Here is a 72,089-nt window from a genome sequence, read left to right as displayed (position 1 = left end):
GTTTATCACCAACTCCTGGAGTTTACCCAAACTCATGTCCATTGAGTCAATGATGCCATCCAACCATCTCATCCTCTGTCGTCCACTTCTCCTCTTGCACTCAACCTTTCCCACCATCAGAATCTTTTCAAATGAGTCAGCTCTTCGCATCAGCTGGCCAAAGTATTGGAGTTTCAGCTTCAACATCAGTCCTTCCAATGAACACTTTATATGCCAGAAAGTTTGGAAAACTCAGTGGCCACAGGCCTGGAAAAGGTCAGTTTTCATTCCAATCCCAAAGAAAGGCAATTCCAAAGAATGCTGTAACTACTGCACAATTGAACTCATCTCACAGCCTAGTAAAGCAATGCCCAAAATTCTCCAAGCCAGGCTATAACAACACTTGAATGGTGAGCTTCCAGATGTTCAACCTAGATTTAGAAAAGGCAGAAGAACCAGAGATCAATTTGCCAACATCTGTTGGATCATAGAAAAAGCAAGAGAGTTCCAGAAAAATTTCTACTTCTGCTTTATTGACTATGCCAAAGCCTTTGACTATGTGAATCCCTACAAACTGTGGAAAATTCTGAAAGTGATGGGAATATCAGACTACCTGATCTGCCTCTTGAGAAACCTGTATGCAGGTCAGGAAGCAACAGTTAGAACTGGACATGGAACAACAGACTGGTTCCAAATATGGAAAGGAGTACATCAAGGCTGTATATTGTCACCCTCCTTATTTAACTTATATGCTGAGTACCTCATGAGAAATGCTGGGCTGAAGAAAGCACAAGCTGGAATCAAGATTGCTGGGAGAAACATCAATAACCTCAGATATGCAGATGACACCACTCTTATGGCAGAAAGTGAGGAAGAACTAAAAAGCCTCTTGATGAAAGTGAAAGAGAAGAGTGAAAAAGTTGGCTTAAAGCTCAACATTCAGAAAACTAAGATTATAGCATCTGGTCCCATCACTTCATGGGAAATAGATGGGAAAACAGTGGAAACAGTGGCTGACTTTATTGTTTGGGGCTCCAAAATCACTGCAGATGGTGATTGCAGCCCTGAAAGGAAAAGACGCTTACTGATTGGAAAAACAGTTATGACCAACCTAGACAGCATATTTTAAAGCAGAGACATTCTTCTGTCAACAAAATCTGTCTAGTCAAGGCTATGGTTTTTCCTGTAGTCATGAATGGATGTGAGAGTTGGACTAAAAAGAAAGTTGAGTGCTGAAGAATTGATACTTACGAACTTTGATGTTGAAGAAGAGTCTTCAGAATCCGTTGGACTGCAAGAAGATCCAAACCAGTCCATCCTAAGGGAAATCAGTCCTGAATGTTCATTGGAAGGACTGATATTGAAACTGAAACTCCAATATTCTGGCCACCTGATGCAAAGAACTGACTCATTTGAAAAGAAAGACCCTAATGCTGGGAAAGATTGAAGGCAGGAGAAACAGGGGATGACAGAAGTTGAGATGGTTGGGTGACATTGCCAACTTAATAGACATGAGTTTGAGCAAGCTCTGGGAGTTGGTGATGGACAGGGAGGCCTATCATGCTGCAGTCCAAGGGGTCTGACAGGGTGGGGAATGACTTAGTGATTGAACTGAACTGATCAGTAGACAAACCAAGAGCTTCCCACCAGTCACACACCAGATGAGACACAGCATTCCAGGATCTCATTCTTAGGGATCAGTCAGTTAAATTCTCTACTGAGAGAATGTGTATCATTTGGTTTCACTATTAACAATATATTTGCCTCTTTTTTTTTTTTTCTGTAATTCCAATGCTAATATCAAGAGAGTTCAAAACAGAAGTACAGGAATATATAAACTAAAGGAATATTGTATGAATTTACAGACTAGTTACTGCCGATTTTTAAATCTCGTTCTTATTATCTGAGTACCAGAGACTAAATTAGCGGGAAGGCGGCTAGAATAACAAAAACTGAAATTAATAATGTAGCATTCTGCTTAACCATGAAGTAATAAATCAGTTCAGTTCAGTCGCTCAGTCATGTCCGACTCTTTGCAACCCCATGAATCGCAGCATGCCAGGCCTCCCTATCCATCACCAACTCCCAGAGTTCACCTAAACTCATGTCCATCGAGCCAGTGATGCCATCCAGCCATCTCATCCTCTGTTGTCCCCTTCTCCTCCTGCCCTCAATCTTTCCCAGTATCAGGGTCTTTTCAAATGAGTCAGCTCTTTGCATGAGGTAGCCAAAGTATTGGAGTTTCTGCTTTAGCATCATTCCTTCCAAAGAACACCCAGGACTGATCTCCTTTAGAATGGACTGGTTGGATCTCCTTGCAGTCCAAGGGACTCTCAACAGTTTTCTCCAACACCACAGTTTAAAAGCAGCAACTCTTTGACGCTCAGCTTTCTTTGCAGTCCAACTCTCACATGCATACATGACCACTGGAAAAACCATAGCCTTGACTAGACAGACCTTTGTTGGCAAAGTAATGTCTCTGCTTTTCAATATGCTATCTAGGTTGGACATAACTTTCTTTCCAAGCAGTAAGCGTCTTTTAATTTAGTGGCTACAATCACCATCTGCAGTGATTTTGAAGCCCCCCAAAATAAAGTCTGACACTGTTTCCACTGTTTCCCCATCTATTTCCCATGAAGTGATGGAACCAGATGCCATATCATTATTTTTATATGTTCAACCAAAGTTTGGAATTTATTGGCACTTAAAGAAATCTTACTAAAAATCACCTTTACATTTCAGTTCAGTTCAGTCTCTCAGTCACGTCTGACTCTTTGTGACCCCATGGACTGCAGCATTCCCATCTTCCCTATCCATCACCAGCTCCCAGGACTTGCTCAAACTCATGTGCATAGAGTCAGTGATGCCATCCAACCACCTCATCCTTTGCTATCCTTCTCCTCCTGCCTTCAATATTTCCCAACATCAGGGCTTTTCCCAAAGAGTCATTTCTTTGCACCAGGTGGCCAAACTATTGGAGCTTAAGCCTCAGCATCAGTCCTTCCAATGAATATTCAGGCTTGATTTCCTTTAGGATTGACTGGTTTGATCTCCTTGCAGTCTTAGGGACTCTCAAGAGTCTTCTCCAACACCACAGTTCAAAAGCATCAATTCTTTAGTGCTCAGCCTTCTTTATGGGCCAGGTCTCACATCCATACATGACTACTGGAACAACCATAGCTTTGACTAGGCGTTCTTTTGTCAGCAAAATAATGTCTCTTCTTTTTAATATGCTGTCTAGGTTGGTCATAGCTTTTCTTCCAAGGAGCAAGAATCTTTTAATCTTGGCTGCAGTCACCATCTGCAGTGATTTTGGAGCTCAAAAAAATAAAATCTCCCACTGTTTCCATTATTTCCCCATCTATTTGCCATGAAGTGATGGGACGAGATGCTGTGATCTTCCTTTTTTGATGTTGAGTTTCAAGCCAGCTTTTTCACTCTCCTGTTTCACTTTCATCAAGGGGCTCTTCAGTTCCTCTTCAGTTTCTGCCACAAGGATGGTGTCATCTGTGTATCTGAGGTTATAGAAATTTCACCCAGCAATCTTGATTCTACCTTGTGCTTCAACCAACCAGGCATTTCACATAATGTACTTTCCATATAAGTTAAATAAACAGGGTGACAATATACAGCCTTGACGTATTCCTTTCCCAATCTGGAACCAGTCTATTATTCCACGTCTGATTCTAACTGTTGCTTCTTGACCTGCATTTAGATTTCTCAGGAGACAGATAAGGTGGTCTGGTATTCCCTTCTCTTTAATAATGACCCAGAGTTTGTTATGATCCACACAGTAAACGGCTTTGGCATAGTCAATAAAGCAGAAGGAGATATTTTCCTGGAATTCTCTTGCTTTTTCTATGATCCAGCAGATGTTGACAATTTGATCTCTGATTTCTCTGCCTTTTCTAAGTTCACTTTGAACATCTGGGAGTTCACAGTTCATGTACTGTTGAAGCTTTGCCTGGAAAATTTGAGCATTACTTTGCTAACATGTGAGATGAGTGCAATTGTGCAGTAGTTAGAGCATTCTTTGAAATGGCCTTTCTTTGTAACTGGAATGAAAACTTACCTTTTATAGTCCTATGGCCACGGCTGAGTTTTCCAAATTTGCTGGCATATTGAGTGAAGCACTTTCACAGCATTGTCTTTGAAATAGCTCAACTGGAATTCCATCACCTCCACTAGCTTTGTTCATAATGATGCTTCCTAAGGCCCACTTGACTTCACATTCCAGGATGTCTGGCTCTAGCTGAGTGATCACACCATCGTGGTTATCTAGGTCTTGAAGATCTTTTTTGTATAGCTCTTCTGTGTATCCTTAACACCTTTTCTTAATATCTTATGTTTTTCTTAGGTCCATATCATTTCTGTCCTTTATTGTGCCCATCTTTGCATGAAATGTTCCCTTGGTATCTCTAATTTTCTTGAAGAGCTCTCTAGTTTTCCCCATTCTATTGTTTTTCTATATTTCCTTGCACTGTTCATTGAGGAAGGCTTTCTTATCTCTCCTTGCTCTTCTTTGTAACTCTGCATTCAGATGGGTATATCTTTCCCTTTCTCCTTTACCTTTAGCTTCTCTTTTCCCAGCTATTTGTAAGGCCTCCCCAGACAACGATTTCGCCTTTTTGCATTTCTTTTTCTTGGAGATGATTTTGATCACTTCCTCCTGTATAGTATCAGGAATGTTGGTCCATATTTCTTCAGGCACTGTGTCTATCAGATCTTAACCCTTGAATGTATTTGTTACTTCCACTGTGTAATTATAAGGAATTGTATTTAGGTCATACCTGAATGGTATTGGTTTTCTCTACTTTCTTCAATTTAAGTCTGAATTTTTCAATAAATATTTCATGATCTGTGCCTCAGTCAGCTCCTGGTCCTGTTTTTGCTGACCGTCTAGAGCTTCTACATCTTCTGCTCCAAAGAATATCATCAATCTAACATCAGTATTGACCTTCTGGTGATGTCAACATCAAAGAAACCATACAAAAACCATAGTGGAAAAACACCCTAGACAGCTTTGCAATATAATGGATCAGGAGGAATAAGGTTTTATATGGGAGCATGCTTTAAAAAGAAAAAAAAAATCACACTGCAGTGTTCGAGTCACAAAGTAAAAGCCTAAAGTCACAGTTAGTCATGCCGACTCAAAAGCAGTTGCACAACATGAGAGTTGTGAGCTAAGTTTTCTTTGGAGTAAAATGAGGACTACATCCTGGGAGACAGAATGTAAGAAAGCTCTGAGAAACTGCTCTGAAGAGGAATGGGGGAAAGTCTGTGTATATGTGAGTCTGGTGAATGGCAAGGGCACGCAATCAAACATGTATTCTTTTGCAGAAGGTTCCAGCTGGTCGTAAGGAGCAGGCATCACCATGAAGGGTTTTAGTGCTTTAGTAGACCGGAGGAAATATAAAAATTAGGCTCATAAGATCACCTCATGAAAATATCTAACTATCTGAAGGCATATTTTGCCAGTTTTGCTTAGAGCACAAAGGGCTTCATATCTGATCTCTACCCTGAACGCTTTTCAGGGCATATTGAAAATCTGCAGCTATAGCCGCTCATGATTTAATCCCTGTACTGGTAGATGGCAAGTGCCAATTTGTAGTGGACAGTCATTTCTTCATTCATTCAATGTGTATTATGCCTTTCCTTATGGAAGTTACATTCTAGTGGGAGAGAGAGTCAATATACAGATTTGAAACAGGAGGGAAATAGTATATCATTCTATAGGGATACATGGGGTGAAGGTAATATAGTTGCAAAGAAAGGTGAAGGGGATTGAACTTCCATATAAGTTGTCTAAAGAAGCATCACTGGGATGTCATAGGAATTACCTGAAAGAGGTACTTGAATACGTTTTGTCAATATTTGGGGATGGATATTAAGAAGAGCAGGTGAAAATACTCTGAGGCAGGAATGCATGCTCTATCACTTCAGTCCTGTCTAACTCTTTGAAACCCTACAGACTGTAGCCCTCAAGGCTCCTCTGTCCAAGGAGATCCTCCAGGCAAGAATACTATCATGGGTTTCCATGCCCTCCTCCAGGGGATCTTTCCAACCCAGGGACCCTACAGACTGTAGCCCACCAGGCTCCTCTGTACATGAGGTTCTTCTTCAGGCAAGAATACTAGAGTGGGTCACCATGCCCTTCTCCAGGGGATCTTCCCAACCCAGGGATTGAATCCGTTTCTCATGTCTCCTAAATTGGCAGGCATGTTCTTCACCACTAATGCCACCTGGGAAGCCTGAGGCAGGAATATAGCTACTGTGTTCACAGAATAGCTTGGTGACCAGTGTGGCATTATGTCAGAAAGCAGATAGAACAAGAGGAGGGATGAATTATACAGAACATTGCAGGTTTTAATGGGAAATTTGGATTTTACCATGGTGGGTGAGATAGGAGGTGTTTGACCAGAGAACTGGCATAATCGTTTTTTAAAAGTGTCTTTGGATGTTACATGAAGTATAAACTTTATGAAGGCAGAGGTTGAAAATGGAAAACCAATCAGGAGGCTGTTGTAAAAAATACAGAAGGTAGTCACATGGACTCTGGTGTTAGCAGTAGAAAGATGAAAAGAAATCAGATAACTGATACGTTTTTACAGTGCACTGGTTGAATTTACTGATAAACTAGAAGTAGTATGTGAAAGACATAAAAGAATAAAGGATTTGAACTGAGCAATTAGAAGAATGGTTATTTTTCTAAAAAGCTTTATCTAGATATATAGTAATTCAAATAAGTCAAGCCAAAAATTAACATGTGGAGTCAAAAGTAATTGCAGTGCTTATTGCCAAATCTGGCTGAACAACTGAGTCACTGGGGGGCTATATAAAGATATAGATTCTTGGCTCTGTTTCTAGAGGATCAGATTATATCTGAAGTAGAGTTCACATGTATATATAAATATATATATATATATGCATTTTTATATATGCATGTGTGTGTGTGCATTAAAACAACCAAGTTGACAAGAGAAAAAATATACATGATATTTTATTTTGCATTCCCCAATATAGAGGTATTTACTAAATCAGTAATGGGCAAACTATTGTTTACAGGCCAACTGCCTAGTTGTATAAATAAATTTTTTGGGAACACATCCATACTTGTCTATGTATCGTCTTTGTTAGCTTTCATGCTACAAGAGCAATTTTAAGTGGTTGAGACAGAAAGCACATGACTTACAAGGCTAAGATATTTATCTGGTCCTTTAAAAAAATGCTTGCTGAGCTTTGCCTAGAAACGATTTTCATAAAAGAGCTGTGCATTTACATGGCAAAGGAAATGATTATAAGCATTGGTCACTTAATTTACACTTGTTCTCTGTTAGTTGGTTTAGTCTCATGGACAACATGATTGCCATCAGGATCTTCACAGACATACAACCATTTAGATTAAACACTGAACAACTCTGGGGTGCTGTTTACATAGTAGATTATAATATAATTCATGCCCTTTAATTTTGTGTAATGTGATACCTCTGATTTTCCTGTATACCTCAAATATTCCTCACTTAATTCAGTGTAGCAACCTCAATATCTGAAAGATCATCTTGAATATCTGCATAATTTCTAAATGCAAACTTCTTTACCAGTATGCAGAAACTTCAACAGAACATCTTCCTCTGGGTCCATGATGTATGAGAAACTTCTGTGTCGGCTTCTTTCCAGGACTTCCAGAGCAAGCCTGCATTAAAATGACTTTTGTGACCTAGAAAATTCTAGACTGTGGTGTTTTGCTTGACCTACCTTTACATAATGGGGGGAAAAGCACTTTGGCAGGAAATAGATCAGTGAATAGTTAGTTATTTCTCAACATAACCTGATCAATTAATGTGGTTCACCAAAGCATTTTTGCACTGTAGAAGAAAATTGCAAAAACAATCATAAAAGCTAATGAATAATTGGTGACTCAAGATTATTTATATAATGTTTGTAAATAAAGAAATTGTTTAAATCCAAACAATTCATGTTCTATTGCTATTATTGTTTAGTCACTAAATTGTGTCCAACCCTTTTTGATCCCATGGACCGTAGCCCACAAGGCTCCTCTGTCCATGGGATTTCCCAGGCAAGAAAACTGGAGTGGGTTGTCATTTCCTTCCCCAGTGGCTCTTCCTTACCCAAGGATGAAACCCACATCTCCTGCTTTGGTAGGTGGGTTCTTTACCACTGAGCCACCATGGACACCCTGATCTGTTGTAAGCTAGTCAATATCCACACTAGATGAATTAAGGAGAGTGGGTGGAAAGTTGATTGAGAGTGGGAACTATGCCAAACACTGTCCCTGTGAGCTGTACAAACAAATAATCTGTTGAGCTCTAAAACCTTGCTCATTTCACTAAACCAGTGAATACAAAGGAAAACAATTTTTTTTTTTTTGACATAGACTCTTGAGAGTTAATTACTCTCCTATTGCTTAGGCATGCATACTTTAATGTGCAATACTTAAAAGCATCTTACCCTTTGGATGAATAGATAAAGCTATTTCTTCAAAAGAATGTAAAAAACAATTACAAATTAGCAGCCCATCATGAAATGCCAATTACATTCTAGTCACTCAAGACCCCTAGACCGACAGTATGAGCCTCCTTCAAGGTTTCTCAGCAAAAGGATTCAAACTTAGATAGTACAAAGACTTTGTAAAGCTTTTAGAGACTAGAAATAATAGAAAGCAAACACTCTTCCTGGGTTGAAGTCTACAAGGAGGAAATGGAAGTATCAGGGGACTGCCTTTAGAGGCTACATCTTGGAGGACACAGCCACTGCCATCAGCTCAGCACTGAGTCAGAAAGGATCCAGGGAAAAGCATGCTGGTCCTCGACTTATTCCCTATCCTCAGACAACTTCCTATTAATAGTGCTTCACATCTGGTAAAGGCAACCAGAAATCAGACTAAGGGATACCAGGGGGGATGAAGTCCAGGGCGGAAAGCAGGGAGGAGAAGGGTGAAGAATGGATCAAGAATGATGAGTGTGAAGCAAAGGGACACCACACAGCATGTTGATGTGAAAGCAACAGAGACAACATTTCTTCAGTTGGGTGCTTTCTTCAGTGTAGTTTTCCCCTACCCCCGGCTGCCTTTGGATTGCCCCTTTTTGATGTTGCTGTTATGACATGTGCATTGTAAAATATTGAGGGAAAGTTAATGAAGGAACACTAGAAATTCATTTAATTTCTTACAAAGCATGCACACTTAAAAGGTATCAACAAGTGTGACATAACATTTACAAATCACCATATTCTCCACGCAGAACATCAGGAAGCCTCAAAATGAACTGTACCACAGGTTAAAAGTGCCTTGGGTAGAGCCTAATAAATCTTAGACTAGCAGACAGTTGAAACTGGAAGACCTGCTGAGCACTGATGCGAGAGAGTCTAACCCACTGGATAAATTGTTCCAAGAACTCATCCTTGTGAAAATATATTATCCTGATTGCAATACCAAGGCCATCATCCAAGGCAGTTATTGGCTGTGCAAACGCCGGTAACAAAAGTGAAATATACCAGAAGATTGAAGGTGAAGAAAGAAATAGGTGATCAAATAAAACATCCAGAGAGAGGGAAATGCCCGTCTCAGATCTGTCATCCTTATCTATAAAACAGATCATTTCTGTGATCTGCCTTGGCTGGTGCCCCCAAACACAGTGTTCAGATGTATTTAAAAGAGAACCTAAGAAAATTTCCTCCGTGTAAGTTAATAACTGTATCCTGGGATAAATCAACTCAGAGGTCAGAAAAAGTCTTAAAAGGAATGACAGTGGCAATAATAATAATAGATCAGAAGACAGAGTTTACTACAGTCTTGGAGAGGAAATCTTCTTGCCTTTTGCTTTATTTAGTAAACAGCTTTAAAAATTACTTTATTAAAACACTTTATAAAAGTTTAATTTACTTGAGTTGCAAGTACAAGTGTTACTTGCTCAGTTGTGTCCGACTGTTTGCGACTCCATGGACTGTAGCCTGCCAGGCTTCTCTGTCCATAGAATTCTCCAGACGAGAATACTGGGGTGGGTTGCTATGTTCTCCAGGGGATCTTCCCAAGCCAGGGATTGAACCCAGGTCTTCCTCATTGCAGGAGGATTCTTTACCATTTGAGCTACCTGGGCAGCCTTGTGTTACTCCTGCACATATAAAATATAAGTCAAGTTTGATTTCTGGGTAACTCAAGCAAAAGAAAACTAAAGAAAATGATTTTGCTTTTGGTGGGTGAGGGCTGCTACCGACAAAATCAGGTGAGAGTCCTATAATCTTTGACTCACCCAAATCCTCCATCTTTCTTTTGCCAACACAGATACAATTTTAGAACTCGGTGTTTGTCAAAGCAAGGAGATGGATAATCTCCAATTAAATGGAAACTTGGAGTAACTCTCTGGGCGTCTTCAGTGAAAATACCCGCAAAGCAAATAATTGGTGCTGTCTGTCTAACTGGATATTGTCTTTGTGATCATAGCAGCTCGTAGGCCAGTCCACAGTAGCTGACGAACGTGTGTCATGTGAAAACAGGAGAAGATTCAGACTTTTCCACCTGGAGAGAGTGTGCTCAGCTCCCCATCTTGGGGTGTGGTTTATCTGACTCTGCAGCAGTCTTGTTGTCACACTCATTGGTCTCTTTGCTCTAAATTACCCCTTGTCATCTTTCAGGGCATTTTTGTGCAACAGGATAGTAGGATGATGGTAAAAATGACACTTGAAATTATTTATTTATTTGCTGTGCTGGATCTTAGTTCCAACTCTTGGAATCTTCAATCTTTGTCATGCTGTGTGGGATATTTTAGTTTCAGCATGTAGGATCTAGTTCCTGGACCAAGGATCAAACCCTGACCCCCTGCATTGGGAACACAGAGTCTCAGTCACTGAACCTCCAGGGAAGTCCCCCAAGTGGGGCATTTTAACCCTGATTCTGATAACAGTTCTGGCACTCTATGGCCTTTCTGTTATATCCATGACAGCTTGTTTCACCAATTTATGCCTCATTTTATTTATACGGAGATGGTTTATGTAATTACTGATGAAGTAATGAAATATTTACTAAATACTAGTGTGTCTATATATATATACACAGTTTAATTGCTAAATTGTGCCTTATTCTTGTGACCCTACTCTTCTGCCCATGGAATTCTCCAGGCAAGAACACTAGAGTGGGTTGCCATTTCCTTCTCCAGGGGAACTTCTCGACCCACGAATCAAACTGGCATTTCCTGCATTGCAGGCAGATTCTTTACTGACTGAGGTAGAAGGGCAGCCCATATATATATATATATATATATATATATAAAACTATATACCATTTACTATATCCTATAATCTAGTATTTACTAGAATATATGTGGATATATTCTAACAAAAACCAAATGGTATTTTTTTGGAGACTAAATAATTGATATTCATAACAAATAGTAAAAATCTTTAGAATCCTTGACTATTTGTTTAGTTACTTTTTAAGATAATATTTTGTATTTTTTCATTTTTTACTAAAAGCACATTACTTGTTTAAATTTTTAAGTAATACATGTTCATTAAGATGATCTGTAAAGTATGAAGATATGAAGAAAAAATGAAACTTTCTCACCTAAGTGAATACATAGTCTGGTAGATTTCCTTCTTTTCTAGACCTGTACATTCTGCCACACATACAGACATTTTAATAGAATAAAATTATGTTATTTCACGTAACACTGTGCCACATACATTTTCAAACATTTAAACCTTTAACAATAATTTTGTTATGACATATTATACCATTCTGTTGACTTACCACAATTTAATACATAATGCCCCTATTTTTAGAAATATATGCCTTTAAATCTTGTCTTTTATTTGTTCTTAGAAGCACAACTGTGATGAACATCAGAGATAGGTCAGAATCAACGTGGGCACCTCTTAATTGTAGGGCCAAATTTGTTAAGAGGACATATTGAGTCAATGCTTAGAAACATTTTCAGGTTTTGATGCATTGAGCCAAATTGCTTTCCTAATGATTTTCTTTTTTTTTTTTTTTCTTTTTAAGACCCTACCACCTTCTTTATCAATTCAATGATTCATAACCATTATAATTTTAATTATCAATGCTTCATAATTATTACTTTTGGGAAATTCTTCAAGCCCAGGTCCTTCCCACTGAAGATTTTGACCTTAACTAGTCTCAGTGGAGAACGAGTACAGCTATATTCTTTAAAGCTCTCTATGCTCCCATCTGCATCAGATATTTGCTAAGATTTATAATAATTGTATACATTTTCCTTGTTTTATGTTATTTTGCTAAATAACTTCAAAAATTAGCTAAGGATAAGTAGATAATGTATGGATGTGAGAGTTGGACTGTGAAGAAAGCTGAGCGCTGAAGAATTGATGCTTTTGAACTGTGATGTTGGAGAAGACTCTTGAGAGTCCCTTGGACTGCAAGGAGATCCAACCAGTCCATTCTGAAGGAGATCAGTCCTGGGTGTTCTTTGGAAGGAATGATGCTAAAGCTGAAACTCCAATACTTTGGCCACTTCATGGGAAGAGTTGACTCATTGGAAAAGACTCTGATGTTGGGAGGGATTGGGGGCAGGAGGAGGAGGAGATGACAGAGGATGAGATGGCTGGATGGCATCACCGACTCGATGGACGTGAGTCTGAGTGTACTCCAGGAGTTGGTGATGGACAGGGAGGCCAGGCGTGCTGCAGTCCATGGGGTCGCAAAGAGTCAGACACAACTGAGCGACTGAACTGACCTGAAGTAAATAATATTAAAAACTATTACATCATATTCAATATTACGAGAATCTAATAAGAAATATACAGACACACACAAACACAGATAGAACATACACATATAACTAGAATATAAACACATAGACACACATGCATGTATGTACAAAAGAGACACATATAAATCAAAGTTCTCACTTTAGTGAGTACTGAAAAAGTCTGGGTTAATAAGAACAGACAACATATGTGGTTAAATATCTGATTAAAAAGCCTAATATGTTTTGATTGCTTTTCTGCTGTAATGCAGGTGGGTTTTATGGGGAATATAAAAACGTGTGATCTGGTTGTGTGACTTTAGGACTGGGAACATCACATTGAAGCTGTCAGCCTAGCAAATATTTTAAAAGGCTAAAAATAGCAGGTGTTGACATAGATATGGAGCACTGTGAAGTCTCAGGCACAGCTGGAAAGGTGGAAGTACAAAATGGTAAAGGGCAGAACAACCTTGAATAGATTTCTTTGGCAACAGCTCAGAAGATGAAGGTGTACAGATTCTTTGATTCAGTAATCCTGTTCGCTAAGTGTCTACTTGGAGTTAATCACATGCCCCAAAAAACATTATAGGAATTTACACTACAGCACTGATTGCATTGATTAAAAAAAAAAAATTAAACCTCATAAAAGCCCTTTGGAAGGAAACTGTGCTAATAAATTATTGCATATGCATAGTTCTCATATTGGAGCACTATATAGCAGTTAAAATTAATACATGCAATCATAGATCTTTTTGCAAATAGTGTATTTTTGATACATATTTATTTAGTAAATTTTTGTAATATGCATGTGATTGAGTAAAAAAGTAAACCCAGAAGTTACCTTTGAAATGGGAGGGGGGAGTTCCCTGGAGATCCAGTGAATAACACTTAGCCTTCCAATTCAAGGAGCGCAGGTTCAATACCTGGTCAGAGTGCTATGATCCCACATGCCTTGTGGCCAAAAAAAAAAAAAAAAAGCCAATAAAATGTTAATAGAAGCAATATTGGAACAAATTCAATAAAGACTTAATAAAACAATCCACATCAGAAAACAAAACAAAAAAGCTCTTAAAAAATTAAGGATGGATATAAATGGGAATAGGACATTACACTTTACTATTTTAACACTCTAAACAAGGTAAACGTAAAAATAGCACAGAATGTTAAAACTGATCAAATTGAGTGGTGAATACATTAATGTGCCTTATCAGAATGTCTTTCTTTCTTTGAAACCTTCATTTGATAACCTTTTGAAAACTGCTGATGATAGATCAGACAAATCACAGTGTTTGATTCTTTTCCTCTCTAATCTAAACACAGCCGCTCCCCCTGCCCACCCTCCTGCCCCCAGCCTGCCATCCTCTGTTGCTTTCCTTGTTCTGTGCCGGAACCGGCTGTGAAGTTTTGTCTTCATTTTCCCAGGACTTCTTTGTTGCCAGAATCTCATTATCTGAAGGCCCATGCTCAAGGCTAACCATCACTTCCTACCTTCTTTGTCATCTCATTGTTTCTGATTGGTTTTTCTGCCTCTTTCATTTTTCCTCCTGAGATTCTTATCAACCTCCTAGTCCGCTGGTCTTTTCTTGATCTTGCAGCTAACCTAGTGAATAAAACTATTTTTATTTTAGCCCTACTCATTGTTTAGAGTGCATGTTCCATCCAATACCTCCTGCTGCTGCTGCTTTGCGTCAGTCGTGTCTGACTCTGTGTGACCCCATAGACGGCAGCCCACCAGGCTCCACTGTCCCTGGGATTCTCCAGGCAAGAACACTGGAGTGGGTTGCCATTGCCTTCTCTGATCCAATACCTGCAGTAACCACTTAATACTGAATTAGAATACATCTGATAGAATATATCTGTAGTCAGTGGAATACAATCCAGACTCCTTTCTGTGGCCTACAAAGTCCTACATAATCTGGCATTTCTAACCTCATCCACTAGTCCTCTTCCTATAGTCATTCAAATCCAACTATACTCACGTTTTTCTTCTTCAGACATAAAGCTGTATTTATTCCTTATACCTTCGCATCTTTTCCTCCACTCTGCCTATTATAACCTTTATTCAGATCTTTGTATGAATGGATTCTATGTTTCATTAATATATCCCATTAAATGTTATATCCTCAGGGAACCCTTTCCTCAACACTGTATCTTGTCTCCATGGCATCCTTTATTTTATGGACTATAGCCCTCCAGGCTGATCTGTCCATGGGATTTCCTAGGCAAGAATACTGGAGTGGGTTGGCATTTCCTTCTCCAAGGTATGTTCCTTACCCAGGGATTGAACTTGCATCTCCTGCATTACAGGCAAATTCTTTACCATTGAACCACTTGGAAAGCCTGGTGGCTTCATTGTCCCCTAGTTTTCACTTTTATACTTGGCAATTGCCTGTCTTCATACTAGAATGCAAGCAACACAGAGAAGACCACACTTTAAAAAAAAACTTGTAACCATAGTCAAAAGACTGAAAAAGTATCTGGTATGCAATTGATATTTAATAAATATTATTGAATGAATGAATGAACTATATGCTCTCCATACCACTGAACAATGCATGATATTTTTTCTAGTTGATCCTTATCTGAGTGACTAATGCAGCTGTTTCAAAGCTTTTTTTGTGCCCCAAACTTCCAGGCATGACTTTGCTTCATTCATTTTCAGATAATCACTAGGTTGCCTACTGGACCGTAAACATTATGCCATTTATTATTTTCTCCCTCTTTTTTCTTACAAGGATTTGTCCATGTTTCATCCTTTCTATTTCCTAATGTCCTGTATTTCTCAGGAAGGCAAATTTTTTTTTCCACTTTGGTTAAGGTTACTCCTTCCATCTTCTCATGATATTATAAGTCTCTCCATCTGTCTATTCTTTAGCTTCTTTGTACTATTTCCTAGCCACACAGCAAATGTGCTAAATCAGCTATGACTTGAACAAAAACAACAACGAAATCGCTAATTCTGTTTCCTCCTCAGAATAGTGTTATCTTTGCTTCTATCAGCCAAAGCTTTTCTAAAATGAATAATTTTCTCAAGTTGTATTTACTTCCTCTTCTGTCATCTATTTTTCTTTCCCTTGCAGTTTGGATCCTCTCTGCTACCTGGCACCTCCCGCATGGTAAAGAATCTGCCTGCAGGAGATACAGAGATGCAGTTTCCATTCTACGACTGGGAAGACTCCCTGGAGAAGGAAATGGCAACACAGCTCTAGCAACGTTGCCTGGAAAGATTCCATAGACAGAGAAGCCTGGCACGCTGTACTCCATGGAGTCGCACAGAGTTGGACATCGCTGAGTGACTTAGCATACACACACTATTATCTCTAATTTCTTAATAATCTGCTTCTAAGAATGATCAGTTATTTAGTCACCAAATCCCCTGGCTTCATCTAAGAACCTGTACTGCTTGTTGGTTGATGCTAAGTTTCATCTTCACCATAATAAACCAGCTCCTGCCATTCAAGGGCTGGGCGTCTGTGGCCCTCCAGACTTCCTTGGTCCTGGTTCAGTTCTGCTTGTCTATGGAGATTCTCCACACAAGAATACTGGAGTGGGTTGCCATTACAAATCCACCAAGCCTTCCCAACTCCTCGTAGTCTTATTATGTGGATTAGCGACATCAAGTTCTCTCAGGTTTTCAGGTTTCAACTCTACTTAATATGCTTTTTACTTTTTAAAAAACTTTTCAATGCATCTTGCTTCTTATCTTTTTGTTTTCTCATGTTACTATTTAGTTTATTTACTCATTATCTTTGGTCCTAAATAGTTTCTTGCTTTCAATCACCCCTTCCTACACATTAATAGCCCTTTTCTCAAACCTTCCTTCAGACTGTGGAACTACCAAGCCCAGTTTTCTAAAGCTTTTACATGAATGTAAAACAGAATTTCATATGGTCTGCCTGGAATTTAATGTCTTCTTGCATTAAGGACTCAAGTTTTTGGCCACCGTTTCCTTCCTATAATCTTCCCTGTCATATGCTCTCTAATTTGTATCTTTCACTTTAGCTGTGATAGATCATGTACCATTCTCCCAGCATTTACCATTCTTTCCCTGTGGCAGGTGTACAATCCAATCTCAAATACACATTTCCTTCCTTAGTTCCATTGGCAGATCCATATCTCTAAGTCAATTTAAAAAGCCAGTTCCTCCAAAAAGATACTTCTCAGACCTTCTGGTAACAGTTAATCTCTCCTTTAGGCTAGCATCCACATTCGGTGTTTTTTTGTTCCTTTAGAAAAAAATCTGTTTCATTGGTTTCTTTGAATAAATGCTTTTTCTTGCCGGTCTTTCTTGCCAGATTGTGAGAAGCAAAATCTGGGAGCTGATTCATCTTAGCTTCCCCACTCAGCACCTCAAAGGGTGGTGGGCACACTGCAGCCACTCCATACATGCACTTTGGATTTAATTGAATTCTGCTGAAACTTGAATCAGTGAACACTCTCCAGGACAGTGATAATCACACACTGGACCTCTTCTTGTCAGAAGCTGGGGCTTGAAACACATTTTCTGATCACACCTGGATGGTAGCAGCCCAAAGGGAAGTAGAGAAAAAGAAGCAAAGGGCTCTCCTAAGTGGCGGGAGCAGCAGGCAGAGAGCAAACACGTGTCCTCTGGGTGTGCGCGCCGCTTCTCTAGTGCCCGAGAGGAGTGGCGGGTGGAGAGTCACCAGCGCTTGAGTGTTTGAGCATGTTGGGCTACAACCTGCTTTGGGACTTGACTACTCTGATGTTTTTCTTTTCCTCCGTTCACGCTGTGCTCATTGAAAGAGATCCTCACAGGCAAAAAGTGCGATCAACAACATCCAAAATGATGCCTACTCCAGCCCTCAGAGACTGCCTTATGTGGGCTTGATTTCGGGATTTTGACATTTAAACTAGGTAGCTAACAGGTAATGAGAAAAATATCAAACGGGGCATCTAGAGGAACTCTTAGCAAACCACTTCCATGCGCATGGCATTTAACTTCCACAGCTCCCTTGGGGAGCCTGGGGGTGGGGGGGCTTATAGTTTTATATTTCTATAATGTGCTGCTTAGTTGTGAAGACAGGATTTTAGAGTCAAATGATCGTAGATTAAAAGTTCATCTCTGTCTCTTGTTTTAGCTTATACATAAGAGATATTTATTTCTCACAGTTTCAGAGTGTTGGGACGTCCAAGATCAAGGCAGTGGAACTTTCACTGTCTGGCGAGGCATGCTTCCCGATTCACAGACAGTCATCTCTTGCTATGCAATTACTAGCATGCACCTTTGGACTTATTGATATCCATCTGTGATAGTTAATTCTAAGTGCCAATTTGACCAAATCAGGAGGTGCCAGGATATCTGGGATGTCTGGTTAAACATTATCTCACTATGTGTCTATGAGGATGTTTCCAGATGAGATCAGCATTTGAATCAGTGGACTCAGTAAAGTAGGTGGCCCTACTCAGTGTGTTTATGTGGGGGTTGTGGGGTGGGGTTGACCCATTCATTTAGGACCTATGAATAAAACAGGAAGGTAGAAGAAAGAGGCATGCTTTTCTTTTCCTGCCTCTTTGTTTGAGATGTGACGTCTTTCATCTCTTCCTGCCCTTAGAGTAGGATTCACATTGTCTTTCCTGGTTCTCAGGGGGTAGGGCTCTATTGAAGTATCACCACTGGCTTCCGTGGGTGTCCAACTTGCAGACAGTAGATCATGGGACTTCTCAGCCTCCATAGTCATATGAGACAATTCCCCATAACACATTTCATTTTATAAGAAGGCTGAGCACTGAAGAATTGATGCTTTTGAACTGTGGTGTTGGAGAAGACTCTTGAGAGTCCCTTGGACTGCAAGGAGATCCAACTAATCCATTCTGAAGGAGATCAGCCCCGGGATTTCTTTGGAAGGAATGATGCTGAAGCTGAAACTCCAGTACTTTGGCCACCTCATGCAAAGAGTTGACTCACTGGAAAAGACTCTGTTGCCGGGAGGGATTGGGGGCAGGGATTGGGAGAAGGGGATGACAGAGGATGAGATGGCTGGATGGCATCACTGACTCAATGGACACGAGTCTGAGTGAACTCCGGGAGTTGGTGATGGACAGGGAAGCCTGGCATGCTGCGATTCATGGGGTCGCAAAGAGTCGTACATGACTGAATGATTGAACTGAACTGAATTTGCTTTTTCTGAAGAACCCTGACTAATACAGTATCCCCTCAGTCCCTTTCTCCTCTGGTTCATTCTCTAGAAAATGAATACTAACAGCATTAATTGTCCATAAGGATGTCTTGAGGAGTAAGTAACTAAAGATATTTCATAAAGTTCACTTGGATACTTTCAGATAATAAAGGAAGTTGGGGATAATGAAAGAAAAGGTCTTTAGGGTGAGAGCTATGTTAAATCATGAGCTGATTGTGAAAACTTGGGTATTTCACACACCATTCTGAGCTATACTTTCAATACTTGGAAAACTGGGGCTGATCCTTGCTCTCATGGTTAGTATGAGGAATAGATGATGTCATCACTTTGAAAAGTACTATCTGATAGAAAGTTGTGCTTGCAGGATTCATTCCAACAAATAGTTTCCTTCATCTTTCAATGAGCCTCCTTTAATATTTTGTCTATAAAATAGAGATGAATATTATCAGTCTCATGGATTTATGTTTGAGGTCAAATTAGTTTATGAATATACTTTAATACAATTTTAAAATGCTTAGTTTATATTAAGTTTTGATACTTCTTTAATCAGGTTTTTACTTATCTGTACCCACTGCTGCTGCTGCTGCTGCTGCTAAGTCACTTCAGTCGTGTCCGACTCTGTGCGACCCCATAGACAGCAGCCCACCAGGCTCCCCCGTCCCTGGGATTCTCCAGGCAAGAACACTGGAGTGGGTTGCCATTTTTTTTCCAATGCATGAAAGTGAAAAGTGAAAGTGCAGTTGTTCAGTCGTGTCCGACTCTTAGCGACCCCATGGACTGCAGCCTACCAGGGTCCTCCGTCCATGGGATTTTCCCGGCAAGACTACTGGAGTGGGGTGCCATCTGTACCCACTGGGGAATCTTAACTCTCTTTCCAAAATATGCCAATAGATTGGCCACTTTTTACTTTCTCCCCTGATTCCATGCTGTCCCCATCTCTGCTCTTTTTCACCTGGATGACTGCTTCCATCTGTGCCTCCCACAAGCTCTTCTCATCTCGGTAGTGGGGGTGAGCCTCGTGTGAATATATCATCCTACTTGTCCTGTCATACTTCCGTTCAAACGCTTGAAAGATTCTGCTTTTCACTTAGAGAAAGAAAGAGACTTTCAATGCAATACTTTAAGTGATCTCTCCCCCATAATTAATTATTTCATTACCTTTCTAGTCTCTTTAGCTACAATCCTCTGCCTTGCACATTCCATTTAATTTGTGTCTGCCTCATTGATATTCTTTGATTGTGTCCTGCTAGACTCCTGGTTTGGACCATTTATAAGGGTTATTCCCATTATCTGGGGCTCTCTTCCTTAGATATCAGGATGGTTAAATCCCTCACCTTCTTTAAGTCTTCACTGAAATATCACTATTTTTATTAAGACCATCTTGACCGTTCTATTTAAAATTATATCCTCCTTCACTCTTGATCCCCTGAATTCTTTTTTCCACCTTTTCATCCATCATACTTATCAACTTACAAAACTTATTTATTTGAAATATTTTATTGTCTGTCTTATCCTATGGGAATATAAGTTCCATTAGAGGTTTAATTTTTGTTCACTGATGAATCCAAGTTTTTAGAACAAGCCATCAATAAATATTTGTTGAAGTGAAGTGAATTGATAGGGACAGAGTTCGCCTTTTTAGAAAAAATTCAATTTGCAGATTATCATCAAAGGACTCAGTGCTTAGCATAGCATTATGCATACATGGAGCCATGATCAGACCATTATCACTTATATTTGCTACATTAATTTTTGGCCCTTACAGAAGCACCCTCTCTCTCCTGTAATTGGAGTTGCTGTCTACAATTGCATTGGCATCTCTAGAGAGAAATAGAAACTTGGAGCTGGCTTTTCAGAGTTCTGATAAAAAATGCATTGCTCCATGGCTGAGTGCACTTAATTTTCTTATATATTAGAAGCTAATGCTTGCATCCCACATAAAGGTAAAAGCCATATGCCAAGTAGTTATATATCCCTGGAGAATGGTCGCCTAAATTGGAAGCTAGTTTGCATTTTAAGGATGCTAAGTTATCAAATTCTACTGGCAGAAATGTATTGGATATTTTTTTAAAAGGAAACAAACCTACTGAATTCTCAATAGGAAAGTAGTCTGCTATATTGCCATTTTTAATAATTAAAAATCAAGCATGACTTTAGATATCCTTTATAATTCATGTTAATGATGATTGTTTGTGAAGCATCTCTGACTTGAAATGCATGAGGTTTTGTCATATCTGGATATTGAGTCTACCTTGAAGTGCTTAGAGTGAAAAATAATATAAAAATAAGTGGCTCTGGCGGGAAATTAGGAGATTCCCTTTTAGCCATGAAGCTCTTCTGTAGGGATTATAGTTTGAAAGTGTCAGAAGAATCAGATAGTGAGACTTTAAACTACTCAGGGTAGAAAGAACAAGACAGAGGGTGAACACATTGACGCTACTGCTGCTAAGTCGCTTCAGTCGTGTCCGACTCTGTGCGACCCCATAGACACAGCCCACCAGGCTCCCCCTTCCCTGGGATTCTCCAGGCAAGAACACTGGAGTGGGTTGCCATTTCCTTCTCCAACATTGACACTGGAAGGCCTTAAATACAGGAATCAGTGATGGGATTGGGATTCAACAGAAGGTCTTTTGACAGCTTTTTTTTTTCTTATTTACATCTCAAGGTGATAGTTTCACCCTATTCGTCCTCTCCTTTCCTCTTTTTTCTGCCCCATTTTGCGCTCCTGTTTGTGGGAGTGTGAGTTTGTGCTTCTGTGTGTACTTGTATGCAGGGGTGGGTGTGGTGGTCACAATCAAGGTCAAAGACGAGCAGGAAAAGGAAGTATTGACAGTGATTTACAGAACCGGGGCAGTATTTTTCATTAGTCTGTCTTGATTCCTTCCTCTGCTTCTCTTTTTCACGTCTTATTTCCATGTTCTCAGGACAGATCTACATTTTCTTAATAGTAGAGAAACGTAAGCCGTGTTGATAAAACAGCATGCCATTTCTTCCTCTACCAATAAGCAGTAATTCCAATGAGTAATTTTCAGATATCTTTGGAGAAACTACTTGTTTTGATTTCTTTATATCTTCTTGGACCAGAATTGTTTCAGAAGAAAGACATAGTCAGATATAATAGGGAAAATAAACTGCCGTTTAAAAAATCCTTTGTATCAGGTTAAAACAGACCCAGAGGCCACTACTTGCGGGATCTGTGTTCCCCGACCAGAGAACGACCTTTGGTCATAGCAGTGAGAGCACTGAGTCCTAACCACTGGACCACCAGGAAATTTCCCCATAGGCCACCTTTAGAAGTAACCATAGGCATCAGGGACAACTGCTATCCTCAGGAGCTGTGGTCCATTTACCTGATTTGTTAAAACGAAACCCATGCAAGGCAGATTACAACTAGAGATGGGTGTCACTCTTGGCTTTCCTTTGAGGGGACAGACATTCAGAAAGCCCTGGAGTTGCCTCACTGAAGCCAGCAGCACTATAATACTGTCAATATGACATACAGAGGTCTCTTTAAAAGATGAGCAGAAGACAGAGGTCAGCTTTACCATGGGACTGGTCTTTCCATAGGCAAGAGAACTCTGATAATATCCACAGATATATTGTTTTAATTATCCAAAATAAGACTGCTTCATGTTACTCATTTTTCTACAGATGTTTAGAGAGAAGAGGAAGAGATGCAAACAGACAAGACAGGGGCCGAGAACAAACACAAACATGCCCTTAGTAAAAAAAAAAAAAATAAGATTCTGATTAGACATTTTGATTAAAGAAGTAATAAAGAGATGGTGGAATTCATATAGTGGAGAATTCTCAAATCTATGACCAACAGTTCAAGTGACTGTAGGGCATATATTTATGAAGTAATATAGCAAATATTGCTAAATGTCATCTTTCTCCAAAATAGAAGGAGCAGCTTTCTCATTGCCATGGCAATTTAAAGAGGGTAGAAGTAGAGAAAAGAAAACTAGCTCGTGTATGTCTTGATTGCCATGATGAGAAACCTGAGATGCGTTACCCAAATGACCATAAGAAAAAAAACATTTCTAAGAATGAGATTTGTAGGACTGTGGAAAGACATACTGTAGTAAGTCAGCTACAGCTATGTATTTTCCAGCTCTTTTTGCTTGAGTAATTAAACCATGTGTATTTGCAAATTAAGGTGATAGCTCAAATAAGGTGCAGCCTTGACAAATCCATATTTCAAAACATAATTAAAGGACTGTCAATACACTGCAAAATGCAAAGCATAGTGCATTACTTTGAATGTTTTACTCTGAAGATTTGCAAAATCTTGACAGAACTGAGGGCAACATTTCAAAATAAATAATTCCCTTAAATAGGTACACCGTAAAATATCTATGAAAATCTAATGGGAACTTATTCCCTGTGAGTGCCTCATATATCACTGTAAATTCTTCCCCACCCAGAGAATCTATTTTAATGAGGAAGAGGAATTCAGCTCTGTGGTTTATTTATAAATTCTGAGAAGAAAGCCAATAACAATTAAAAAAAAAAAACAAACCAGTATTTTATTGAACTTCTTTTTTTTGGGTCTACTTGTGAGATAACATAAGCACCAGTTCTTTAAGCCAAATAACTTGCGAAGTAATGATTAGCTTGAAGATCATCATGGAGGATTTAAGTATCAGATGCCAAGACTCAATTACTCTACCTTCTTTCCATATATGTGTGGGTGCATGTGTATTTGTATATATCTGTAACAGTTTTTTCCGCAGGTAACCATAACATATTGATAAACCATTTAATCTAAATATTAGCTCATAGAGGTCATGACAACGACATCAGTGTTGAAGCAGGCCGAGCGTGGGTTGGAAAAATTTCCAGACACAGAGCATTTCAGGAGAGTGTGGGTTTAAGAACAAAGAGCAAAGATAATGAAGGTACTGCAAATGAAGCAAGCAGACCTCCAGAGAAACTGGGGAGAGTCAATAGTTTTCAAGGGTTAGGAGTCAATTTTTATAGCCTCAAGACAAAGAAAATTCCTGCTGGAAGGTTAGTGTTAGGTTATTGGTTAAGGCACTATAGGGTGTTTACTGGAGTGCGCAGCTTTGCCTAATTTGGAGTCAGAAAACTTGTTAGTGATGATCAGGGAGTTTTTGGCAAAGGTTTCAAACAGGCTCAATTAGCTTCGGAGATGACCTTGGTGCAGGGCTTGCACCTGCACCCTTGAGGCAGGAGCCTGTAGTTTAGACCAGTAAAATTAATCGTCTTCTTCAGCCACTTAAACTGCGACCTTTTCTTACAGTGTCTGTACTTATTTATACCTACTATAGTTGTTCAGTTCAGTTCAGTCACTCAGTCGTGTCCAACTCTTTGTGACCCCATGGACTGTAGCACGCCAGGCTTCCGTGTCCATCACCAACTCCAGGAGTTTACTCAAACTCATGTCCATTGAGTCAGTGATGCCATCCAGCCATCTCGTCCTCTGTTGTTCCTTTCTCCTCCTGCCTTCGCTCTTTCCCAGCATCAGGGTCTTTTCAAATGAGTCAGCTCTTCACATCAGGTGACCAAAGTATTGGAGTTTCAGCTTCAGCATCAGTCCCTCCAATGAATAGTTGGTGAGCACATACTATATTCTAGGTACTTAGTATGATTTACATGTATTGACTATGCCAAAGCCTTTGACTATGTGGATCATAATAAACTGTGGAAAATTCTGAAAGAGATGGGAATACCAGAGCACCTAACCTGCCTCTTGAGAAATCTGTATGCAGGTCAGGAAGCAACAGTTAGAACTGGAAACAGGAAAAGGAGTACATTAAGGCTGTATGTTGTCACCCTGCTTATTTAACTTCTATGCAGAGTACATCATGAGAAACGCTGGACTGGAAGAAGCACAAGCTGGAATTAAGATTGCCGGGAGAAATATCAATAACCTCAGATACGCAGATGACACCACCCTTATGGCAGAAAGTGAAGAGGAGCTAAAAAGCCCCTTGATGAAAGTGAAAGAGGAGATCGAAAAAGTTGGCTTAAAGCTCAACATTCAGAACACGAAGATCATGGCATCCGGTCCCATCACTTCATGGGAAATAGATGGGGAAACAGTGGAAACAGTGTCAGACTTTATTTTCTGGGGCTCCAAAATCACTGCAGATGGTGACTGCAGCCATGAAATTAAAAGACACTTACTCCTTGGAAGAAAAGTTATGACCAACCTAGATGGCATATTCAAAAGCAGAGACATTACTTTGCCGACTAAGGTCCATCTAATCAAGGCTATGGTTTTTCCTGTGGTCATGTATGGATGTGAGAGTTGGACTGTGAAGAAGGCTGAGCGCCAAAGAATTGATGCTTTTGAACTGTGGTGTTGGAGAAGACTTTTGAGAGCCCCTTGGACTGCAAGGAGATCCAACCAGTCCACTCTGAAGGAGATCAGCCCTGGGATTTCTTTGGAAGGAATGATGCTGAAGCTGAAACTCCAGTACTTTGGCCACCTCATGTGAAGAGTTGACTCATTGGAAAAGACTCTGATGTTGGGAGGGATTGAGGGCAGGAGGAGAAGGGGACGACCGAGGATGAGATGGCTGGATGGCATCACTGACTCGATGGACATGAGTCTGAGTGAACTCCGGGAGTTGGTGATGGACAGGGAGGCCTGGCGTGCTGCGATTCATGGGGTCGCAAAGAGTCGGACATGACTGAGCAACTGAACTGAACTGACTGACTGACATGTACTATCATTAAGCTTAATGACATTTCTGTATTAAGTGAAATTTTATCTAAATTTTTCACGTAAGGGAATTTAATCTCTGAAGCTAAATATTCAATGTCTTTTAACTAATGTTTGGCAGAACAAGATATGTAACTCAAGCCTTTTTTTTTTTTTACCATAAAGCCTGTATTTTGGACCACATTGTCTCTTGAAACTGTTGGTCATTAGTAAGACTGTACCAAATTTAGGATTAAATTAGAAACTATTTTTATATACTTCTTCAATAAGTAAAATAAATTTCAAAATCAATGTATTAGGTGTAGATTTCGAGAAATTAGTCAAAAGTTTTTGGAGACGTCTAGGACTGCAAGGAAGTGAATTGCTATTTTAGAGTAAAGTTCTGGGGTCTCTAGTCTAAACAGATTAGAAAAGGCAAACAGAGGTTAAAGAAAATGAGACAAAATATGAGCAGAGGATTCATCAAGGCTATTTGACTATAAGAGTTTTACCAAGAGAGGATAAATAAATGGCGGCAAGACAATCATAAAAGTGATGATTAGATGGCATACACCAGAGCCAATGAGCATACAAATTATTTATTGAAATAAATAATAAGCAATCAGATAACTTGGGAAATACTTCAAGAATCTTCTGAATTGGAGGGAAGAATGAAAGAAAGTTCCTAAAAGATTCCAGAGAGAAAAATACTTGTATACAAAGAAATAAAAGACAGAGACTTCAGGTTTTGGTTTTTAGTCTTTATTTCCTTGTTAGCTTTTTGTTTTTATGAGCAAGAGTGGATGCTAGGAAAAAAGAAAATAAGGAAATGCCCTCAAATTCCAAGGACACAATTTTGAATCTGGATTCTATGCTAAGCACAAAAAGCCATCAAGGTTGATGATGAAACACATGTTTTCAGACATTTGCAAAGACACAGTCTTAGATTTAATAAGTATATTTTGAGTAACTGCATTGTTCCAGGGATTCTTTTCAGCACTGAAGATAATTTAGCGAATGAAACAGGCAAGGCTCCAGCTAGATGAATCCCACATTTGAGAGGTAGGAGTTGGAAAAAAATAAACTAGAAATGGAGATGGATAAAAGAGATAACAGCATCTCAAGCTCTCTGTTGATAAAAAGCATCAGTACCAAAGGTCTTGCCTCAAGTCATGACTGTTCTTAGCATCCTGATTCTGCCTGTAACTAACACAGGATAAGTCAAAACTTCTGTGCCTGGAAAGTGGTTTGTGTGTCTCTCTTTCTCTCCTTTTTTTCCTGATCCTCTTATTTGCTTCTTTTTCATGTTCAATTTCTCTGAATTTGTGATAAAGCAACATAAAATCTTTCAAATTAGTCTCCCCTTTTGTGTACCATTAAGCAGCTGTTCTAGACTCTGCTACTGTTCTCTCTGAGCAAATCCTAGGGTAACGAGTAACTTTGTAAGTAAACCATTTGCACCATTTGTCTCTCTGAATTTAACTCTGTTACTATTACTACAAATTTTTCTTTAACTCATTATTTCATCCTTAAATAATTGGTAGTCTGTTATTTTCATTTTAGAAACTAGTTTCTTTTTCTAACTCCTGGTAATTCTCTCCCATCTTAGGGTCTGTTTGCTATTTTGGGCAATGCATGCCCTTCTGCTCCCTGCTGAGATTCATAATTGTTGCTTGGCAGATGAATTTTGGCATGCCTAATCATTGCTCTGAACTTTCCACAAGTCCAATTAGCAAACAGCAGTAGTGCAGGGGGTGCTTCCCAAGCAAAACCTCAGAGCCACCCTCCCTGAGTTTTCAAATTTGTAGTGACTCACTATAATTATCGTTGTTCATAATTATAAGTCATCTGTGTCTGTGGAAGGCTTAATCATGGTATTATATTATCCTTATTCCACTAGCATCGATGAGGCCAGTGCTTATTAAGGAGCATTGACCTAACTCCATAAATATTTGCCAGAGATTAGTTGGTGGAATTTTTAATAGTCCAAGCAAAGACATCTTTAATTCAAATGAGATGGAAACAACAGAGGATTAAAACTTACCAAAAGTCAATAATTTTGCAAATAATATCTTAATAGAGAATAATTTACCAAATGAAGAATACATCAATGAAAGATTATCAGATCTATTTTTCCCTTCCGCCCATCACAGTGATATTGATGTGTAAAAGTTCTCTTTTAAAGATAACAGTTCTGTGTGATGTTTCATTCTCAGGTTACCCTGAAGGTTGATTTTGGGTATGACTGAGTAGTTTTGAGTAGTTTCATTTAGCAGTATCAGAGCTTACTCTTCACTTTTGATGCTGTATCTGGAAGGGCCTCCCTGGTGGCTCAGTGGTTAAGAATCCACCTGCCAATGCTGGAGATACGGGTTCAATCCCTGGATCAGGAAGATCCCAGATCCCCTGCAGAAGGAAATGAGTCCCCACTCCAGTATTCTTACCTGGGAAAATCCATGGACAGAGAAGCCTGGCAGGCTATATAGCCCACAGGGTTGCAAGTGAGTCAGACACAACTTGGTGACTAAACAACAACATCAACAACTGACAGGGATACAATGTGGTATAGTGTAAAGCAAGGAGATGGAGGACACCCATATGGGTATCCTGACCATGCCCTTGAGAGGTCGGCATTTAACCACTGGGAGAGTTACTATCATAAATCAGCTGTAGGTACCCCATATAGGCGTAATAGTGGTTGGCTCATAGGGCCTTTATTGAAGCTGCAGACCACGAGGGTAAAGCTCAATGACAGTACTATGTAGTTAACAAATGGCAATCTTTATTGAAAGTTTGTTGTTAGAAGGCAGAGGTTTAAAGAAAGGAGGGAGAGATTTATCAAGGTTTTGGTTTGGTTCACAATAAACTGTGGAAAATTTTGAAAGAGATGGGAATACCAGACCACCTGACCTGCCTCTTGAGAAACCTATATGCAGGTCAGGAAGCAACAGTTAGAATTGGACATGGAACAACAGACTGGTTCCAAATAGGAAAAGGAGCACGTCAAGGCTGTATATTGTCACCCTGCTTATTTAACTTCTATGCTGAGTACATCATGAGAAACGCTCGACTGGAAGAAGCACAAGCTGGAATCAAGATTTCTGGGAGAAATATTAATAACCTCAGATATGCAGATGACACCACCCTTATGGCAGAAAGTGAAGAGGAACTCAAAAGCCTCTTGATGAAAGTGAAAGTGGAGAGTGAAAAAGTTGGCTTAAAGCTCAACATTCAGAAAACGAAGATCATGGCATCTGGTCCCATCACTTCCTGGGAAATAGATGGGGAAACAGTGGAAACAGTGTCAGACTTTATTTTTGGGGCATCCAAAATCACTGCAGATGGTGAGTGTAGCCATGAAATTAAAAGACACTTGCTCCTTGGAAGAAAAGTTATGACCAACCTAGATAGCATATTCAAAAGTAGAGACATTACTTTGCTGACAAAGGTCTGTCTAGTCAAGGCTATGGTTTTTCCAGTAGTCATGTATGGATGTGAGAGTTGGACTGTGAAGAAAGCTGAGCACCAAAGAATTGATGCGTTTGAACTGTGGTGTTGGAGGAGACTCTTGAGAGCCCCTTGGACTGCAAGGAGATCCAACCAGTCCACTCTGAAGGAGATCAGCCCTGGGATTTCTTTGGAGGGAATGATGCTGAAGCTGAACCTCCAGTACTTTGGCCACCTCATGTGAAGAGTTGACTCATTGGAAAAGACTCTGATGCTGACAGGGATTGTGGGCAGGAGGAGAAGGGGACGACCGAGGATGAGATGGCTGGATGGCGTCATTGACTCAATGGACGTGAGTCTGAGTGAACTCCAGGAGTTGGTGATGAACAGGGAGGCCTGGTGTGCTGCGATTCATGGAGTCACAGAGATGGACATGACTGAGCAACTGAACTGAACTGAACTGGTTTAGTTCTCTCTTGAGAGTGAAAGTTGCTCAGTTGTGTCCGCCTCTTTGCTATACAGCCCATGGGATTCATTTTCTGGAGTGGGTAACCTTTCCCTTCTGCATGGGATCTTCCCAACCCTGAATTGAACCCAGGTCTCCTGCACTGCAGGCGGATTCTTTATCAGCTGAGCTATAAGGGAAGCCCAAGAATACTGGAGTCAGTAGCCTATCCCATCTCCAGGGGATCTTCCTGACCCAGGAATCGAACCAGGGTCTCCTGCAAGCAGGCAGATTCTTTACCAACTGAGCTATCAAGGAAGCCCTCTTCTCTGATAGGTATCAGGGAAGTTCTCTCTTACTTTATAGTAATAAGATTTTCAAACTGTTAAAGAATTTAAGAACTGTGGATTACTATGTGTATGAAAGCAATATAACATTTCACTGTGATCCAGGAAAATTTGCTGCTCTGAGTTTGGAACTAACTTTATTTAAATTTTCACAAAGATGGAAACAGCTAATACTAATTGTTGATACTCGGTAATTCTCTATTAAAAAGATATTGATGTAGACTCAGTGTGATCCAATCAAAATCTCAGCAAGTAATTTTGTGGATATTGGCAAACTGATCCTCAAGTTTTTATGGAGAAACAAAAGACTTAGAATAGCCTATACACAATACTCAAGAAAAAGAACAAAGTCAGAAAACAGCATCATCTGACTTTAGGACTTACTCTAAAGCTACAATGATCAAGCCAGCATGGTTTTGATAAGAGTACAAATGACTCAGTGGAAAAAATAGGGATCCCAGAAATAAACCTACCCAAATATAGTCAAGTTTATTCGACAAAGGAACAGAGGCAGTGTAATGGAACAAATATAGCCTCTTAAAAAAAAAAAGGATGTCTACATGCAAAAAAAAAAAAATCTAGACACATATTTTATACAGTTTATATACTTCACAAAATTTAACTTAAAATGGACCATATACCTAAATGTAAATCATAAACTATAAAACTCCTGGAGGATACCATAGATGAGAACCTAGATGGCCTTGAGTATGGCAATGACTTTTTTTGATAGAATACGAAAGGCATGACCCAAGAAAGAAGGAATTGATAAACTGGACTTCATTAAAATTAAAAACATTTTCTCTGTGAAAGACAGTGTCAAGGAAATGAGAAGACAGGTCATAGACTGGGAAAAAATGTTTGCAAAAGCCATTCTTGTTGAGAGGGTATAAGGCAGGAAGGCCAGGGGTCTCCAAATGGAGGAAACAGGCTGCAAGTGTCAGACATTTTTCTCTCTCTCCCTTAAATGGCAGGAGGAAACAAACTCTTTATGGAAATTTCTTAAGGCATGTTAATGAAACTATGTATTTGCTTTGGAATTTGCCTTTCTTCAAAATGGTTCCACCTAAGACTAACTTCTTTTTCTTTTCTTTTCTCAAACCTTGGGCTGATAATCGCTCAACAAACCAGTATTCATATCAGTTGTTTTATAGCTGGGGAATGACACACCTAGTGCCTTCCTATCTCAAAAATGCACATTGTGGGAGAGTTGCCTGGTGAAACTCTGTCAGCCTTGATTGAGGTGTCTCTCTTATTTGATTAATAACTTTCAAACAGACATAAAACAGCTTGCTAAAACTAGCAAAGGGGGACACTCTCCATGCCCCTTCTGATGTCTGTGTCAGAAGCTTTCTATGTCTTTTTTATACTTTAATAAAACTCTGCTACACAAAAGCTCTTGAGTGATCAAGCCTGGTCCTTGGTTTTGAAGTTAAATCTTCTTCTTCAGAGATCACAAATTCGATACTGTTCACTGTCAGCTATCACTTGTAAAGAACTCTTCTACAGTATACACAGAGAATTCTAAAAACCCAACAATTAGAAAGCACCCCAATTAAAAACAATGAGACAGAGACTTTAATAAATACCTCACCAAAAAAAAAATATATGTAGATGGCAAATAAACATATGAAATTATTCTCTACATCTTATATCCTGAAATAAATGAAAATAACACTGAAATACTGTGATAGGCAGGGCTTCCCTTGTGGCTCAGTTGGTAAAGGCTAAGCCTGCAATGTGGGAGACCTGGGTTCCATCCCTGAGTTGGGAAGATCCCCTGGAAAATGGAATGGCTACCCACTCCAATATTCTGGCCTGGAGACTTCCATGGACTATACCAGTCCATAGGGGCCCCAAGACTCAGACATTACTGAGCAATTTTCACTTCACTTCACCGTTGCAAGCTTATTAAAATGACCAAAATCTAGATTCATTGCTGGTAAGAATGCAAAATGGTACACCAACTCAGAAGATATTTTGGCACTTTCTTACAAAACTAAACATCCTCTTACAATAAGATCCAGCATTTGCACTCTTTGTTACTTACCCAAAGGGGTATAAAGCTTACATCCACACAAAAACCTACACACAGATGTTTATAGTACCTTTATTCATAACTGCCAAAACTCAGAAACACCAAGATGTCCTTTAGAAGGTGAATGGATAAATAAATTGTGGTACACACAGACAATGGAGTGTTATTCAGCATGAAAAATAAATGAGCTATCAAGCCAAGAGAAGAGTTGGAGGAAACTGAAATGCATATTTACTAAGTGGAAGAAGTCACTCTGAAAAGGTTACACCCTATAGGATTCCCTTTATAGGCATACCGTGGAGATATTGCAAATGTGGTTCCAGACTGCCAGAATGAAGCAAATATCGCAATAAAGGGAGTCTTGTGAGTTTTTTGGTTTCTCAGGTCATGTAAAAGTTATGTCTGTGTTATAGTGTAGTCTATTAAGTTTGCAAAAGCATTGTCAAAAAGATGTATGTACCTTAATTTAAAAATGCAAAAAAATATTACAATAGAAACATCAAAGATCACTGATTACAGATTAGCATAGCAAATATAATAATAATGAAAAATTTTGAAATATTGTGAGAATTACCAAAATCTGACACAGAAGCACAAAATAAGCAAATGTTACTGGAAAAATGGCACTGGTTGATTTAGGTGCAGGATTATCCCCACACTTGAATGTATTAAAAACATAATATCAGTGAAGCACAATAAAGTGCAGTGCAATAAAATGAGGTATGCATGTACATGACACTTAGTTTGCTGTCCAAATATGACAGATGCCAGGCAAGGCATACATATTCTTGATATGCTATGTCAGATTTTACATGTTGCATAAACCAGTCATGAGTTTCTTTGAGTTAAGTTGTGAATAATTAATTCCCAGGTTAACTAAGGCAATATTGACACAATGTCAGAATGAATGATTATAGAGAAGAGTAAAAATATAGTTAATTCTGTGTTTGTTCAGAGAGAAGCTATACCTCAATAAATATTTTAAATAAGTAAATAAATATCTTATTTTCACTTATTAAGTTTATAACTCATTTGTTTGTGTGTGTGGACATGATGGGACTGATGTAATAATATCAGTCCAATCAGTCCAAATGCTGATTGGACCAGCGTTTGTGTATGCATATATTATATGCCAAATGCTAGAATAAACACTTTATGTGCATTGACACATCCGATCTTATGATAACCCAGGTATTGGGTAAAATTATTATGTTCATTATACAGGTGAGAAAATGGTGGCTTTAATGATCACTTTCCTTTAGATGATATGTTACTTTTTGAGGCATTTCCAATGATATGAGTCTACAGAAAACAAAGGTAAGGCACTTTTCTAGTAAGTGTCCATGAGTAAAACAAATGGACTGAAACACAGAAATGTTGACAATTGAAAGAGAGATTTGTGTATATTGAAGAATGCTTGCATCCCTGGGATAAACTCAATTTGATCACGTGTATGGTCCTTTCAATGTGTGGTTGGATTCTGTTTGCTAATATTGCAAAGAGTCGAACTTAGCGACTGAACCACAGCAAACAACAGTATTTTGTCAAGGATTTTGCATTTTTGTTCATCAGGGATGGGGTCAGGGTGGGAGGGTGGATCAAGAGGGAGGGGTATATGTATACTTATGGCTGATTCACATTGTTGTACGGCAGAAATCAACAAAATATTGTAAAGCAATTATCCTCTGATCAAAAATTTTTTAAAAAATGAGAAAAAAAGAAAGAGAAAATCATGGGTTGGGCAGGAGTGGGGCGGTAGTGGGTATGTGTAGGGGAGAAGAGTTGTAGACTAGAAATGCATAGATAAACACATCAGGAAACTTGGAGCTCCCTTCTTTAAAGATTTGTAACTTTATATTAACCTTTTAGTGAAGAAAGGGCCAGTATATAAAAAAGAAATCAAAGTCCTAGGGGGTTCCTCTTTGACACACCATTGTATTATCTTCAACTAGCATTTCTTAGTGACTCAGTCAGTGAAAGAAACTGCCTGCAATGCAGGAGACCTGGGTTCAATCCCTGGGTTGGGAAGATCCCCTGGAGGAGGGCCTGGCAACTCACTCCAGTGTTCTTGCCTAGAGAATCCTATAGACAGAGAAGCTTGTGGCTACAGTCCATGGGGTTGCAGAGTCAGACCTGACTGAGCGACTAAGCACACAAAACATTTTAAGTGTCTTATATGTCCTTTCCATTATAATTAACCCCAAACTTTTTAAAAGGAAGGGTGGTTGGAAGGAAGTTAAATACTTGAGAACTTTCTGAGGTTAATTGCCAATTACAGAGAATGTTCTTAGAAAATAAAAATTTCAAAAAGCACTCTGCTCCTCATTTATGGAGCTGTTTGAACACAACTCAGGCAGGTCAGGATCTGTTGACCTAAATTTAGGATATTCTCTCCTAAGATAGAAACAATAGCAGCTACCCTGCAGGGAAGAAATCAAGAGAAATGTCACATTTTAAAGTAGAGAATGACTTGTGGATTTCCACTCAGTTGACTGCTAGAACTTTGGCTGTGGCTGGTTGAAAAAAGCAAACTTGCTATTGAATATATATCTAACATTGTTTTCCAATGATCCACATTCTAAATATTTTAAATGCCATGTCACCATTTTGCAACATTTCATATTTTAATATAACTTGTTAATTGCTGTTAACATTTTCTTGTGTTTCTTTCTTGAAATGTTCTCAGAATATACAGACATACATATGGGGGAGTTAGCAGTACGTGTTCATTTTTGCTTTTTTCTTACAATTATCAACATATAGTTCCTATAAATCTCTTTCTACAAATTCATATTTTCATGAAATGTAGCTTTATTTTTTTAACTTGTCCATTCATGTCTTATTGGAAACATCCATTTTCCCTGGTTGCAGAAACAAAAATCTTGCCAAACTTAGGGGCTCTTTATTGTTTATCCTGAAATGGCATCTCAGAAATGTAGGAAGTGGTCAACTTGAGGGTTGGGAAGACAGTAGTCACTGGACTTTTTTTAATCAACGTGCGATGCGGTGCTGCCTACTATCTCAGACATGTCATCTCCAGAGGTCACTACTAAGCTCCCTCTCATTGCTGTTTGCCCAGCTTCTTTGAGTCAGGCTCTGTGCATCTCCTGAGGGCACAGGAAGCATTTTTCTGACTCAGCAGGCTATTTTAGCCTGGCAGCATCTGCCCAGATGTATCCTACAGCCATTCTTTCTACCATTTCATACAGTCATTCTTTCCACCACTCCTTGGTCAGTCCCAGTGAGCATATGTGATTAGGGGACAGAGAGGCTGACACTTTGATGTTTTCCCAGCTTCCGCTGGGAACTGAGACTCAGATCTTGTGTCTTCTTGGTTAACCCCAGTCATCTTGGGGCTCTGTTTTTCCATTACTGATGGAGAGTTTACTAGAGTACAGGAGTAACAATTTAGCCCCAAACAATTTGCATCTCTTGTTAATTTCATTGCTTTAGGGAAGAAGGGCCTAGGTCTTGGCATAATTGTCTTGTTAGCTGCTTGTGATCTACCTTCCCTGGAACCATGAAGGCAGAATGCTTTACAACCTAAATCTTGAGAAGGTAGGGGAAACAGGAAGTTTGGGGTGGGAAAGGGAATGTTGTATGGGTATATATAGCAAAAGAATACATGTCCACTACTGTATGTTGGCAACCTTTTCATAGCCATACTATTTTAAGGTTGTTAATAATATTATAATAATTATGTATACTGTATTTTATGTATTTAATACTTTTCCTATTGAAAGACATTTTTGGGGGGCTGATATCAGTAACACTAAAAGAAAAGCCTGATACATTCATTTTCCACATATATCAATATATTCTAGTTAAATCTCTAAAAGTGGAATTCCTGGGATATTAGATAAATGCATTTTGTGTTTTAAAATGATTGTCAAAATGCCCTCTAAAGAGGTTGCCTCAATTAAAAATACCATTAATAATGTATCACCTGATATTTTAAATGCATATTTCATGCTATTGAATTCAGTAATGGTCATAACTGATTTTATAAAAGGTATAGAATTCAGAGGCTAAGTTGGACATGCATTTTTAGTTACTTAAAATGTAAATGATGATAAGAGTAATCATCATATTGTGTTTGCATTTTGCAATGAATATCCATACACAATCTCTTTCTTGTGTTTGAAAATACATAAAATTTGTCTTAAAGATTAGCTGGACTATAAAATCTATGAGACAGGGAGCTGGTCTGTTGCTTCAGCATATAGGGATCTGATATATAAATATTGTTAAATAAGCAGATAACAAATAAATCACAAAACTGATAAACAGTTATTCCACTAAGATTTTCAGAAATGTTGCACAAAATAAAAGCACTGATGATTCACTTCTCCTTATAGATAACCTTGTAGACATGATTACCTGAGGAATGAGCTTTTTAGATTTCTCTTTGTAACAGCTTTTACTAATTCAAATTAAGTATTAATAGTAAAACTTAGGACATATTTTAGCAGGAGAGATGCGTGATATTTGGAGAGAGGCATAGTACAGATTTAGAAGTCATCTACTAACTGCACCTCCCATTCCTGAATACATTCTATTGATAATTCTGTGACTCTGTAACTCAAAGAGATGTAACTGCTGGGGTGTTCCATTTTATTCTAGGAAAGCGATGACTGTTAGAAAACTTTTATGTGTATTAAGATGAATCCTGTCGAAATTGGACTTCCCCACTGTTGTGCAGGATTCTTATAAGGACTATCTATATTTTACTCTTCCTGTATTTGCAGAAATATTTGCATTTCCCAGATTCTCCCTTGGGTCTATCATCCAAGATAAATAACCCCATATCCTTGTCTTTTTCACCATGATCATTTCAACTTAATCTCATTGTGTTCCTATCTGTACTCTTCTGAGTAGATAGGAACCTCTCATATAAATAATAACAAAGTAAGTCCTGCATTTAAAATATGCCTGTATTAAGATCTTTGAGAGAGAAGGAGGATAGATAAGATCTAAATAAAGACTTGGGTTTTAATACCTCTATGGAGAGAACAAGAGATAGCATACCGCCTAACTGAACTGGAGTAGACTGATTGAGCATACATCAAGCCAGGCCACTCAAAATGCCTTCTATTACAGAATGTTTGCCTTATTCAAGTTGGTGTCTGTGTTGAAAATTAAACTTTCCTAAGAATCTATAATTACACTTCCCCTAAAATTAAAGTGTGACTTTATACTGCCCATGTGGTCTTGGAATCCCTCAACAAAAATGCTTACATATTAAAAGAAATGTAAGTGGTTCCTGGTCAAGGATAAACCTGCAGTACATGTCAGAAACAGAAACAAAATTAGGGCTGAAGGTTTATTTCTCAGTTACTGACACACAGCTAAAGCCCTGCTAAAGATAAGCTGAGTCTGAATTAACTTAATAAGTCAGGGGGTGATACAGCCTGAGTGGGAGACGGGGGTTACAGTAAACAGTGGGAAGAACCTCAATAAAAGAATCAAATAGAATCCCTATATATATATATAAGTGTGAATATTTTCAAATGCTTAAAATAATTGCTATTTTAAATGTTTTTAAAATAATTAAACTGAAGAGATTATTATCTTGGGAGAGCATCCTGAAATGAAGCATGGGAGACAAAGAGATGAAAACTATATTAGAAGATTAAAATATCTGAATGATCAGATGTCTTGATGATTCAGAGTTCATATATTATGAGTTTATTATGAGTTACAAAAGGAAAGGTCAGGAAGAATGCTAGAGTGGTAAAAATGAAGTAATAATTAATGAGAATTTCAAGACTTGAGAAAGGTAATTATTAGTTCCCAAGACCATAATGAATTTCTAGCAAGGTAAATACATGCTCAGTGTATACTGTTTAGTGTATTAGTTATCCATTGCTATGTAATAAGTTACCACAGATTATCCCAAAGCTCAGAGGCTTGAAATAATATTTATTTTCACAGTTTATGTAGGTCCAAAATTTGTACCCTGGTTCTTGCTCAAGATCTTTCAAAAGTTTGCAGCCATTATGTCAATCAGTGCCACAGGTATCTGAAGGCTTATCCTGGGCTGGATCCACTTTGTAGATGGCTTGTTCACATGACTGGCGATTTCTTCTCCATAAGACTCTCCCAGGAATGCTTGTGAATTCTCATGATGCGAGGATCAGAAAAGTTATCCAACAGAAAAGAGAGAGCTGTGTACTTTTTATCATTTAACTTCTGAAGTCATCTAACTTAAATTCTACCACATTATAGTAGTGAGAATTCAGATAGAAAGCCTGTTCCACATTCAGACAAAGAGTGTCAAAATTTGCAGATAGATTTGCAAACCCCTACATCAGGCATATTGAAATAACATTGCAAATCACCAAAGCAGACCAAAGAATCAAATACCAAGATAAGCTCACAAAATATTCAGAAATGAATTTAAATGAATAATAGATAGAACCCTTAAAAGCAATATAAAATCTGGGAGACAATTAAATAATATCTTCAAAGAGTTGACAAAATATAACTGCCAACATAAAATTCTAAAATGACATAAATTATAATTTAAAAATTAGAAAATTATATAGGCATTTCAATCAGAAAAAAAAGCTGAGCTAATTTATCATCATAAGGGCTTTCCTGAAAATACAAAAGAAATACTTAGGGAGGGAGACATTGCTGTTAGGAAAGGATGATAAATAGAAGAAAGAAAAATGCAAATGCATGGTTATGTCTGGATACTTGCAAAATATTCAGAACTAATTAGTAACTACTAATTTGTTATGGGTGAAATCAAAGGATAGTTAAATACAAAATTAAGACATGGTAAATAGATGGGGAAACAGTGGAAACAGTGGCTGACTTTATTTTTCTGGGCTCCAAAATCGCTGTGGATGGTGATTGCATCCAAGAAATTAAAAGACGCTTGCTCCTGGGAAGGAAAGTTATGACCAACCTAGACAGCATATTAAGAAGCAAAGACATTACTTTGCCAACAAAGGTCCGTCTAGTCAAGGCTATGGTTTTTCCAACAGTCATGTATGGATGTGAGAGTTGGACGGTGAAGAAAGCTGAGCACCGAAGAATTGATGCTTTTGAGCTGTGGTGTGGTAGAAGACTCTTGAGAGTCCCTTGGACTGCGAGGGGATCCAACCGGTCCATACTAAGGGAGATTAGTTCTGGGTATTCACAGGAGGGACTGATGTTGAAGCTGCAACTCCAATACTTTGGCCACCTGATGCAGAGAGCTGACTCATTTGAAAAGACCCTGATGCTGGGAAAGATTGAGGGCAGGAGGAGAAGGGGACAAAAGAGGATAAGATGGTTGGATGGCATCACCGACACAATGGACATGGGTTTGGGTGGACTCCAGGAGTTGGCAATGGACAGAGAGGCTGGCTACTGTGGTTTATGCGGTTGCAAAGAGTCAGACATGACTGAGCGACTGAACTGAACTGAACTGAACTGAAGACAGAGGAAAGGAGGGATTCTTCAAAGTTAAGGTATTATAAGATCCTGGCATTGTTTGAGGATGACTAATGATGTTTATTAGTTTTGGTATTAACTTCTTAAAATAAAGTAGTTCAAACAGAATACAGGACATGGCAGTTAGTATAGAAAGGAAAGGGAATAGCAGTATACTTAATATTGAGTATTTGCAAGAGAGGGCAGCATTAAGAAACACGTGTGGTGTGTGTGCGTGCTCAATTGTGCCCCACTCTTTGCGACTCCATAGATGGCAGCCCACCAGGCCCCTCTGTCCATGGAATTTTTCAGACAAGAATACTAGAGTGGGCTGCCGTTTCCTTCTCCGGGGGGTTTTCCTGACCTAGGCGTTCAAACCCATGTCTCTTGCATTGCAGGCAAATTCTTTACCACTAGTGCCACCTGGGAAGCTCCCCTGCTCAAAACCCCACATGTCTAAATACTATAAATAGAAAACAAAATAAGATGGAGGAAACAATGATTGATAATTATCACAATCAATACAAATTGATTTTCAAATCTGACTAAATTTTCAAATTAAGATCATTTAATGGACAAACTCCATTTATAATTTTCGTAAGTAAAGGAAGTGAAAGTAAACATTTCTTAGTCATGGCCAACCATTTGCAACCCCATGGACTATACAGTCCATGGAATTCTCCAGGACAGGATACTGGAGTGGGTAGCCTTTCCCTTCTCCAGGGGATCTTCAGAACCCAGGGATCGAACCCAGGTCTCCCCTATTGCAGGCGGGTTCTTTACCAGCTGAGCCACAAGAGAAGCGCAAACTCCATTTATAATTTTCATAAGTAAAATTAAGGAACAAAAATGTAAGAAATAAAGTGATTAAATAGAGATCAAGATGGTACAGTAGGGGACGTGGAACTCACTTCTTCCAGAAACATAAAAAAATACATCCACACGCATACAGTTCTTGCTGACAACTAACCGGAGATTGGCAGAAAGACCCTGTGAAACAAAGACTGTGAGAAAGGTCTATATGGGAAAGATGTCTATATGGACCCTGTGGAATGTAGCGTGCCAGGCTCCTCTGTCCATGGACTCCTCCAGGCAAGAATGTTGGACTGAATTGCCATTTCCTTCTCCATGGAATCTTCCCAACCCAGGGATCGAACCTGGGTCTCCTGCATTACAGGGAGATTCTTTAGCACTGAGCCACCAGGGAAGCCCCATCGATATGGAAAAGGTAGGGAAGGAGAGATGTGATCTGGTAGAGACCAGTACACAAAGAAGAGGAAGGGATTGCAGAGACAAAGATGCTCTCTGGGGAGTGAAGAATTCGAACCATATACTGGGCTCCCCATGCTCAGGTCTGACGTCAGGAAATCAGTTCTCTTTGTTGGTTTGAAAACCAATGGGACTAATAAGAAGGATGTGAAATCTAGACTCCTCTCATAAAGAGCACACACACACACACACACACACACACACACAGAGACATATTTGTTTATAGACATAATAATGATATCAAAAATAAATCAACTTCAATACAAACTTAAACTTCCCTGGTGGCTCAGACGGTAAAGCGTCTGTCTACAATGCGGGAGACCTGGGTTCGATCCCTGGGTTGGGAAGATCCCTTGGAGAAGGAAATGGCAATCCACTCCAGGACTATTGCCTGGGAAATCTGATGGACAGAGGAGCCTGGTAGGCTACAGTCCATGGGGTCCCAAAGAGTTGGACACGACTGAGCGACTTCACTATCACTAATACTTGCCAAAAGGTGATTGTTATGTGATGGTGTAAATTTAAGTATACCCATCAGATATAAAATTCTAAACTTGTATTACATGTTTAAATGATCTTTAATTAAAAGCCAGTACTTTTTTTCAAACTTACCAAGAAAAATTGACAAATGGTCAAAGCATAGTGAAGGATTTTATCATCTCTCAGTAACCGATAGGAAAAAAAAGAAAAAAAATTAGTAAAGCTATTGAATATTTGAGCAAGGTAATTAAGAATCTTAAACCTATGTAGACTCTAATCTTAGCTATTGCAGAATATATATTTTATTGAACTACAATTTGGAAACTTCATGAAAATTAACTAAGTATTATATGATGTAAGAATTCCCAACAGATATAAAAAAACTGATATTGTATATAAGTTTTTGATATTCTGTGTACCTCTGTATATTCAACTGACAAGGAAATCAATTAAAAGTTTAATAGATATATACATAAATATGGAAACTTAATAAACATACTACTTTTCAGATAATAAGATATGTTTTAAAATTATATTGTTTAATATATTGTTGTTTTGGTATTAAGTTAGACAGCTGAACAAAGGAAACACAACAGAAAGCCCAGGAACAGACCACTCATATGTGAAAACTTGAAATATGACAACTAGGACATTTTATATTAGTAGGAAAAGAAAAACCTATTCACCATGGTGATGAGACAGTTGTTTATCCATATGACAAATAAGCTGATAAATAGCCCCACAAAAGGTTCTTTTGTTATCATAAATAAAAATCATTTCCATATGAATTAAAGGCATAAATCTGAAATGAAAATTTTATGCTTTTAGTGGAAAACAAGAAATTATCTTCATGGCCTTTTGGTAGGTATGAAATTACACAAAAAGAACAAAGAAAAAATGAATGTAGGTTAATAAATATTACTATGTCAGCATTTAAAACATCAGTATGAAAAATGTTAACATAAAGGGAAGGAAGATGTTGTAGAATAGGAAAATAAATTGTCAATTTTATAAACAAAAATGAATTATTTTTACAATGTATTAATGACTTCTACAAATCAATAAGAAAAGAGAAAGAAGTGCAAAAATATGCTGTAATAAAACTGATATTATGTATGTAAAGATATGTAAATGAGAATATACACACATAGGCACATTTCAATATCATTAATACTCAGAACAGTGCAAATTAAAAGAACAAAATAATACCATTTTCACTCTGTAAGGCTGTCACAATTTCAACATACATATACCAGGACTCAGAAGAATGTTCTTTTCATTATTGTTTATAATAGTAAAATACTGAAGAAAATCAATAGTAGAAAAGATAAACTTTTTTTGTAAAGGATGATTGGCATTGAAGACTGGATCAATTAATTTATAGAGCAATGTACATATGTAAAATTCTAAAGTTACTGGACAGTACAGTTTGTTAAGTTGTGAAATATACATATAGTCAATTCAATTTTCATAGACTATTAAGATTTATATAATGCCATTTGACATATCTGTGTTTACATTTTGATATATTCACTATTGACATAGGCTATGTAATATGAAACATTGTAAATTATCTGCAATTCAGAAGACTGCCTATAGTGCAGAAGACCTGGGTTTGATCCCCGAGTCAGGAAGATCCCGAGGAGAAGGAAATGGTTACACACTCCAATAATCTTGGCTGGGAAATCCCATGGACAAAGAAGCTTGGCGGGCTACAGTCCATGGGGTAGCAAGAGTCAGACGTGACTCAGTGACTAAATTAAACCAAGTAACCGGAATCACTGAGCTTTTACTTAGAAGTCGACTTTTTTATTCTCGTGAATTTGACATTTTATATTTTTATTACAATTCCTTTCACATGCCTTCTATTTCTAACAACTGAAAGTGAAAATGAAAGCTGCTCAGTCGTGTCCGACTCTTTGTGACCCCATAGACTGTACAGTCCATGGGATTCTCCAGGCCAGAATACTGGAGTGGGTAGCCTTTCCCTTCTCCAGGGGAATCTTCCCAACCCAGGGAGTGAACCCAGGTCTACCTCATCGCTGGTGAATTCTTAACCAGCTGAGACACAGGGAAACCCAGGAATACTGCAGTGGTAGCCTTTCCCTTCTTCAGTGGGTCTTCCCGACCCAGGAATCAAATCTGGGTCTCCTTCACTGGCAGGCGGACTCTTTACCAACTGAGCTCCCAGGGAATCCCATAATTTCTAACAATTACAGTTTACAAATCAATAAAGGGTTTGCCCTCAGATTTTTCTTTGTTATTAAAAACAATGTTTACAAAGTAGATACATTAAAAATGTTTGTTATAGTACTTATTCTGTCCTTGGATTGTTTGCAAGATTAATGCTTTTTCCTAATGCAGCTGACGAATCAAATGTCCCACCAGTAATTCAAATACTTTGGTGAGAGCAATCGAAGCAGAGTTATAAAGGCCTGTTTTGCTTCTCTCCTACTCATCTTACTTACCAAACAGAATTTCTATAGGACTTGGAACACCTCTCTGCACTTACCTATCATTAAATCATTTCATAGATTTTTCCATGAAATTTAGCCTTCAAGAGTTATCACTAGGGAGATTGTGATAATCATCTTTCCCTTGATAATATGTCCCAATCTTTTTCTCAACCAACTGTCCATTTTATTTATGGTTCATAAAATTTCCATTTGATAAATTTTTAATGATTTAAAATAGCTTTATGGAACTGAGTTGTGAGGAAATATGTAATGTTGAACTATTCTGAAGATTCTGAAATGATGCAAAATAGTTTGGTAAATCTATTCGCTATCCATTTCTTTTTATTTTTCTTCTAGTAACTCTAAGAAATATGAATTTGTATAAATTTTTCTTAGGTAGGTTTAATTAACCAATTATAAAATTATTGAAATTGGTAAAGAAGTTAGAAGACTTCAGAAAAAAAGGAAAATAATTCATAGCACCAGAAGATATTAATAAAAGATTGCTGTTTTTAGGTATGTAATCCTGGTAACATTAAGTAGACACGTTTTGGGCTGTGAAAGTGAAAGTTGCTCAGTTGTGTCTGACTCTTTGTGACCCCAAGGACTATGCAGTTCATGGAATTCTCCAGGCCAGAATACTGGAGTGGATAGCCTTTCCCTTCTCCAGGGGACCTTCCCAACCCAGGGATCAAACCCAGGTCTTCTGCTTTGCAGGCGGATTCTTTAACGGCTGAGCCACAAAGGAAGCCTAAGAACACTGGAGTGGGCAGCTTATCCCTTCTCTAGTGGATCTTCCCTACCCAGAAATTGAACCAGGGTCTTCTGCATTGCAGGTAAATTCTTTACCAAGTGCTGACAGTTTAATATTCCACTTCTCATTGGAAGTAATCTCTCCTTTGTCTCCTTCTGAGAAACATAAGGCAATGCCAAAGAATGCTCAAACTACCGCACAATTGCACTCATCTCACATGCTAGTAAAGTAATGCTCAAAATTCTCCAAGCCAGGCTTCAGCAATACGTGAACCGTGAACTCCCTGATGTTCAAGCTGGTTTTAGAAAAGGCAGAGGAACCAGAGATCAAATTGCCAACATCCACTGGATCATGGAAAAAGCAAGAGAGTTCCAGGAAAACATCTATTTCTGCTTTATTGACTATGTCAAAGCCTTTGACTGTGTGGATCACAATAAACTGTGGAAAATTCTGAAAGAGATGGGAATACCAGAGCACCTAACCTATCTCTTGAGAAATCTGTATGCAGATCAGGAAGCAACAGTTAGAACTGGACATGGAACAACAGACTGGTTCCAAATAGGAAAAGGAGTGCGTCAAGGCTGTGTATTGTCATTCTGCTTATTTAACTTCTATGCAGAGTACACCATGAGAAACGCTGGGTTGGAAGAAGCACAGCTGGAATCAAGATTTCTGGGAGAAATATCAATCACCTCAGATATGCAGATGACACCACCCTTATGGCAGAAAGTGAAGAGGAACTAAAAAGCCTCTTGAAAGTGAAAGAGGAGAGTGAAAAAGTTGGCTTAAAGCTCAACATTCAGAAAACGAAGATCATGGCATCTGGTCCCATCACTTCATGGGAAATAGATGTGGAAACAGTGTCACACTTTATTTTGGGGGGTTCCAAAATCACTGCAGATGGTGACTGCAGCCATGAAATTAAAAGACGCTTACTCCTTGGAAGAAAAGTCATGACCAACCTAGGTAGCATATTCAAAAGCAGAGACATTACTTTGCCGACTAAGGTCCGTCTAGTCAAGGCTATGGTTTTTCCTGTGGTCATGTATGGATGTGAGAGTTGGACTGTGAAGAAGGCTGAGCGCTGAAGAATTGATGCTTTTGAACTGTGGTGTTGAAGAAGACTCTTGAGAGTCCCTTGGACTGCAAGGAGATCCAGCCAGTCCATTCTGAAGGAGATCAGCCCTGGGATTTCTTTGGAGGGAATGATGCTAAAACTGAAACTCCAGTACTTTGGCCACCTCATGTGAAGAGTTGACTCATTGGAAAAGACTCTGATGTTGGGAGGGATTGGGGGCAGGAGGAGAAGGGGACGACAGAGGATGAGGTGGCAGGATGGCATCACGGACTCGATGGATGTGAGTCTGAGTGAACTCCGGGAGTTGGTAATGGACAGGGAGGCCTGGTGTGCTGCGATTCATGGGGTCGCAAAAAGTCGGACACGACTGAACGACTGAACTGAGAAATCTAAAGGTGTGCCACTGTTTCTTCTGTGTGGTACTGACCCTTGCCTGTTGTCCTGGAGTGTGAGCAGCTGACTCAGGCAAAGCCAGTGATATCAGTTCTCCAGGAATTTGGAGTTAGGTTAGAGACACTATATCAGATTCTCCATGTGGTTATAGACTAGAAATTAGAAAGAAGTTATATTATGGTCCTGTTTCTTAATGGTGTCTTCCAGTGAGCTTCAGAAAACCAACTTAGAAAAATAAGAGTACAGTACTAGTGCAAAGTGAAATTGAGGTGAGTTAAAACTCTACATTTACTTTGTGTGATTTTCAACATGTATGTTATATTTAATGATAAAAATGGATAAAGCAGTAAATAAAGCATATTTTATAACATTTTAAAGTTTTAATTTCTAAATGAAATTAACTCCTAGGAAAGCACAATTTATAAGCACACATACACATACAAAATAAATAGAAATTCTGAATATATCTAGTAAAAAAAAAATGCATCTGAAATAAAAATCCTTTCCACAGGGTAAACGTCCAACTCTCAGTTAATTATACAAGTGAAGTTGATCAATTACTTTTTTCTTTAACAGACAGTTTTTATTTTTTTTAATGTATTGAATAAAAGATTCTTTAGATTCTATAATTCTTTACAAGTTTAGAAGTTTCACACAGATGACTTCATATAATCCCATAATCACCCTTTTCCCCCTTACCTCTTTATTGTCCCACCACCCTTCCTTCTTCCTGCTGGTAATCGCTAGTTTGTTCTCAATATCTGTCAGTCTGTTTCTTCTTTGTTTTAGTCACCAGTTTGTTGTATTTTTTTATATTCCACACGCAAATGAACCTTATTTGTCTTTCTCTGATTTATTTCTCTTTTCAGATTATCCTCCAAGTCCATCCATATTGCTATAAATGGCAAATTTGGTTATTTTTTATGACTGAGTGTTCCATTATGTATACACACACACACACACACACACACACACACACACCCCACAGCTTCTTTACTTCTTTATCTAGTTATCTGCTGATGGGCACTCAGATTGCTTCAATATTTTGGCAATTGAAAATAATGCTTCTATCAATATTGGGGCACATATTTCTTTTCAAATTAGTATTTTTTTTTCAATTTATGTATCTAGGAGTAGAATTGCTGGGTCATAGGTAGTTCTGTTTTTAGTTTTTTGAGAAATCTCCATACCATTTTCCACAGTAGCTTCATCAATTTATAGTCCCACCAACAGTGTATGAAGGTTCCCTTTTCTCCACATTCTTGCCAACACATTATTTGTGTCCTTTTTGATGACAACCATTCTGACAGGTGTGAGGTGATATTTTGTTATGGTTTTGATTTGCCTTTCCCTGGTGATTAGTGATGTTGAGCATCTTTTCATACTCCTGTTGGCCATCTTCATTTCCTCTTGAAAAAATGTCTATTCCATTCTTTTGCCCTTTTTTTAATTGAACCTTTTTTTAAAAATTTGTATTAGCTGTTTATATATACAGTTGGCCAAAAACTTTGTTTGGGTGTTAAACATAAGCTTTTTGCCCAGCCCAATATGTTGGATATTAACTCCTTACCAGTGATATTGTTTGCAAATATATTCTGTTATTTATTGTTTTCTCATTTTGTTGATGGTTTCCTTTGCTGTCCAAAAGCTTTTAAGTTTAATTAAGTCCCATTTGTTTATTTTATTTTTGCTTCCTTTGTTTCAGGAGATGGATCCAAAAGGAAATATTACAATGAATTATGTTAAAGAGTATTTTGCCTATGTTTTCCTCTAGGAGTTTTATAGTATTTGGTCTTACATTTAGGTCTTTAATCCATTTTGAGTTTGTTTTTGTGTATGATATTAGAAAATGTTCTAATTTCCTTCTTTTACCAGTAGCTGCTCAGTTTTCCCAATATCACTTATTAAAGAGACTATCTTTTCTCCACTACATATTTTTGTCTTCTTTGTCACAGATAAATTGACATTAAGAGTGTGGGTCACTTTCTTCATCTCTATTCTTTTCCATTGATATATAGCTGTTTCCGTGCCAGTACCATACTATTTGAATTATTTTACCTTTATAGTATAATCTGAGGTCAGAGTATATGGTTCCTCCAGCTCTTGTTTTTCAAGATTGTTTTGGTTATCAGTCATTTAAAGAAGAAATAAAGATAGTGTTTTCAAAAATTTCTAGAGTTAAAAGAAAATTAATAGTATTCAACAGTTTGTGTGGCCAATGTGACCTTGATAACAAAATGAAAATCGTGTTGCAAAAGGAAAAAAAATACAGGCCAAATTTTCTCATGAAAATAGATACAAACAAACAAATATAAACATTACTATAACAAAACACAATGAGCGATCCATAACTTAGCAGTCAAAAGTCAATATTGATGAAATATTTTAAAAATTATGGACATAACAGAATAAAAATTATACTTAATAGTTTCAACTGATTGGTTATTTGTTGACAATATTGACAAAATTTATAAAATGGAATTTCATAATTTTTAAATTTCCAAATTAAAGAAGAATTTGAGGTTCAATATTTTACTAGTTTTAAATCCATGTCATATTAATGTCCATCCTGCCATTAATGAGTACAAGGAGATCAAACCAGTCCATCCTAAAGGAAATCAGTCCTGAATGTTCATTGGAAGGACTGATGCTAAAGCTGAAGCTCTAAACCTGGCATGCTTCAGTCTTAGCGGTGGCAAAGAGTCAGACACGACTGGGCAACTGAACTGAATGTCCACCCTAATTAACTTTCAGTAAGTCAGTTCAGTCAGTTCAGTCACTCAGTCGTGTCCAACTCTTTGTGACCCCATGAATCGCAGCATGCCAAGCCTCGCTGTCCATCACCAACTGCTGGAGTTCACTCAAACTTACGTCCATTGAGTCGGTGATGCCATCCAGCCATCTCATCCTCGGTCATCCCCTTCTCCTCCTGCCCCCAATCCCTCCCAGCATCAGAATCTTTTCCAATGAGTCAACTCTTCACATGAGGTGGCCAAAGTATTGGAGTTTCAGCGTTAGCATCAGTCCTTCCAATGAACACCCAGGACTGATCTCCTTTAGAATGGACTGGTTGGATCTCCTTGCAGTCCAAGGGACTCTCAAGAGTCTTCTCCAAAACCACATCAATTCTTCGGCGCTCAGCTTTCTTCACAGTCCAACTCTCACATCTATACATGACCACAGGAAAAACCATAGCCTTGACTAGACGGACCTTTGTTGGCAAAGTAATGTCTCTGCTTTTTAATATGCTAGCAAATTTTATAAATTTTAATGCCTGTGTTGATTTAAAAAATAATCTCTTAGCAAAAAAGACCTTGGTGGAATCTTCTTCAGTCCAAAGCAAAGATTTTGTAAAAAGTCATAATTAATATTGAAATATTAAAAGATTTACATCTGAAACCATAATAGGATTAGAATTCCCAGTTTTATTATTTTTCTTCAGCATTGCATTGGAAGTCCTAGTCAGTGCTATAAGACAAGGAAACTAAACGTATCTATTCTTAAATATTGGAAATTAAAAAATAGTTCTGCCTCTAAATACATATAAATGAAGTCAGTCAGTCATGTCTGACTCTTTGCTACCCTATGGACTGTAGCCTACCAGGCTCTTCTGTCCATGGAATTTTCCAGGCAAGAGTATTGGAGTGGGTTGCCATAGCCTTCTCCAGGGGATCTTCCTGACCCAGGTTGGAACCCAGGTCTCCCACATTGCAGGCAGACACTTTACCATCTGAGCCATTGTCGAAGCCCTAAATACATATAACAGGGTTATAAATAAAAAAAAAAAAATTAACTATACATTATTAAAAAAATTAAGTGATTTTATCAAGAATTGTGACAAAACTGGAATAAAAGCTAATTATACTTCCCCATCACAGCAACATACGATCAGAAATGGAGATTATTAATGATGCCATTTGAATAGCAGAGAATTATAAATCTTAGATAAAAGTCTTCAATAAATTAACACTTTTACACAGATATATATAATCCATTAGTGAACAAAATATGAAAATTTCTCAATAAATTGAGGGTTACTCCATTTTCTTAGATTGGAAATCCAATTGAAAATATATCAATCCTCTTCAAATCATTCTGTAGATTTTATCTAGTCCCAGTAAAAAAGAACCCCAGCAGCTTTTTCTCCCTCTGTGATGATTAATTTTACATGCCCACTTGACCAAGCCACAGAATGCCCATATAGCTGGCAAAACATTATTGCTGGTTGTGTATGTGAGGGTGTTGCTGGAAGAGATTTGCCTTTGAATCAGTAGACGAGGTAAAGAAGACCATTGTTACCAGTGTGGGTAGGGACCATCTAATCCACTGAGGGCAGAACAGAACAAAAATGTGAAAGAAGAGCAAATGTGTCCTCTGCTTTAGTTAGAACATCCATCTCCTCCTGCCCTTGGATAGCAACACTTTGTTTCTCAGGCCTTCAGATTTGGGTGGGACTCATACCATCGGTTCCCTTGGGTCACAGTCCTTTGAATTTAGCCTGGAACACCACCACCAGCTTTCATGGCCATTTAGCTTTCAGATGGCAGTGCCTGGCACTTCTTAGTCAATCACTCATAATAAATATTTCACTCTCTCTATCTATATATATACGGTGAAAGTGCAAGCCGCTCAGTCATGTCCAACTCTCTGTGACCCCATGGACTATACAGTTCATGGAATTCTCCAGTCCAGAATACTGGAGTGGGTAGCCTTTCCCTTCTCCAGGGGATCTTCCCAACCCAGGGATTGAACCCAGGTCTCCCGTGTTGCAGGCAGGTTCTTTACCAGCTGATCCACAAGGGAAGCTCAAGAATACCAGAGTGGGTAGCCTATCCCTTCTCCATCAGATCTTCCTAACCCAGAAATAGAACCGGTGTCTCCTGCATTACAGGCGGATTCTCTACCAACTGAGCTATCAGGAAAGCCCCATGTATAAGGTAATATGTAAGTATATATCCATTTTGTTCTGTTACTGTAGAGAACCCTAACTAAACATTCTTCTTTGATGGAAATTAAAAATGTATTCTGAAATTTAGGTGGAAGTGTAAAAGTTAAAGTTGCTCAGTCGTGTCCAACTCTTTGTGACTCCATGGACTATACAGTCTGTGGAATTCTCCTGGCCAAAATACTGGAGTGGGTAGCCTTTCCCTTCTCCAGGGGATCTTCCCAATCCAGATATCGCACCCAGGTCTCCCACATTGCAGGGAAGCCGGGAAGTGCAAAGGGTACATATATTTACCAACGAAAAGCAAAGTTGGAAATACATCCACTTCCACACAGAAAAGCCTTATGTGCTGGAGTACTTTTCAACAATCAAAATGAAAAACCTACTCTTAGAAATAGCAGGAGGAGTCTCACATACAATGTGGAATTATGAAAGCCAGAGATATGTGATAATATAGTGAAAATTTGACTGAAAAATATATACTTTCAGGTTCATGGTTCTGTTAGGAGAGGAGAGAGAGGGAAGTGACTGAGGAGAGCATGACAGAAGTTTCTGGCACTCATAATACTCCATTTCTTCAATGAGATAATAGATACATAGATATATTATTTTGTGATCACTTAGTGATTTATATTGGAGAAGGCAATGGCACCCCACTCCAGTACTCTTGCCTGGAAAATCCCATGGATGGAGGAGCCTGTTAGGCTGCAGACCATGGGGTCTCGAAGAGTCGGACACAACTGAATGACTTCCCTTTCACTTTTCACTTTCATGCACTGGAGAAGGAAATGGCAACCCACTCTAGTGTTCTTGCCTGGAGAATCCCAGGGACGGGGGAGCAGCTGTCTATGGGGTTGCACAGAGTCGGACACGACTGAAGTGACTTAGCAGTAGCAGCAGCAGTGATTTATATGCCTATATTTTTCTGCATGCATTGTTTCAATTAAGAAAATGGAAAACAACAAAAACAATTATATATTTCTATCTGCCGCTTTATCTAGAAGTCTGCATTCATAAGCAAAAATATGCATATCTTTTAACACTGCAATAAATAATACAGCATAGACGCATTATATCCAAAATGCATAAAGACTGATATATACCTCAGGTTGTTTGGGTCAGTTACTCAAGAGTGCCTGCGTAGAAACATGGCCACAAAGCCAGCAGAAGTACACCATTTATGGGCTGTTACATAATTGCCTTAATCTTTGGTAGGACTGTTTTCCCTGCCAGACTCCATAGCTGAAAAGGAGGAAAGCTGGCAGTGAAAACAGACTCTCTTGTACCCAAACTCAGTGAATTATAGTCCCAAAGGCCATCGAATCATTAGATATATTGAAAATCCTTTGTCTATTATTTGTACATAATCAGGAATGAGTTTAACTAATGCCAGAAGGATCAGACCTTATAACTTCTCGATTCCTATCGCAACAATTGTATATATTAGGCATCCAATCTATAGCCTTGGCATTTTTTGAAATATATTTTTGTTGCTTTATTGTGTTTGTCTTGGGGCATTGTTGATTGCCAGGCGACCCTGGATATCCTGTGAGGCTTTGAGTCAAGGTTTCAATTCCAGGAGAAATGTGCTGCTTTTACCAGGATGGGAGAGAGAAGCTTGTAGAGAGTTTAAATGAAGTAATCAGTCAAGTAAAGAGTTTCCCTTTACCCAAGATAAACAAAGTAAAATCAGATGAAATGTGCCCCTTCTCAATTACTTGGGAAAAGCAGGCATGTCCACATTTGGAACAGGTGTTTCAGAACCCAGCCATCTGTTTTTCAGGGAGGCTACAAGGGAGAAAGGAACCAAAGTGGGCACTGATTTATACATGAAGAGGTTCTGACTTCCCATCTGCGTACTTAGCAAGAAAGGGTAATACTGAAGGAAAAGATGGTAATTCAGTAAGTATCCAAGAGGAGGGGGATTTCATAAAGACTTCCGTCTCATTTCATCCCTCCCTGCTGTTGTAAGTGAAGGCAAAGAATTCAAACTCACTATTGGCAGACTTAGAGCACACTGATGAAACCCTTAACCTCCATGCACCAGCTTTCTATGCAGTTAAATGCTATCTTAATATCTGACTGTAGGCAACTAACTTTATTTACACCATTTCTATCCAATAAAAAAAATCAATCACTGTAGAAATTAAAATGCCAGAAATAGTTTTTAGAGTTAGTAGTAATAGTCACATTTGACTCTCAATACTGAGAATTATTCATGAACTATAATAACTTTACATTAACATATATAAAAATAGCAATGACATACATTCTTTAAAGACTTTGTAAGTAAGGAGAAATTAAGCATTTCCACCAAGGCTTTTCGCTTGCTTGTTTATTTTTAATATTAGGTTTAAAGAAGTACATTTGAGAACTGAATCACAAGGGGAAATTCAAAACGTCAATATCTGAGTCTTATACTTACATGGTGTTTGTTTGGCAAGGTTCGGTTACTTAACCTACTAATTTTAAAACAAAGATAAAATCATTACTATAAATATCATGTCTTATTTTGTCATAAGAAATGATACTGAAATCAATTTTAACTTGACATCAGCCTCGTGACGAATAATGCAACACGTTATTTCACAACAATGCAATTTTCTTACTTTAAATCTTGGAAACATCTTTGATTCTTTCTATACCTCACTTCCAAATACTACTTCATTTTCAAATCCTATCTGCTTGAATTTCAAACGCATTTCATTTTTAACTAAGCTATCATTGCTTGAATCCTCTCTTGATTATTACAAGAGCACTCTAATTTCTTTCTTCTCCTTAGGGCCTTTACTTAATCCATTATACCATCCAGAATAATCTTTGTGATTAGGTCACCCTGCAAATAATAGGTAGAATTTATTTGGAAATTATCATAGTCCAGACATTGAAAAGTTTATACAGAAGTGTCATTTACTCCATAGTCATCTTAAAGTTACCATTAAAATTGGTACTATTTTATGATTATTAAAATAGGGTCTAGAGAGGTTAAGAATGCTGGAAACCAGATCATTTGGCTTCAAAGACCATGATACAAATTCCTGCTCTGCACTGTCTCTCCACCATCTTCTTGGAAAAGAATGATATAGCAAGCTCCCATATATTCATCACCAGCTTCAAATATTATCAACTTGTTACTATTCTGATTTAATCTTTAACCCCAAATATTTCCCTCTCTTCATACTATTTTATAGCAAATACTAGACATTCTTTAACTTCAACTTTCAATATTTCAATGTGAATTATAACTCTACATATATTGACACTTCTTAAAACAAAACTAGACAAACAGTTTCACAAAAAAGTCTTAATATCATCAATAATTTTTATTGCATCAGAATCTAAAAAAGTCCATAAATTGCAGACTCAAACTACCGCACAATTGCACTCATCTCACATGCTAGTAAAGGAATGCTCAAAATTCTCCAAGCCAGGCTTCAGCAATACGTGAACCGTGAACTCCCTGATGTTCAAGCTGGCTTTAGAAAAGGCAGAGGAACCAGAGATCAAATTGCCAACATCTGCTGGATCATGGAAAAAGCAAGATAGTTCCAGAAAAACATCTATTTCTACTTGATTGACTATGCCAAAGCCTTTGACTGTGTGGATCCCAATAAACTGTGGAAAATTCTGAAAGAGATGGGAATACCAGACCACCTAACCTGCCTCTTGAGAAATCTGTATGCAGATCAGGAAGCAACAGTTAGAACTGGACATGGAACAACAGACTGGTTCCAAATAGGAAAAGGAGTACATCAAGGCTGTATATTGTCACCCTGCTTATTTAACTTATATGCAGAGTACATCATGAGAAACGCTGGACTGGAAGAAACACAAGCTGGAATCAAGATTGCCAGGAGAAATATCAATCACCTCAGATATGCAGATGACACCACCCTTATGGCAGAAAGTGAAGAGGAGCTAAAAAGCCTCTTGATGAAAGTGAAAGAGGAGAGTGAAAAAGTTGGCTTAAAGCTCAACATTCAGAAAACGAAGATCATGGCATCCAGTCCCATCACTTCATGGGAAATAGAGGGGGAAACAGTGGAAACAGTGTCAGACTTTATTTTTTTGGGCTCCAAAATCACTGCAGATGGTAACTGCAGCCATGAAATTAAAAGATGCTTACTGCTTGGAAGAAAAGTTATGACCAACCTAAATAGTATATTCAAAAGCAGAGACATTACTTTGCCGACTAAGGTCCGTCTAGTCAAGGCTATGGTTTTTCCTGTGGTCATGTATGGATGTGAGAGTTGGACTGTGAAGAAGGCTGAGCACTGAAGAATTGATGCTTTTGAACTGTGGTGTTGGAGAAGACTCTAGAGAGTCCCTTGGACTGCAAGGAGATCCAGCCAGTCCATTCTGAAGGAGATCAGCTCTGGGATTTCTTTGGAAGGAATGATGCTGAAGCTGAAGCTCCAGTATTTTGGCCACCACATGCGAAGAGTTGACTCGTTGGAAAAGACTCTGATGCTGGGAGGGATTGGGGGCAGGAGGAGGAGGAGACGACAGAGGATGAGGTGGCTGGATGGCATCACTGACTTGATGGACGTGAGTCTGAGTGAACTCCAGGAGATGGTAATGGACAAGGAGGCCTAGAATGCTGCGATTCATGGGGTCGCAAACAGTCGGACACGACTGAGTGACTGAACTGAACTGAATGTTTGCCTTGCCTCTTTTATTTGTAGAAATCTCCTTGCATATATCTTCTCTCTCTTTCCCTCACTGATTTTTGATTATTTAAAAAAATATTTCTTCTATCATCCTCCTTTTTCCCCCTCTAATTTGCTGACTGCAATTGCATACATATTAGACAATTTAAATTGTTCTGCTGCTCACTGATGCTCTTTTAATGTAACTGAATTTTTATTTTGCACTTCCCATTATTATGTCTTTAAGCTCACTAATATTTACTTTTGCCATACTTAATTGTTCATTTCCAAATAGGAAAAGGGGTACATGAAGGCTGTACCCTGCTTATTTAACTTATATGCAGAGTACATCATGAGAAATGCTGGGCTGGAAGAAGCACGAGCTGGAATCGAGATTGATGAGAGAAATATCAATCACCTCGGATATGCAGATGACACCACCCTTATGGCAGAAAGTGAAGAGGAACTTAAAAACGTTTTGATGAAAGTGAAAGAGGAGAGTGAAAAAGTTGGCTTAAAGCTCAACATTCAGAAAACGAAGATCATGGCATCTGGTCCCATCACTTCATGGGAAATAGATGGGGAAACAGTAGAAACAGTGTCAGACTTTATATTCTTGGGCTCCAAAATCACTGCAGATGGTAACTGCAGCCATGAAATTAAGAGACACTTACTCCTTGGAAGGAAAGTTATGACCAACCTAGAGAGCATATTCAAAAGCAGAGACATTGCTTTGCCAACAAAGGTCTGTCTAGTCAAGGCTATGGTTTTTCCAGTAGTCATGTATGGATGTGAGAGTTGGACTGTGAAGAAAGCTGAGCGCCGAAGAATTGATGCTTTTTAACTGTGGTGTTTGGGAAGACTCTTGAGAGTCCCTTGGACTGCAAGGAGATCCAACCAGTCCATTCTGAAGGAGATCAACCCTGGGATTTCTTTGGAAGGAATGATGCTAAAGTTGAAACTCCAGTACTTTGGCCATCTCATGTGAAGAGTTGATTCATTGAAAAGACTCTGATGCTGGGAGGGATTGGGGACAGGAGGAGAAGGGGATGACAGAGGATGAGATGGCTGGATGGCATCACTGACTGGGTGGACATGAGTTTGAGTGAACTCCAGGAGTTGGTGATGGACAGGGAGGCTGGCGTGCTGCGATTTATGGGGTCGCAAAGAGTCGGATACGACTGAGCGACTGAACTGAACTGAACTGAATTGTGCATTAATTCCATCCATCGTATTTTTATCCTAGACATTGGAATTGTAATCTGTCAATTTTTTATGTAGTTATAACATCTTCCATGTTATTAGAAATGTATCATAACAACCATATAAATTCTTTATCTGCTAATTTGAATATATACATATATATCAGTTCTAAGTTTCAGTTGATTTAATTTTCTCATTAGGATTCAAATTTTCCTTCTTTTCATTTCTCATAATCTTTGATTAGATACCAGATATTTCAAATTTATCTTGTTGGGTGCTGGATATTTTGGTTTGCTATATAGTTTTTCATCATAGTTAAATTACTTACAAAGTGTTTGAGAACAAGAGCTGTGTTAATCTAGGACTAATTTTTTTCCCACTACTTGGCACAATCCTTATAAGTACCCTACCCAAAGCTGTGTCATTCATGAAGTTTTTCTGTCTGACATGTGGGGACGTGCACCATTGCCCTGCCTGTGTCTAATATGTGCTTTATTGTGGTGATTTGGCACCTAATACACGATTTTCCTGAGCAGTGTGCCTATACTTTATTAATATCTTCTACAAGTCTGGATTTGGTTTTACAGCCTGAAAAACATTTGAATAAAGCTACATTTTCACTAGTTTCCAAAACAAAACTTATCCTCATAAATGTCACAAGCATTTACCTAGATGCTATAGTATACTTGGGCCATAGTCTGTGTTGGTAGACGTAGTTTTTTAAATAATTTTAGAAATATTATTTACTAATTTGTCTTGTCCACACCAGTCTTCACTGCTGCGCGAGCTTTATCTGCTGTAAGCGGGGCTGCTCTTTCTTTAGTTGCCGTGCACAGGCTTCTCACGACGGTGGCTTCTCTAGCTGCAAAAATGGGCTCACAGGCCCTGGGGACTTTGGTAGTTGCGGCACATGGGCTCAGTAGCCCTGGTTCCTGGACTCCAGAGCGCTCCTGGTTCAATGGTTGTGAACATGGATTTCGATGCTGTATGACGGTGAGATCCTCCTGGACCGGGGACTGAACTCAGACCTCCTGCCCTGGCAGGCGGAATCTTTACCACTAAGCCGTCAGGGAAGCCTGGTGGACATACTTTCTTCTTTAGCCGAAATACAAACTCATGATCTCACCTCAGCAATTTTGAGAGACTTTAACATAAACATCGTTTTGTGATTCGTGATAAGAAGAGTTCCGTGATAAGTACTTTCCCTACCACTTTAACATCTCATTGTGTGTCATTTATTCAAGGTTCTCTCACCCTACCATATGTCTAAATCATCTTGAAATTTATTATTCTACTTTGGAATCCTCCACTCATAATATCCTCTGTATTTTTGAGACTTATTCCTTAGACTAAGCTGTTTGAAAGCAAGCCCCGTACGTTTTTATTTGCATCCTTAGCACCTGGAACATTGAAGATGCATGTGTAAAGTCCTGAGAAAACACTTCAGAAACTTGTCTTGTAGCTCACCAGTAATGAAACCATATTTGATATAACAGCATTTGTCTCTTTATGGTAGAATCAAGAACACAGCTTAATATTTCTTGGTCTTGTTGTTTGTTTCTTGATTATACTGGAAATCATTAAACAAAGGGTTTCTAAAAGACCTTAATTACAAGTAGAGGATTAGAAATAGAGAAAGTCATATATCAATGACATCAGAAGATGGCAATTACTTCCTCTGCTCCATTTCATGTGTAGAAGCAAAATGATCTCTTCTCTCCTTCAATAAAAGAAAAAAAAAATGACAGGCATAGGAACTCCACTCTCCAACTGTATGTAACAGAACCATTAAAATTGTAAAATATTCTTTAAAAACCAGGAATGAGATGCTTTAGTTTGCTCTTATGAATTGGATTCTTATATTAACTTAATAGAAGAATAGACTCTTAAATTTTTATTTTTACTTTATTTTACTTTACAATACTGTATTGGTTTTGCCATACATTGACATGAATCCACCACGGGTGTACTTGCGTTCCCAAACATAAACCCCCCTCCCACCTTCCTCCCCAAAACATCTCTCTGGGTCATCCCCGTGCACCAGCCCCAAGCATCCTGTATCCTGCATCGGACATAGACTGGCGATTCGTTTCTTACATGATAGTGTACATGTTTCAATGCCATTCTCCCAAATCATCCCACCCTCTCCCTCTCCCACAGAGTCCAAAAGTCCGCTCTACACATCTGCGTCTCTTTGCTGTCTCGCATACAGGGTCACCATTACCATCTTTCTAAATTCCATATATATGTGTTAGGATACTATATTGGTGTTTTTCTTTCTGGCTTACTTCACTCTGTATAATTGGCTCCAGTTTCATCCATCTCATCAGAACGGATTCAAATGTATTCTTTTTAATGGCTGAGTAATATTCCATTATAAAAATTAAAAAAAAATACTGTACATCACACACATCTGTCTTATTTTTATAGAATTTTCCTATTATTCTTTAGAGGTAAGTAAATTTTAAATGAGTCAGATTTAAGTGTAAACATGAAACAGTTAAAATACTAGAAGAAATTATGAAAACTGTAAATAATAAAAGCAGAGCTGAGGACAAATGATAAACTGTTAAAATATTTTGAGCCTAATAAAAAATGAAGAGTTAATATACTAAATCTTCCAAGAAGTCTTAAAATATACCTCAAAAAATTTTTTTCAAGAGAAAAATAGGTGAGGAACACAAACAAACATTTCACGAAAGAATAAACTGTCAATCAGCATTTAAACATCCTCAACCTTTCTGATTATCAAAAATAAAAAACAAAATATGCAATACTATTTCCATTTTCATATTGACAATGATAAAAAGAATTAAAGAATTGTAATAGGGTACTACTGTGTTAGAAATAAGCACTCATATGCCCAAGAACAGTGTAAATTTATACCACCTTTTTGAAAAGCAACTTAGCATTATATGTCAAAATATATAAACTGTTCATAACCTGGACATATCTGGCATGTGTCTAATAATTCCACTTTTGGGAATTTACCCAAAGGGAAAAAATGTATATACACAGATGTTCATTGCAGAGCTGTTTATAACAGTGAAATATCTAAGCAATGTCCCTCAGTACAGAACCGCTTGAGTGTATTATATACATGTACAATGGGATGCCATGTAGTCACTACAAATTATAATAAATTATCAATTGACAATGAAAGATATCTAAAAATAAAACTGAACAGATTGCAAAAAACATCATTCCATTTTTTGGAGAAATTGAACATAAGTCTATTATTATATTACAGATGCATAAAGCAAAGTTGAAATGGATGGTCTTCACAATATTAAATGGTTATCTGTGGATGGCAAGATTCTGGAAAAGATTTACCGCTTTGTTTTCATTGAGAATATCTCTTTTTAAAAATAGAAATAATGAAGAAACTTACGCATACGTGTGCACACACACATGTTTAATTCAAGTCATGAAAGGGGACTGGGACTGTACCTGAGGTGGTCATCAAAGCACACGGTCGTGGCACAGTGGAAGATGATGTTTGTGTGGGAAAGAATCTCCTGCATGTCCTCCTTGCTGATGGCAAAGTCATTCTGATTGAGGTCTGCAGAAATAGCTCGGATCTTCTCATGCACATTTGGACAAACTTCTTTGACTTTTTCAAACAGCTAAAACATATAAATCATCAAAGATCCTCATCACCAATAATGTTCTTATTTTCACTGACTTATTTCATTTTAATTCACAAAAACTGGTTATTAGTTGTAATAATATGACAGCCATCTGCTATATTTCATGGAATTCAAGGTCAGCGTAGAATAATTCTTGCTCCTCTTAATTTGATAAACATCCAGAAAAAGTTCCAGTGACCAGTAAGGAGTGTATTTTGAACTTTTCCTGGGTGAAGGAGTGGTAGTTAAGTCATCCATGTCTTGCACCATCCTCTCTCCCCTTCCAAGACAGCTTCGTGTTTAAACATCGTGATTATTTCCATTTCTGCCTGGGAGATACTGTTTCGGGGCAAACTCACCAGCCTTTATATACCTTGACAAATTACCAGCAAAATCACCAGCCTTTAAGAAGGTCTCATAAGCACAGCTTCAAAACAACTTGGTTAATTGGATCAGATTAACAAGAGGACTTAGAAGCACAAAGATAATTAGAAAAAAAAAACAAATTAAGCAAATTTGTAATGGGTAAAACAAATAAAATTTTTATATAATCTCAAAAAAAAAAGAATAGACTCTGTGAAATAAGTGAAAAAAATAAAGCACACGTAGTGTTATCGTCTTCTTTGCTGATAGGAAACATTTTGACTTCAAGAGTATTGATTAATGGATATCTGTAAAAACATATATGCTTACACCAGCAGTGATACAATCGGTTTTGAAAATTAAGAAGTTCACCCTGTTCTCTATTATATTGGAAATCTACATGCAATCATAATACACATCATAAAACTGAATGTATAAAATCAGGTCACAAACTCTGATAGTAAACCTTTTTGAAAATAGTACTTAATTCAGGTAAAATTAAACCTTTGCAAAACTCAGAGTATGATTGGAATATAATTGCATGTTTAACCCTTTACTGCTCTGCTCCATTGCAGAAAACTTTTGAAAGTTCAACTGAATTTTATTTTTTAATGACAGATTTGGAACTCTGGATTTCATCACTTAAATACTTATTTATTTCATGCAAAAGCTACTGCAACATTAAATGAAGTATCTTTATTACATATTTAGATAAAACATCTAGAATAATTTGAAGATAATTGCCCCAAGATAATTTATTTTAATTTTTGCTAATTCTTTTCATAACCACCCTGGCTCCACCCTAAACTTCTCATTTAGTAACCCTTTTATCCCTCTTTTTAATGTTGTGTCCACCATAATCCCACAATATAATTACAATTTTGCTCCCACTTATTTTTTTTAATCATCATTTGATAGTTTAAGGCAGATAGACCAATCATACGTTAACCAAGAAGGAGCAGATGTGGCTAGTATTTTTCATTCAGTTGATTGCAAAAAATTCAAAGCAAAAAATATTTCTCAGAACTTGCTAACCTGTTTTAGGCTACCATGGACTCTTATACCATATAGTTATGAGTAGGAACTCTGCAGTCAGACCATCTGGGGTGAATCGAAACTATACTAGTTAATGGCTGCATCACACTGTGTAACTTACTTAATCTGTACATCAGTTTCTCAGCATTCGCCTGGGGATGATAATAGCTGCTATACCAATATGTTGTTTTGAATATTAAGTAGGTTAATACTTGTGAGCCACTTAAAATCATGGTTTTTGCATAGTGAGCTCCCAATAACTCTTAGCTGTTACTAGCTTGCCTTTACTTTGAGTACCCCCTGATGCATGCACAGTCTTACCTTGTACCTTGTCAGTATTTTAGCAACTCAAGATCTGGGAAATTGTTTTTCTATGTTTGTGTGTCCAACACCTCATGTTAGTCTGTAACAGTCAATAAATAAATGTTTCAGATGCAATCACATTTCATGGACCCATCTACAGTCAAATTTCATGGACCCATCTACAGTGACCTCTTCATTCTACCAGGGAGATTTTACAACTTCTTCTGTGCCCACCTTGTTTACCATGCTGCTCTCTCATAGTGCTTTTAACACTTTAGTGAAAGTATTAGTCTCTCAGTTGTATCCAATTCTTTGAGACCCCGTGGACTGTAGCCCGCCAGGCTCCTCTGTCCATGGACTTCTCTAGGCAAGAATACTGGAGTGGGTTGCCCTTCCCTTCTCCAGGGGATCTTCTCAACCCAGAAATGGATTATTTGTCAGTTTATTAGCTTTCTATTGCTGTGTAGCAAAGTATCGCAAGCTTAGGAGCTTAAGTTCACATAAGTATCTTAGTTCTCAGTTTCTGCACATCAGGAGTTTGGGTGCAGGTTAGCTGAATCCTCTAGTCAGGTTCTCAGCACACTGAAATCAAGGTGTTAACCGTGGCCACAGGCTCATCTGAGGCTCAGCACTCTTCTCCAGCTCGTTCGCCTTTTGGCAGAATTCGTTAACATACCCTCGTGTGACTGATGCTATGATCCATTTTCATGAGAGCTCTTGGTGAGGAGCTGCCGTCAGTGTTTAGAGGTCACCCTCAGTCCTTGTCATATGGTCCCCTTCTCTCATAACATGACAGCTTACTCCTTTAATGGCAGCAAACTAGTGTCTGCTGCTGCTGCTAGTCTCCTTTAACTCATTAGGTCAGACCCACCCAGGATCATCTCCATTTTGGTTAACCTGAAGGCAACTGATGTAGGGCCTTAATTAAATCTGCAAAATTTTTGCCAATTATCATGGGAGTGCAATTCCATTAGATTAAAAAAATCCAGTCTACATTCAAAGGGAGGAGGTTATACAGTGTGTGTGTAATCTTGATGGTCTTCAAATTCTGCTGATTGCACTCTGTACCCTGTGAAATAATGAAGAAATCAGGTACCATTTTTCTCCATATTTCTATCACCTAGTGAGAGTCAGACACGACTGGGTGACTTCACTTTCACTTTTCACTTTCATGCATTGGAGAAGGAAATGGCAACCTACTCCATTGTTCTTGCCTGGAGAATCCCAGGGATGGGGGAGCCTGGTGGGCTGCTGTCTATGGGGTCGCACAGTCAGACACGACAGAAGCAACTTAGTAGCAGCAACAGCAGCAGCAGTATGGTATCCAGTGGGTATTTGTTGAAAAACAACAACAATGAAGAAGAATGCATGAATGAATATTACTCTTGTGGTAATTTGCTTATGCTAAAGATGCTTACTCCTTGGAAGAAAAATTATGACCAACCTAGATAGCATATTCAAAAGCAGAGACATTGCCGACTAAGGTCCGTCTAGTCAAGGCTATGGTTTCTCCAGTGGTCATGTATGGATGTGAGAGTTGGGCTGTGAAGAAGGCTGAGCCCCGAATAATTGATGCGTTTGAACTGTGGTGTTGGAGAAGACTCTTGAGAGTCCCTTGGACTGCAAGGAGATCCAACCAGTCCATTCTGAAGGAGATCAGTCCTGGGATTTCTTTGGAGGGAATGATGCTAAAGCTGAAACTCCAGTACTTTGGCCACCTCATGTGAAGAGTTGACTCATTGGAAAAGACTCTGATGCTGGGAGGGATTGGGGGCAGGAGGAGAAAGGGGATGACAGAGGATGAGATGGCTGGATGGCATCACTGAGTCGAGGACGTGAGTCTGAGTGAACTCCGGGAGTTGGTGATAGACAGGGAGGCCTGGGGTGCTGCGATTCATGGGGTCACAAAGAGTCGGACGTGACTGAGCTACTGAACTGAACTGAACTGAAAGATAATGTTGGGCTTCCCTGATTGCTCAGATGGTAAAGAATATGCCTGCAATTCAGGAGACCTGGGTTTGATCCCTAGGTCAGGAACATTCCCTGGAGAAGGGAATGGCAACCCACTCCAGTATTCTTGTCTGGAGAATTCCATGGACAGAGGAGCTAGGCAGGGCATGGTCCCTGGGGTTGCAAAGAGTGGGCCACTACTGAGCAACTAACACTACTATGACACTACACTAAAGATGGCTTACCTATTGCAAAAATACATTGAAACTGCTAATTTTGCTGAGATTTTGGACAGTGAAATATCATGCATGATTAGTTGCTTCAGTCATGTCCAACTCTATGCGACCCTATGGACTATAGACCCCCAGGTTCCTCTGTGCCCCCCTGCAGGGGATCTTCCTGACCCAAAGATCGAGCCAGTGTTTCTTACGTCTACCTGCATTGACAGGGGGGTCCTTTACCACTAGCGCCACCTGGGAAGCCCAGTGAAGTATGGTAAAGTGGTCATTTTAAATGTTTTTCTGGATTGATTTTAAGCAGCTTGTTACAGTCCTATTCTTCTCCATAAATCAAAATTAGTCAGAATTTTTATGGTTTCTCTACAAAAACTCTTAGTAAAATCAAATAATTGTTTCAAACACATCCTCAAACCATTATCATTGTCTGAAACCCACATCAATGTGAATTCACAACCCCTTTGACTGAAAGTAGGGCTCCAGGATGTTCTAGGAAGTGGCTGGTGTCTAATTGGTTTCCCCTCAGAGTATAAGAGAGTTTTCCCTGGTGGCTAAGACAGTAAAGAGTCTGCCTCCTATGCAGGAGAACCAGGTTTGATCCCTGGGTAGGGAAGATCCCCTGGAGAATGAAATGGCTACCCTTTCCAGTATTCTTGTCTAAAGAATTCCATGGACAGAAGAGCCTGGTGGGCTACAATCCATGGGGTCACAAAGAGTCGGGCACAACTGGGCAGCTAACACTTTCACACTTTCACAGAGTATAAGAACTATACATCTATCAACTTGGATAGATGTTTGAAGAAATAAATGCATAATTTTTATTTATTTGAATATTCCCTAAGAAATATCCAAATGGAATATAACTGAATGCAAGTACATTGATAATTTAAAATGGGAAAGGGCTAGTTGGGTCATATGAATGATATGAACTTCTACTATGTCCTATAACAGGTACATGAGACCGGAATCAAACCTATACTTTTTAATGTTCTCCAAATTCTAAAGATCTGTTTAAAATTTTTCATTTCTAAGTAGTCAGAACAGCATTTACACATAAGGAGAAGGGAGTATTTTAATTTTCTTGTTCTGATTGCCTTCAGGAGAGTTCAGGAGAATGCTAACTTCATTTTCAGTTTGCCCCTCTTCTCCCTGAGACATTACTTTTCATCTGATTCACAGGTCAGGGTCAACTATTATTATTTTATATTTTGAGGGGCATTCTGAATCTAAATACTAGTGACATAGACTAAACCAATTTGGAACAATGTTAAAAAAAATTGCACTGTAACACAAATGAAAGAAAAGACAATAGTGCATTAAAATGTTTTTTATTCATGCTTTTGCATAATTTTTATGCATAATTGGCTATTAACCTTTGTTATCCTTCAAGTCCTGTACCTTCAAATTGATTTCCTTTCCAAATCGAGGGGACACTGATTATTATTATTTTTTCTTGAAGTGCCTCCATTTTGGCCCTTATAAACTTTGCCCAGTGAGAAAAATTAGTATTTCCACTGAAGAATTAAGAGTTCATTCGTACTGATCTGCACATAGAAAAAGCCATTTGGGTAGGAATCAATTTACTAGAAGTGTATATATGTTGCACCATGACTTTTGCTTTAAGATATTATCGAAAATATTTTTTAAAGAGTGACAGTTACGAGGTTGCCTGCAATACTTTGAGGGAATGTGGATATTTAGAGAGACGTAGACTCTGCCTCTTCTTACCCACCTATACGTATTTGGAAATGTTGATCCCAGTAAACTTCATGACAATAAGTATATCAAATCTTCTTGAAAATCCTGCAACATTACATTATTTCTTAGGTCTTCCCTTGAAACCTTAGTAACTTTGGTTTAGAATAGATTTTTAAATAGGCTTGGAAACTTGAAGGAGTAATCTTTAGTTATTTCAATAATACATAGATGGAGCTAATTCCATTGCCAAGTGATTCTTGAAATGAGTACTTAATCTGTATTTTTGAACTGCTTTGGCAAACAAAAGTAAAAGTTTGAGGCATTTGGCATCTCAGAAACCTCTTAATAATAACATAGCTTCTTGTATTAGGTCTTTTTTACAAATTCTTTTTCTAGGCTTTCTCATGATTAAAAAGCAGTGCTTCTAAACTCTAGATGTACATCAAATCACTTTATTATTATTAGTTTTGAACAATGCTCATATCTAGTCTTTACATCATACCAATCAAATAAATTCTGCAGATAGGACCAGATATTAGTATTTTTTTAAAGTTCCCTAGAAGCTTTTAATATGAAAACAGGGTTTATAATCTTTGGAATAAGAAGAATGATTTTTCCATGAGTGCACACACAACTGAAAATTACACTGTAATTTATGTGTCCACTTTTGAGTAATGGTTTTATCAAAGATATCTGTAACATATTCTAAAATATATGAACTCAGTGAATCCAGGAAGACATAGGGAAAGGCAGTGAATTTGTCACTAAGTTGTGTCTGACTCTTATGATCCCATGGACTATAGTGCATCAGGCTCCTCTGTGCAGGCAAGAATACTGGAGTGGGTTACCATTTCCTCCTCCAAGGATTCTTCCTAATCCAGGGATCAAGCCCAGGTCCCTTGCATTGCAGGCAGATTCTTTACCAACTGAGGCACTAGGGAAGCCCTAGGGAGAAGGTGAGGGTTTTTTTTTTTTTTTAATGCAGTTCTGAGTGAGACTAGATCTTCTCAAGAAAATTAGAGATACCAAGGGGATATTTCATGCAAAGATGGGCTTGATAAAGGACAGAAATTGTATGGACCTAATAGAAGCAGAAGATATTAGGAAGAGGTGGCAAGAATACATGGAAAAACTGTACAAAAAAGATCTTCATGACCTAGATAATCACGATGGTGTGATCATTCACCTAGAGCCAGACATCCTGGAATGTGAAGTCAAGTGGGCCTTAGGAAGCATCACTACAAACAAAGCTAGTGGAGGAGATGGAATTCCAGTTGAGCTGTTTCAAATCCTGAAAGATGATGCTGTGAAAGTGCTGCACTCAATATGCCAGCAAATTTGGAAAACTCAGCAGTGGCCACAGGACTGGAAAAGGTCAATTTTCATTCCAATCCCAAAGAAAGGCAATGCCAAAGAATGTTCAAACTAACGCACAATTGCACTCATCTCACATGCTAGTAAAGGAATGCTCAAAATTCTCCAAGCCAGGCTTCAGCAATAAGTGAACCGTGAACTCCCTGATGTTCAAGCTGGTGTTAGAAAAGGCAGAGGAACCAGAGATCAAATTGCCAACATCCACTGGATCATGGAAAAAGCAAAAGAGCGCCAGAAAAACATCTATTTCTGCTTTATTGACTATGCCAAAGGCTTTGACTGTGTGGATCACAATAAACTGTGGAAAATTCTGAAAGAGATGGGAATACCAGAGCACCTGACCTGCCTCTTGAGAAATCTAGATGCAGATCAGGAAGCAACAGTTAGAACTGGACACGGAACAACAGACCGGTTCCAAATAGGAAAAGGAATACGTCAAGGCTGTATATTGTCACCCTGCTTATTTAACTTCTATGCAGAGTACATAATGAGAAATTCTGGGCTGGAAGAAACACAAGCTGGAATCAAGATTGCCAGGAGAAATATCAATCACCTCAGATATGCAGATGATACCACCCTTATGGCAGAAAGTGAAGAGGAGCTAAAAGCCTCTTGATGAAAGTGAAAGAGGAGAGCGAAAAAGTTGGCCTAAAGCTCAACACACAGAAAACGAAGATCATGGAATCTGGTCCCATCACTTCATGGGAAATAGATGGGGAAACAGTGGAAACAGTGTCAGACTTTATTTTGGGGGGCTCCACAATCACTGCAGATGGTGACTGCAGCCATGAAATTAAAAGATGTTTACTCCTTGGAAGGAAAGTTATGACCAACCTAGATAGCATATCGAAAAGCAGAGACTACTTTGCCAACAAAGGTCTGTCTAGTCAAGGCTTTAGTTTTTCCAGTGGTCATGTATGGATGTGAGAGCTGGACTATAAAGAAAGCTGAGTGACGAAGAATTGATGCTTTTGAACTGTGGTGTTGAAGAAGACTCTTGAGAGTCCTTTGGACTGCAAGGAGGTCCAACCAGTCCATCCTAAAGAACAGTCCTGGGTATTCATTGGAAGGACTGATGCTAAAATTGAAACTCCAATACTTTGGCCACCTCATGCGAAGAGTAGACTCATTGGAAAAAACTTTGATGCTGAGTGATTGAACTGAACTAAGGATGAGACAAATCAAGAACAGGATCCTGGGCTCTGATAACTAAGCTATGAGAATCCTTTCTCAGTATTATCCAAATACAATGATTTATAGTAAATAAGCCTACAGGGATTCACAAAAACTAGGAGCAATTTAATATGTCTAGCTTGTGGTCTTCCGACTGGGACACATACACTTCTGAAAGTACACAAAGACTTTTCATACAGACAGTCTTTAGAAAATAATTTCCCAGAGTGTCAGTTTCCACATATACTTTCCTCAAAGATGTATCTTCGAGAGAATCAGTTCAGTTCAGTCGCTCAGTCATGTCTGACTCTTTGCGACCTCATGAATCACAGCATGCCAGGCCTCTCTATCCATCACCATCTCCCGGAGTTCACTCTGAGTCACGTCCATCGAGTCCATGATGGCATTCAGCCATCTCATCCTCTGTCGTCCCCTTCTCCTCCTGCCCCTAATCCCTCCCAGCATCAGAGTCTTTTCCAATGAGTCAACTCTTCACATGAGGTGGCCAAAGTACTGGAGTTTCAGCTTTAGCATCATTCCTTCCAAAGAAATCCCAGGGCTGATCTTCAGAATGGACTGGTTGGATCTCCTTGCAGTCCAAGGGACTCTCAAGAGTCTTTTCCAACACCACAGTTCAAAAGCACCAATTCTTCGGTGCTCAGCCTTCTTCACAGTCCAACTCTCACATCCATACATGACCGCAGAAAAAACCAAAGCCTTGACTAGACGGACCATAGTCGGCAAAGTAATGTCTCTGCTTTTGAAAATGCTATATAGGTTGGTCATAACTTTTCTTCCAAGGAGTAAGTGTCTTTTAATTTCATGGCTGCAGTCACCATCTGCAGTGATTTTGGAGCCCCCCAAAATAAAGTCTGACACTGTTTCCACTGTTTCCCCATCTATTTCCCATGAATTGATGGGACCAGATGCCATGATCTTCGTTTTCTGAATGTTGAGCTTTAAGCCAACTTTTTTGCTCTCCTCTTTCACTTTCATCAAGAGGCTTTTTAGCTCCTCTTCACTTTCTGCCATAAGGGTGGTGTCATCTGCATATCTGAGGTGATTGATATTTCTCCCGGCAATCTTGATTCCAGCTTGTGTTTCTTCCAGTCCAGCGTTTCTCATGATGTACTCTGCATAGAAGTTAAATAAGCAGGGTGACAACATACAGCCTTGACGTACTCCTTTTCCTATTTGGGACCAGTCTGTTGTTCCATGGTACCCACAATCTGCCACTTTCCCTTTCACATCAATTCTCTTATTGTATTAAAGACAGTCAGTCTCCCACATAGCCTGAATCTTGCTCTCACAGTGCATTGGCCTGGTGTGGTTACACACAAAAAGTGCTGTTTAAGAGAGCAGAGCTCCTGAATGAGAGTTTCTGGAAAGAAACAAAATCAAAGAGGGGTTCTATAGAAATAGTACCTGGTTTTATGCAAGAAACACTCATGGCAATTATGTCAGTTCCCTTTATTTTTCTACCTATCCATCTATCCACCCATACATTTGATTTTTATTTTAGAAGTGAAATGACTCTCATATAGAAGTGTATTAGCTCATTTATTGAACTTAAAAGAAAAAGTCATAAGGGTGCATTTTCAATAGAAAGTCTGATCTAATGGCTTAATGATGAGGTCTAACTTACTATTGAAATTATGTGGCAACACACATTCTCCATAAAGTGAATTAACTTAATCAGCCCCTTCAAATTTTGATGAGGGCATATTTAGATTTGTATGCAAACAATTCATGGAAGAATTCATATTTTATTAATTATAATCTCATAAAAATTGTTAATACGCCAACCTAAACTGTTTGAAGACCACAAGTCTAGCTCATGCTACCTTGGGAGGCAGATTCAGATGGAACTTTGGGGTGTTAATAAAATGCATAAGTAAATCCAAATGAGATGGACTTTGTTAAAAAATAAGAAATTTTTTTTTTTTAAGCTTTGAGTTTGCTAAAGAATATCTAAGGTTCTGCTGACATACAAGGACTGGAAAGTGGAAATTAATGAAACGCTTATCAATCTATGTAGCTTATCTGTTCTAGTCAGTTGCATCTACAAGGAAGGAAGCATCAGAGCTCCTTTTCAAAAGTGAGTGCTTTTAAGAATGAGTTTATGGATAGCAACTGAGGCAGACTCCGGGGCAGCAGTGTTGCCCTGCTCAACCAGGTAACACGTTGGCTTCCTCTTGCACAGAGTTTTTTAAGTGCCAGTGCTGGGAGTTTGCTCAGAAACTGGGAAAACTTCCTCTCTCCCTTTTATATTAATGCTATTAAAACTGTTTTCAAATAAAATGATTCTATTTGTATAATTTCAGAGAATAGTACTTTGCTTTTAATTATTCTCTTCACCTTTCAGCTGGCTGTGGAACTGGACCAGGATACATATTTGAGCAATAAATTATTAAGCTTTATTCAGAATCATCCTTGCTCTCCAGCAGTCCCTAAGGATGAATTCTCCCATCATAACTTCCTTAGTCCTTCTTTAAAATTGTCTATCAGGTAAGGCTTGGCTGCTGAAAGACTTGTTAGACACATACCTCAATCTCAGTGAGGTGAGGTGAAGTCACTCAGTCGTGTCTGACTCTTTGCGACCCCGTGGACTGTAGCCTACCAGGCTCCTCCATCCATGGGCTTCTCCAGGCTAGAATACTGGAGTGGGTTGCCATTTCCTTCTCCAGGGGATCTTCCCAACCCAGGGATTGAACCCAGGTCTCCCGCATTGGAGGCAGACACTTTAACCTCTGAGACACATACCTCAGTCTCAGTGGTAGACACAAATTGGGTATAAGCTGTGAGCCCCATGACATATATAAAGAATCTAGAGTAGTGGATGACACGTAGTACAGGCTCAACAAAATTAGGTTTCTTTCCTTTATCACTCCTTTTCTATGGAAAATTCAAAAATATTTTAGGAAAAAACTTTCAAAGTGAAGCACACATATAACAACATTATTTCTAACAGTAAATATCCAACACAGTAAATGTTCAACTGCAACTGAATGGCTAATTCTGGCAAGATAAAATTTTATCCTTAAAATGATGTACATTGACCTTTTAATGATAGGAAAATACATAGGCTATAATTCTGAGTAATAAAGCAGGATTATGAATGACAAATACATTATGATATCAAATATACGTATAAAGAAAAGCCTGGATCAAAATGTCTTTCAGTTAACAATAAGACTTCATTGGATAGTGAGATTTTGCATGACTACTGTTATCTTCTCTGTAGTATTTGAGAATCTCTTCCAAAAATTCCAGAGGAAAGGCATATCATCTTTATGTTGGAGAATGAATAACTTGATTAAACAGATATTCTAAAAGCAGCCAATTTGCTGATGCTCTCCAGGAGGGATTTTCCTGATTATAAGTTCTTTAAACTTTCACTGAAATATTTACCTTTCTGCCCACTTCCTCAGCTATCTTTAGGACAAGTATAGTGGATATATTATTTTAAAAGTCCTCACTCCCTTAGCCATGCCTAATTTGGGAGAGGAAGGAGCTTCTTTTCAGGCTCCTCAAAATCTTGTTTTATCTAATAAGCTGTTTTTCTTAGGACTTTATGTCTTTATTCATGATGAGAGGTCTTATCTTGATTCTAGGTATCTCATTGTTATTTCCAAACATATCAGCTTCACTGAAGTACACACTATTTTAAAATCAGGGCTTGGCAAATTCATGTTGATGTATGGCAAAACCAATACATATTGTAAAGTAATTTACCTCCAATTAAAATAAATAACTTTATATTAAGAAAATAAAAAAATAAAATCTGGGCTTGCTGAAATTGCACCTTGTTTGTTCTTTAAAACGACAGTTTTTATTCAAGGACATTTGAAC

The sequence above is a fragment of the Capricornis sumatraensis genome, chromosome 2, assembly GCF_032405125.1.
Source record: "Capricornis sumatraensis isolate serow.1 chromosome 2, serow.2, whole genome shotgun sequence".
NCBI classification, from domain to species: Eukaryota; Metazoa; Chordata; class Mammalia; order Artiodactyla; family Bovidae; genus Capricornis; species Capricornis sumatraensis.
The sequence above is the reverse complement of the archived record's forward strand: the minus strand, read 5'-3'. Positions refer to the sequence as shown.